Source organism: Seriola dumerili, unplaced genomic scaffold (genome assembly GCF_002260705.1).
Source record: "Seriola dumerili isolate Sdu_G_001 unplaced genomic scaffold, Sdu_1.0 BDQW01000189.1, whole genome shotgun sequence".
Taxonomy (NCBI): Eukaryota; Metazoa; Chordata; class Actinopteri; order Carangiformes; family Carangidae; genus Seriola; species Seriola dumerili.
In genome coordinates, this window is record NW_019174444.1 from 559,990 (window position 1) to 632,078 (window position 72,089).

A 72,089-nucleotide genomic window follows, 5' to 3' on the forward strand; every position below is an offset into this window, starting at 1 on the left:
CAGTTGTTTTTTTTTGTTTTTTTTAGCCTGTCCAGGGATTTGTACGAAACAACTATCTTTTGCTGAATATGAGTTCACTTCTCTAAAAGCAGACAAGAATTACAGTTTGCATTTCTAGTTATGACTCAAAACGTTACTAATGCTCTCTAACCCCGCAGTGCTTGTGGCATTGCATGAACGGATCAGTGTTTTTCAAAAAGAATAGCATATTATCTGTATGCGATTGCGACTGTGATCTGTGTTTACTGAAGGGTAGACAAAGCAGCTTACCTTCCTCCACGCCCCCCTCCACCGCAGTTGTTTTTATCAATGCTACAATCCCACTGAATTAGCAACCACAGTGTTAAGCATCGAAGCTGCTATACCGTGATGAATATCTTGAATGAAAACACTGATTACTATCACGGTATTACTGTTGTTGTTGTTTCCAGCTGAAAACAAAGTTATCTCATCTTTTCTTATAACGCTGCCTCTGGTATTAATTCCTATTCTCATCAGAGTCATCATTAACCGTCGGTTTGGCCATCACAAAAAGTGTTGATGATGGTATAATAAGTATAACGGTACTGTGCATTTGGGAACTAGTTATGATATTACTGGAAGTTCACACAGATTAAAACATTAACCCTCAGGAGTTTCAATAAGTCTTTTTCTGCACCTAGGAAGTGTTGAGAGTTTGTTTTGTTCATCCATCCATCGCTTATCCTTTGAGGGTCGCGAGGGGGCTAGAACCAATCCCAGCTGACATTGGGCAAGGGGCAACATATATAGATACAAACAATCATTCACAATCACACCTACCTGATATTTTGAGTTTCCAATTAGTATTAGTTGTGGTTTGTTCGATTATTTACTTAATCGGGACAATGTGACATAACATTATTCGAACGCCAAGCATGAAACTGGTGTGTTGCACAGATAGTAGCTAGCTATTCCTAATTTTCAACCTTTGTCCTTCGTTGGACTTTTACATGTACAGTGTCAAAACAACACAATCAAAACAGTCAATTTTCATTATCATAAGACAACATTATACTACAGATATAAAAGTACAGTAAAATACTATAAATAATTGAAATGCAGTGATTGTGATGTACAGTTTAAGAAGAGACAACAGCAAAAACACAAAACAGGAAACACAATTGATGATATCATACAATTAGCTGAAAAAATAAAGATGCACAGTCTAAAAAGTGTCAACAACAGCAAAACAAGCAGACAAATATTCAAACAAAAATAATTAGTAATAGATACAATTAGCTAGACATTGGTACAGCTTTGGTTTGCTTTTAGCCAGCACTTGACCTTTGTTGACAGCCCTTTGTCTTTGGATTGTGAAGCTGGCGTACCCAGAGAAAACCCACGCAGGCACTAAGAGAACATGCAAACTCACAGAGAAAGGCCCCAGCCACCCAGGTTCAAACTCAGAATCTTCTTGCTGTGAGTCAATACCGCTAACCACTGTGCCACCCTGCTTTTTCAAAAAGGGAAAATAAGACTTCTACTTGACTTCTTAAAAAGTCAAAAGGGAAAGCAACAGAATTTGCTTTTGTGATGAGACAAAGGGTTGAATATTCTCTCTGAACACTTTAAAAGTTCCTTTTTTTGTTCACAAACCTTTTGTCCTGGGTTTGCAGTGATAAGCATATACCATCATAAACAGGGTATGATACTGCTGGTGCCGGCTTCTATTCTAAAACAGAATCTGTAGTGCAGCAATAGATAGAAGGTAACACCAGATAGCTTGAGGTAATCTGTATGAAGTATGAGGTATATTCATCCCCTGCACCAAATAATCCGAGCTGTTTTAAATATAGAGTAGATAACTGCTGGCCTGATGGTATTCTGGGGGAAATGATAGACGGTGAAATGAAGCCAAAATGAATGGGCTCTTAGTTGAACAGACCTAAATTCATTTCACAGGCCCAGTGGAATGAAGTTATCTGAATCAACTGTCCTCCGTGGCTGCCTGAGGGATATTGGAGACGGCTAAGGTCACATTATATGGGTGGAGGTGGGGGGGTTCAGCTTGTGTGTGTGTGTGTGTGGGACTGTTGGGGAACTGCCTTAAGAGTTCACAGCCAGAGTGACAGTCAGCCAGTGCGCTACAGCAAGATCTTACTGAGATGGAGGGCAGAACAAGAGGGAGGAAACGGCGAATCCAGTTGTCTACTGAAGTCACTGTTGTCCAAAATGTAAAATCAAACAAGCATACGAGCGAACCCAAAACAGCTGTCCCCAAAAAAAGGTTACATCTCTGATTCAGGAATGAGTCACCGCTGATGTGGACGTGAACTCCCTTTTCAAACAGAACGCTGGCATTAGAAAATGAAGAATGACAGCGAAAAAGGCCAAATATTACACGTGACAGTCCCTCTTCATACTGGAGAGACATTTCCCTGCGCCTGTCCAGACAGTCACAGAGCTGAAATGAATGTGATGCTCTCCAGACACTCCCAGGTCCTCTAATGAGACTGTGCTTAAGGTGTAAATTAGTTACACAGCCTTGCTCATCACAGACGCTGGAGCAGCAAATCCACTGGGTTGCTCCAGTTCCACCAGACATGATGGAGATCCATTTCATGAACATCACTCATTAATATGCTAATGGAAGTCATTAATGGTTGATAGCAAAATTAATGGAATTACAGTACTTAGCGGGTCATGGCCAAGAAGAAAGGGACACTGTACCCGACAGAGTCATTTCCAGAAAAAAAAAAAGAAGTATTTCTGGTGAAATGTTAAGTATTACAAAACACAATCACATAAAGTGGTTAGTAATTATTGTGTTTTGTGTGCTGTTAAGTAAAAGGGAGCACTCTTGGCAATGTGTGCTAATATAAATACACTAATAGCTTATTAAGTCGTTTTTAATTTAAAGGTAAACCTTGATGGATCCAAATAGTGTGGTGGTTATTCAGCACCATGGACAGCACCCATCCATAAGCTTATCACCAACAACCACTGAGCTGGAAGGGTTTAATGTGCATGATAAATGCACTGGGATGGGAACAACACTGTTGTTTTTTTGTTCTGTTTTTTCTAATGTAGCCTAGAGATGGATGAATACACTTAAAGAAAACGGTTAAATTACTGACATTTCTCAAACAAGTTGTCACTTTTTTTGTGGCAACGTCCTGATCGGAATTGATACTTGATAGGAATATGAAACGGCGTCCGTGTCACACTGAATCTGGCACAAAATCTCTGCTGGGAACACGACATAAATCAACTTCAGAACCATGGACAGCTCCAGCATAGCACAGCACAGCATACTAAATGGACACTAAAATACATGGGGAACTGGGTTAATTAGCACCACACTGAGGCTGCTGTGCCTGTAGAATTCCAAGAGCTGATTGCTCTCACAGACTAATTTCTGCTGTTCGTGGTATTTAGTTTATTTTCTTTTTAATTTCCAGCAGAATCATGAGTTAACAGATGATCCACAGACACCACCCACTCTGTGTTGTATAAGATACAGCACCCTCAGTTTTTTTAATTTTTTTATCAGCATTAATAACATTCATGAAACAAGAACTGCAAGAAGTATTGCATTTTATTTCATATCTATCATTCATAACTATTCATAACTATGTTGAGTTCACTTTTAGCCATGGTGGTTTTAATACCTGCCTACCCAGGTGAATGGCCACATCACTGAGGAATTCAATTTGTATTTCAGGTGAATTTCCTCACTCACTGTTTATTAATTATTCCTTGCAGAGCACTGAGAGCCAATAAAAGAGAACAGAATCTGCCTTCCTGGCCGATTCACATCCTACATCCTACATCCTACACGCTCTGGCGCTGGTTTTGATCAATACAATCTGAAATGAAATCAGGTGTCTGGGCATACAGTTTAAACAGTGGCTGATCCCTGTTGCTATAATGTGTGCTGTCATAGTCATTATGAAAACGCCAGCATCCATTCACTCACTCTGTGGCTATGGTCTCTGCTGCATGGAGATTTTTTTTTTAGCAGAGCTGCCTTTTGCAGTGCCACTTAATGACTCATGGTTCATGCATAGGCATGCTCCACAAGACAAAACCAAAGAGGATTAGGCATTATGCTGATAGCAAACTAATGTGACACCTCAGACAGATAAGGACTTAAATGCTGACGTCCTCTCTGGAGGAGCTTTTTTTTTTTTTTTGGAGTGGACCAGCCAAGCAGTCATGAGGAATATTCAATTACTTCCACCGCCCGTGTCTTTATAAATAACTGATTAAAAGAACCATATTAGAGCATAAAGTTAATGACAAGAGTGTCATTTCGCTTAGTGCACATCAGGGATTTTTTTTTCATTTAAAATGAGAAGGAGAGAGAGAGAGAGAGAGACAGAGAGAGGGGCAGTTAACAAAAACGCTTGTTATCATTCTCTCCACGTCTCCTACCTTAGTCTACCCTCCTTTGGCAGCTATTACAGAGGGCTACTTGTGTCTTAAACATGTGACTAAGTGAGAGCGAGAGAGAGAGAGAGAGAGAGAGAGGTGGCACAGGGGATAGCTGAGGAGCCCATGCCTGTTATCTGCAAGCTGGGCGCCTGCCTACAGTTTCTACAGGATCTGCCGGGCTCCTCCGTTCCTGCGCTGCTCCACACGGCGATGCGGAGTAGGCGGGTCAAGTAAGGAGAGAAAAAAAACAAAAAACAAAAAAAAAAAAAAAAAAAAAAAAAAGGCGCTGTAGGGTGGAATCCATAACGGGATATTTAACCATCTTCCGTGGAGCGGGTGCCCGCGTCCCGGTAGCCGCATTCCGTCGCATCTTGTCCGACGCTGGACCCCCACGCGCACTGGCTCCTGGCTGAAACAAATGCGCAAACGCGTCTTTTTTTTTTTTTAATCTTCTAATCGACAGCCCCTTTGCGCTCCTTGAGTCTCTCTCCTCCTCCCTCCTCCTCTTCCTCCTCCTCTACTCGTCTCTCCTCTTGACTACATCTCCTGCTGGATGATTTCATTTTGTAAAGTCATTATCCCCAGAAAAGGTCAAAGCCTCTGCTTCTAGGAACGCTGAATTACACTGGGATAATAGAGATTTCACCCCCAGCGCGCCCCGGCTTGCTTTCTCAAAGTTTCTCACTGGTGTAGAACCGTGCGACGGATTTGTCCGGAGCAGCCTTCCTCACACAGCACTTTTACCTCTCTTTTCGGATTCCTGAGTATTTCTTTTTTTTTGGAGTGTTGTTTTTCCCTCCGCGGAGTTACTGTTGAACCCTGACAAACTGTGACATGAGTTCCTCTACAATTTCGGCAATTGAGAGCCACCGAGATTCAGCAGGAGAATGGGAAATACTGAGTTAAACTTTATCTGCAGTTCCAAACCGCGGTGAGTTCCTCTAATTGTGCATTGACACCCCCCACCCTACACACACACACACACACACACTAATTTGGATGTGTGAATGTAGAGTAGATTTACTAAAACATCCAAACAAACCTACCTGTGGATGTTTGATTCTTCTTGTACGCTTGACCTGGATAGGACTCTAAAATCTGCTGTGACATGTGTGAAATGTTACCTGGGGCTTGATCACAATCCCACACATACACATGCACACCGGCACATGCATATAAACACACACACACACACACACACACACACACACACACACACAAACACACACACACACACACAAAAACTATCTACAGCTGCTTTCAGGAAACCATACACAATATTGCTTTTCATGCCTTGTCAGTATATACACCAGCACAATCATACTCATCTCTTTTCCCCCTGCTTGCCTACTCCCCACCTTCCCTCCACCCCCTCCAACCCCCCTTACCCACACTGCCACCCTTTATCTGCCTTTCCAACAAACATCTCTAATCTATATTCCTTAGGGTGAATTGGAATTCTCGCCTGTAGAGGATCAGATCTCTGACATTGATGTGTGCACAGTATACACGGTCTGCCAAGCACCAGCGAGGCAGAAAACCCAGCTCGCTTTCTGCCTGGGTAAAATAAATAAATAAATAAATAAAAAAGTCCCACTGATTTCATAATTATACATTTCACCCTTAAGCATCACCCTCAAAGAAGGCACATGAGTCAGGGCAGCCTGATGGGATCCTCAGCGGAGGCTCTGATAATGAGCCAAATGCCCTCGAAGAAAACAAATAACATTTTAAATGCAATCATACTGGCCCAAGGGCAGCACTGGCAAAGGTGCTATTTGTAGTATTTTAATTTTAACTTCATATTAAACCAGTGTCTTGGAGTAAAAAACGCTCCAGTGGAAGGAAGGTAGTTTTGTAGCCAAGCTTTATGGTGGAGAAAACAGTGAATCACTGCTGTAATTCTCATTGCCACTTGCCAGTGTTATAAGAACAAGTGCCAAAGCCTCAGACTGTTTATAGGGCCACAACAGGGCCACTGTTCAGCAGCGTCCTCATCTATCCTGGGAGACTGGTGAACCCAACCGTGTCCAGGCCTGAAAGGCACACTGTCTCCTCCCATGAACAGAGAGATTTCTCTCCTCATAGTGGTCACCTGCCCTGCAAAAAAAAAAAAAAAAAGAAAAAAAGAAAAAAGATTAGAAGTTAACAGCTCAACACAGATTTCAGATTCTACATTTTTCTCAGCGTTCGGATGTCCGGCACAGGCTTACGAGTCTAATTTTCCACGCGTGAGTGTTGGTGGCGGGACCAGCTGCCTTGTAATGGACGTTTACTCGAGAGGAGACAAATTGAGCTTGAAAAACTCTTTTTACATGGCGACTGTGACTGAGCAGGGAGCCATCTATAGGCCTCTAAACTAATGCCAACAGGAGGAATTACAGGTCTGAGAGGGCTGCCTTGTGCTTAACAGTTCAGCGTTGAGTGGCTGATGGGACCGGATGAGGCATTGTTCGTAGGTGTGACGGCCGAGAAGAGAACGGGAGGCGACAAGGGAGGAAAAACGAAAGGATCCCTGCAAATCCTCCTCCTCCTCCTCCTCCCACAGCCACTGTAAACACACCACGAGGGAATGAAAAAGACTCTGTGGAGTAAATACAGTTTCAGTGCCATGCAAAATGGTTCTCCGTCACATAGTTTTGGGTAGATGGGTGGGGAGAATGCTAACAAGTGTTCGGCTTAATGAATGAGAATGAGGGCCCTCGCTGTGTGAAATGCCACTGCAGTATATTAGATCATGACTGCTATTTGCTTGGGAAGTGGGAGTTGGAGGAGGGAGGTAAAATAAAGTCTGAAGGAAGACGAGAAAGAAAGAAAGAGAAAGAAAGGAAGAAAGGGAGAGGAAGAAAAAGATTGACTGTGCAGTTTTTGGTGATTTTTCAGGGTCAAGTTTTGCCAGGTTCTGCTCAATATCCACAGACCATTATTTTATGATAATGAGCAAACCAGCGAATTTGACTTCAATGTAAAATGATGGAGAAGAGCAGCTGGAGGGACAGTTGGGGGGGGGGGTGAGAGGATGAGAATAAAAGCAAAAATGGAGACAATCATAAAAAACGAGGGAAAAAAAAAAAGTCTCATTGAGGGATTTGTGACTGACTATGGCGTTCAAACAGAATCTCTCAGATTAAGACCGACTGGGGCATGAAACCGAAATCTCTCTCCCTCTCTCTGAGGCGACTGGTAATTGAATGTTGAGTGTGAGCATATTTGGTAAAAGCGCACACAATGACGGACAGACATGAGGCTGTTCTTACAGCAGATTTGCATTCGGTCACAAATAGTAATGTGCTCATTTTCAGTTTTTTTTTTTTAATTTTTTTTATTTTACGAAACAAGTGCAGACTTCTCCCTCAAACAGCCAGGCGCCCGACCATGTCTGAGCATGTCAACAATGACTAGCCATGCAAACTTACCTCAGATAACTTATCCCTACTTTTAACTTAATTGTTGTTGTTACAATTCGTAGTTAAAGCTGACTTCAAAAGGAACTTGAAGGCAGCAGTGGAGGTTTTAGCCTGTGATGTTAGGGTGGGCAGCTTGAAGAGTAGGTAGCCCAGAGGTTAGAGAAGCAGAATAGTAGCCCGAAGGTATATGTACAGGATAACAGTCATATATAGAGTATATCAGTCATTTTTTTTTTCGTCATCTTCTCCTAAAACCTTCATTTTTTTTTTTTTTTAAATAACTCAGCTCCATAAGTGTTTTTAAGTGTTGACTCTTGAGACTAAAGACTGAGATTTAACATTGAAATGAACTGAGTTGTATTTTACTCTTAGTGTTTAAACTCCCACAGTCAAAACTTCAGTTTTAATTCCTGAACAGGGTTAAAAGAAAATGTGCAGTAAAATTTCTAATATCATTAATTAATGCAGAAAAAGATTCTTTCTTCAAGTGACTGATAATCAAATGTTTCTATATATCCTCCATTGTGGCAGAGGCCTCACCCATTACACCAAAGTGTTAAATATAGCTTGTCACGAACATGCACTTACATACAAATCCCAAAGGCATTTATTTAACACTAAACGGTGCTTATATGTTGCTTCACAGTGTTTATTTACTAAATCCAGGAAATTTCGGGCGTTTCACTTTCCCCTTCGGCGTGCTCCAGTGCACCGGTCTGCTTTAGAACTTTATGCCTGAACACGACAAGAAGAAGGGGGTGGATGGTGGGTAACTTTGGAGGCGGGCTGTAAGCTGCCCATCCAATCAGAAGTTAGAAACAGCACTGGTATTTTCTGTGCTATTTTTCAATGTTTTTGTCTTAACTTATGATCAGGTGGGCGAGCCCACCCCTGCCCATAGCTCCCACCAGCCTGGACTGTAAGGTTGAATTATTGACGCCAGGCAAGTGAAAAACACTATTGCTATGTGACTTATAATAAAAAACAGGTGACTCCTTGTTCTCTCTCAGAATATGTTTAATTAATTAGTGTTTTCTACATTTTTAGGGACTTGATAAGAAAAAGGGAGATATGGAAAACAAAAATAATTGATAAAAAAAAATTCCAAGGTTTCAGTATTTTAAAAAAAACATCAGCGTCCTTCACAACTCCTGAACTCTGCTCTTTTAGAAAATGTTCATTCATGAACTTGTGAATAGTATCTCAGATCAGGTTCACATGACTTCATCTCATGAATAAGGTTTTACACAACCCAACATAAGGCATTGTGCATTAACGTCAATTTTAAGTTAGCGGACAAAACCGATGTATATCCTCCAGAAAGTAAAAAAAGTTGACCTTTAGAAAGGATGACATAAAAAATATCAATTGAATATGCTGCATACTTTCCATATCCTCCAGCCTATCACTTCTAAAGTGAAAGAAGGTAAAGTTTAAATTGAAAGAAAATAACATCTATTCTGTTCCATTTGGGGATTATTCAAAGAAGTCAAAGACACAAAGAAAAGAAAAGAAAAGAAAAGAAAAAGCCAGCTATAGGAGTGAGTAAGGAAACAGTCCATTTAATTTAAGAGCAACCTTTGTCCCTGTTTGTACAAGGCCACCAGCGGAGGAGGTCTATTTGTGTTTTACTGTGATTTACAGAAGCGCAACTCTCTGTATGTTTCTCGGCCACTCGGTGATGTGCAGCCATATAAAACGTGCAAGTGAGAAGTTTACAGTCTGGGAAGCGATCATTAAGGTGACTTCTCCCCTGTTTGCTTTCAGCTCGGGGTTTTTATGTAGCTTAAAATGATTTACGTCAGCCTTGCAGATGGACCCTGGCACACTTGCACATGCAGTTTTAAGTTGCTAGAACCCAAATGTGAACACACACACAAACACACACACACACACACATATAGACAGACAGTGATTGAGACCACCAGCAGAGTAACTGATTGAATCAGCCTGAATAATTGATGTTCTATTTCTGCCCCAGCCACCAAGGACAATATCCACATATACTGTATACAGTGTGACAACTACACACACACGCTTTCTGCTTGTAATAACATAACTATATTGTTAGTCAACACTCAAAAATCAAGGTTTGTTCTGAACCAATGGAAAAGCAACTATTTTGGATCATTTTTTCATCCTCGCATAATGATGTGAATTTTTGATGGCAGCGTGTGTGAGGTGACCGGGCTTTATTGGTATCCATAATGAATTGTCACTGTAATAAAAGAGCAGGGGTTTGCTGTGTTTGTTATCAGTTTATTGCTGCCTTCAGCCAAATTTTCATCTCGCTTTTGTGAGAAGGGGGGAGGGGGTTTGTTGGCGTGATCCGTTTTCGTGCTGGCCTAGAAGATGTCTGCTTTGGAGTTCCTCCGCCTTAATAAGCGACTGTCTTGTTTTGTAACAGTGGTAGAAAGATTAAATTGGATTTGTACAAAGACGCAGATTCTGATGTGACGTGTGTTCATGCTCCTTTAAATAGAACAATGCACTGTACCGCTGTCAAGTCCCACAGTGCATTTGTTGCAATAACACTGGCTGGTTTATTGGTTTATCTGCTATCTGGCTCCCCTGTTGATCAGCTGCTTTCATCTCATATGGAGAACACAGTAAATTTGGACTTGTTTTGGATTTGTTTCTAACAGTACCAAACATACAGTAGCAAACAAATTTTTAAAGACATAACCCGCAACTATTGCCTATACCCTAATGTTCTGTTTTGGGGTCCTGGAGACCCTATAAATAACTCAAAAAACATATTCAACGTAGTTTTATCAGCTTGATATCTAATGACTTTTCCTAATTTTATTCATAATCTAGACTGACATGGTGACATGTTTCCAGAACCTGCTGCAGAAAATGATGCAGTACTCCTGTTTGGGGTCAGAGAATCCAGCTGTAAAAAAACAGTTAAATGTGATGGATTTTAATGTGTTTCTTTATCTGCGATTTGTGCATAAGACTTAGATCATGTTTGTTTCCTCCAACCCGAACAACCATATATGTCGGTTTTTGTTTTTTTTTTCAACCCTCTGATGCGACCCATAGGAGTGTCTCCTGAAATAGCGCCCCTGCAGTGAGAGGCGTACCGGACCTTGGTTGTCATGGTTACAATAATCAACACGCAGATTGTACCGTCAGTTGTGTACAGGACATTTGTCGCCATGGTTACAATAATAAACAGCTTGGTTAGGTTTAGGAGAAGATCGTGGTTTGGGTTAAAATAATCACTTCCTTAACATCTGACGATCTTTGTTGTCGCGGTTACAATAATAAGAATGTGGTTAACTTTGTGAAACGGTCATGGATAAGAGAAACAACATAAACTGCTACATTCACATGGGAATGGAACATTGCCTGTTGACCAATCCATCCACGCCAACATACTAATGTGGACTTTGTCGCTCTATATACCACGTCACTGGAGTCCTGTCTTAATTACTACAGCCGCTACATGTCACCTAACAACAACATGTAACTATTGCTCATGACAATCTGCTGCATACATGACCTATGGGCTCTTCTTTTTTTTTTACTGGAGGACAGTCTTAAAACTTTAGAAATGTCACTATTTGGATAATGCACATTTTGTTTCAATTTTTTGGACAACAAAGGGAATATATAGCTGTTCATCCATAGCCCATATAGCATTTAAAACATGGCATGTTTTGTTATTTGCTACCTCATGGTCATTTCTGTATTCAAACAGGGGTGTCACTTCAGTAGTCAGGTAAGGTCAGATGAAAACAAAACAAACTTTTTGTGTTTATTTTTGCTGCTGGTATCATTACACATACAACAGTGGAGTCTGTGGGACACTAAACCATGAGGAAGTAAAACCAACTTTAACAAAATACAAAGGTTAAGAAAGCTGAAGCCTGTGTTGTCTTCCTCTTCAGATAGGTCTAAATATACCTCCATATACTGGAGTCTGCAGGATTGTAGCAGGACACCATGTAAATAAAAAATGTAAATACGTTTTTTTTTTGTTGCTGTGTGACTTCACTAAAACTCATTTACATACAAAGAGGATTATAAGTGATAAAGAATATTACAGCTACAGCTAAAATGCAAAGCATCGCACTTGAAGCCCAACTTTACAGTGATAAAAGCAGGAGTTTTTTTTTTTTTAAAAAAAACTGAGTTAATGTGCATAAAATTATGATTCATTGTGTCCACTTCTTTAATCTGAATTTGGACTTGAAGACCACAGTGCTGGATGTTTTCTTGGTTTGGTGGGAGGGAGGGAAAGTTTTTGTTTGTGAACCTTCCATCGCTAAATCCACAACATCCACAACATCTCCAGGAGGCTCTAAAGTAAATTTAAGAATCCACAGAACAACACCTACACAGCAGTTTGTGCAGAAAAACACACCCTCGCACACCTACACTGCACACACACTTCCATTTGACCGGCCCCACAGTAACCTAGCGCTGCTGTTCATGTATTATCGCATCATTATCGTCTTTATGTCTGACGCTTATATATGCATGTTTGTTGATCTCTACATGCATGTGTAAGCGCTTACATACCAACATTTTTTGTCTTTGATGTGTTCTTCCCAGGACACCATGGGAGCTCATCCTTTGTATTTGTTTGTAAGACAGCCGGATGAGTGCAACTGGCAGTCATATTATAATTTCACAAAGGCTTGTGTTTTACCCCTGGCGCTGGTATGAGAGGTATTGTTGACAGTTGTAGGAGGGAAGATAACTGGGTTAATTAGGGCCAAAAACCTCATTAGTCAGCACGGAGGGGAAGATGTAAAGTTTATCAGTTCCTGTTTCCGTACTTTGAGGATGGTTTTGGGGTTGGCTCGCAGACAAGTTACAAAGTGGATCCTGTTGAAGAAATTCTAATGAAATGTTTTAATCAAATCCTCCCCCCCTGCAAAGCGTGCGCCTCCCCTCCATCTCTTTTTTTTTTTTTTTTTTTTTTTTTCCTTTTTTTTTTTTTCTTCCATCGTTTTCCTTCAAATGTGTTCAAAGTCTGAGATATCACAAAAAGAGACTCATTTCAATTTGCATACATGCAGTGCCAGCAAAGAGGATCTGCTGTGGTGACTGTTCCAATTGCTGGTGCGGACACATACTGAAAGAAACCACACAAACATAAATCTACACACACACACACACACACACACACACACTCACACATATACACACAAAGCTCAGGTAGGTGACAGTTACAGCTCTGGCATCCTACAGTAAGCCAGCAGATGTTTAGGGGCCGGATGCTCTGTTTTGTCCTCGTCTCCCAATGAAAACTGCTGCTGAAATCCTCAAGAAAGATTAGTCTTGGGAGTTCCCACATCTCATCAAGCCTACTGTATCCTCCAAATGACAAGGGTGAGAGTCGAGATCCAACATCGCCATCAGTGGGCTTCTACCTCGGGAGGAAACATGCTACTCTGGCTGTTCCACAAAGTTAGAGGAAGTGTGCAGTACATGCGCCAAAATTTTTTGTGAAGACAAAATGAGACCCATTCATCACAAATGTAGCAGATTGGTAGGAAGGGCCAATGAATGAACTTGTTTTTGATGCTCTCTTTAGGGAAAATCAATTGGGATATTAACTCAAAGTGGCAACACTAGCAATTTAGTTAGTTTAGCTCAAGAAGCCTGTGAATCAATCAAATAATTTCAAAACAAGTGCAGAGTAATGTCAAGAATATGAGAAATGGCTTCTGTAAAATTATCTCTTTTACTGAATGACGAATTTGAAAGCATCTTATTTTTTTTTCCCCCAGGCTGCTAATTTACGAGATTCCTCAACTGCAGTATCAGTTGAGGAGCAAACATTACATTTATAAATATATATATCTTTTTTTTCCATTCATTTAAATGCTCCCTTCTTGATCATTCAGCGCAAAAGCAGAAAAACAAAGAGAGCTGTCATTTCACACAGAGGTTCCAAATAGCCAGAGGACATGCCCAGGCCCACACTGTGCACATCATACCTTAATGTAACTACCAGTAGTGCTTGTAATGAAAAATGCCTCAGACTCACTGTCTCATCATTTCATTTACTTTTTTTTTTTAACATTATGCCTCAGGCAAGACCATTTGAGATGTGAGTAAATTATTGTTTGAATGGTGGACTCCCAACATGGATTCCATTTGTTTCTTTTCGGCCAGAAGTTATGTTTTAAGGAGCGCTTTGACTCCCTGAAAAAAAAAAATTGCGGGGAGAGCTGTGTGTCTTGTTTGTAATTAAGACAAGGTGCTTAATAGTTTCAAACACAACGCCAGCAAACATAAGTACGCTATAATTTAGTCAAACTTCATTCAAATGATTAAATGGATGTATTTATATTGGACTCTGAACAATTTAAAGTAACAAAAGCTCTAGTTTGTTCGGGAACGATTCTTCTAGACAGCTGTTAATGCTAACATTAGCTATGCAGTATGCAGTATGTAGCAGTAACAAAACTTACCGATATCTCCTTTAATGTAGCAGAGTGGAAAGTAAGAGTGTGGAGTCTGAGTCTGTGGAACCTATCAGACATCTTAACCAGAGTTTGTTTGTCACAGACACAATCTTTCCTTACTTTTCTTACCTGAACCACGCTATCGCTCCATGCACAGATGTGATAGAGAGATTTGTGAAACACTGGTCTTGAATATTGAAAGATATTGGTATTGAGTGTAATCCGTGGTTTTGCAGAATCATCCAACATCAAAATTCTAGTCCAGTGGTTGTCAACCTTTTCCAACTCATGGTCCCCTTGAAAATCTCGAAAAGGTGGCCGCCTACATCCAACCTCATAACAATACAGAGGACAAATGATGCCTTCTCAGACCACTTATTATTTTAATGATAACAATTTAATATTCAGGATTGACGGAAAGTAGGGGAAGCTCAATTTTTCTTTTTTGTTTGATGGGGAGAGATGACTCTTGACTGTGACTGTGACTTGTCTCTTGACTCTTTCCTTTCTTCCTCTTGTTTTGATACTCCAGTTTTTGCCCTGGTTGTAATCTTTGAATGCGGAATCAGACTGAGATAGAAAAAAAAAGTATATGATGTGGTCCGCCTGGCGACAACATAAAAGTTGCTATTATTGGCTTATCACAGTGATAGGTCTTATTAATATGAGAAAAAAAAAAAATGACAGGGGTATTTAATGTCTGATCATTCCATTTTAAAAGATTGAAAAACATTATTGAAATTTAGATTTTTTTTTATAATTACATCTTTTACACTTGCTCACTTGCAGTTGGCCCTGGCCCACAGCTTGGGAACCACTGTTCTAGTGAATCTAGTGAAATGGCTACCTGAATGTCTTCTACCTTGGTCTTTGCCAATAAAAAAAAAGGTAGAGGAAAAATAAAGATGTGAGAGTAGAGGCTGCTACACTTAGAACCTAACAAATCCAGGTGTTTTTACCAACTGAGAATCACATCCAAAATGAAATTAACAACCCCTTTGACTCTCCTGTAACAAAATCACTTCTATTTTATTTTTTTATTTTGGTGAATCTAGAGTAAGTTACGTTAAAAAGTGAACAGCATGAGAAAAACCAGCAGGTATATGCAGCGCTCTGCTCAGCCATCGATTTGCTGGGCCTTTTGGTCAAGTAATGACAAGATATTAAACCTTGCATACGATGGGAGTCATCACAGGCGACTATTTCATATTCAGCGGTGCTTATTGAATACAGCCTGTCATTATGACAGCCAGTGGGCGTAAAAATGTTGTAGATTTTGATCCACTGTTGGCTGTGCTTCACTAGAATGGCCATTTGTTTAACACCCCCCTTTCTCCATCAAACTGGCAGAACAAAAAAAAGAAAAAAAAAGACAGACTTCCAAATGGATATTTTCTTCCCTGCAGAAATAAACAGGACCTTGTCATAGGTGTCATTTCAGAGATAAATTGCAAACCCTGTGATTTCTCTCTACTCAGAGAAACGTTATATGTTTCCGAAACATGAAAGAAAAATTGCGCGTCATATGACGAGGCTGAAGTGATTGTGCATCGGGGGCACAATGCTGACTGTCAATTCCACCGGAGAGCTCTTTCAAAACTTTGAGGGCCCCATACCAGATTGTTTCACAAGCAAGGAAAAATACTTATGGAAGCTCATAATGTTTTTAATTTAACTTAAAATCATGATTACCTTGGTGCTCTGAGAATATGTCTGCCAATGTTTTCATAATCTGGAATGAGATTCCAGAGACCAACACTCACTTGGTAGCTAAACATCAAAATGAATAATTGGTAACGGGCTGTAGCTGCTGTGTGATGATGACACATCTGTCCTTTCACTGATATTATTCTTGGCATTTGCCTATTCAGGAAACGAAAGTCTGCATTATATTCATGTGTGGGAAAATCTAACCCCCCCACTCCCATCATTTGCACTCTCCTCACAATTCCACTGAGAGGACCTCACAGGAACAAACACAGCTTTCATTTTATACATAGGTTCCAAACAGCCGCAGGTTATCGCTGGCCCACGTTGTGCAAAATCATATTTGAGTGGATCCACTGGAGCCCTGGTGCTTGCCTACTGCTTCAATTGAAAATTCCTTCCTGTCGTATCACCCAACATTTGATTTGGTTGTTTCTAGATTATGCGAGGGCTCCCTGCCTCAAGTAGGAGCATTTTTTTTTTTAAATTTTTTTTATCATTGTTTTATTAAAAGCTGTGTTTGCATAAGGTTGGAAATGTGACATAACGCCCTTGTAAAGTGAATGGCACGTATCTGATATCACCCAGGCAGCTGATAACAAAGGCTTAGTGGATGGCTTTGTTTGTGCGATAATGTGATTATAAGGCTGGCGCAGACCTGTCTGAAAACAATGAATGTTTGCAGACAGGACTGTCACAGCAAGTGTGGTTAAAAAACATAGAGGATGAGAGTCAAAAGTGGGTTTTAGAGGTATTTGAGAATGCAGAGGAGGGAGAGAGTGGGTTGTTTGAGGAAGGAGAGACAAAAGAGAAAGAAAAGAAAAAGACAACGGAGTGTGAGAGAAGGCAAAGGGAGCAAGTGAGCAACGGGGAACAGAGAGAGAAGCCAGTGTTCTCCTGCATCAGCTTTTTGGATAGCTGCCTGTTGGATGATAGGATTAAAGAGTCTTTTAATTTGACCTCTGTGCTCTATTTTGATATTAACATGCCACACACTCCCCTCTGAGCAAGGTCACTCTATACACTACCTGCACCATGTAAAGCAAGGCTCCCAAGTTTCACCTATAATATTTAGTCAGTGTCGGCTCAGGGTTAGTCTTGGATCCAGCAACAAAACATACACTTGTAGCTGGTCTGGGGCCAGTTTTACTGCAGCATAGACACATTGTCATGCAGTGTTTTATCATATAGAAACCTATTCTCAAACTATATGATTGTAAGCCAAAACTCAGCCACAACTCAGGAGTCAGATTTTTGTCGAAACACACACACACAAAGTGGGACTCTTGTTTGGCCCCACCGCCGCCGAAGGAATAGAGAGCGAGGAAGAAAAGTGAAGCAGCTCGAGCTCGAACAGAGAGCATGGCAGAAGATAACAGCAACGCCGGGAAGACAGAGGTCTCTCTGTCTCAGTGCGAATAAACTATTCAACACTGCTGGAATGAGAGCAGAAATTGCTAAAGGACTCATTCACAGTTTAACTGCATCAACAACAAAAGAAGTTAAAAGAGAATTGGGGAGAGTTTGCACAGTTTCATTGTTGGGTAACTTTTTTTTATTTATTTATTTATTTTTTATTCCTGTCCCTGTTTCACTATTTGTTGCAGTGCTGTGCAGAACTGTACCACATTTAAGCCTGCATCCCACTTCATGCCTCACATGAGATTAAGTGTAATGTGTAAATATTAAAACTGCAGACTGAGTCAGACTTGAGGGAAAGACGCACATCACGATTACAGTGTTGATTATGATTTGGCGTCATGACTGATTGGACCAAGTTGGACTGAGTCCATCACAGTCTGGGCCAGTTGGTGCTCACAGTTGGGATGTAAAATAATATATTGTGTGATTATAATTACTGTCCTTCTTATCAAGTCTCTGCTCGTAGTTAAAAATATAATTTTAGACATGATTTTTATTTATTTTTTTACAACAAACAAATTAAAAGCAAGCCAAGAAAATGGTAAAACAGTGTGGTACTACGAGTGAAAATTAATTTTTAATCCATCATCAGGTTTCATTGCAGGTTTCATCACATTCTCATAAAGCTCTCTGTCCTTGAGCTGTCTCTGCAGAGTCCTATTTCCCACCCATCCACCATTGCATCCAAATCTCTCCTTTTCCGTGTGTCTCTGCCTTTTCATCACAAAAATGAGCAAGACAAACTGTTCTTGATGTGCATATCTGTCTCGGTAAAGGAACAAGGGTTTGTGGGGGTTTGCCAGTGCCCTAACTCTAAATATTGCATACCTGTGAGAAAAATCTCGATCGGGCAATGTGCTCCGCCCGCCCACGGCTGCTTGCTCCAGGTTGACAGCTGAAAGAGCAGCGCATATCAAAAATGGTTAGTGGGGGGAGAAACCTCAGAGAGACTCAGCCACATGGTTGAGCCTCAGTCAGACCCAGACTCAGATGAAGGATCTGTTGTGACTAAAATAAGAGACAAGCAGACATATCAGAACGGTTAGCATTATGTTGTTTGTTAGCTTGTAAACGACAGTGGGCTGACACAGTGTTAGTGGCTGTGTTAATGCAAACTCTTGCTCTCTGTACTGGCAAAGTTTCTGTGACCAGTGAAAGAGCAGTGTGTATTAAGATGGTTAGTGTTAGTGGAAACATCAGAGAGAGACTCAGCTAAATGTCTGAGCCTCAGTCAGACCCAGACTCAGACGAGGAGTCTGTTGAGAGCCCAAATCGGCGACTAGCATATGAACAAAAGGAAATATGAAAAACGGTTAGTGCAGTTAGCATCTTCTGTTTCTCTGTGTCGTTTGTTAGCTTGTAACTGGCAGTGGCTGACACCGTGTTAGTGGCTGTGCTCATGCAAACTCTCGCTGTCTGTACTTACAAGATTTCGGGTGTATTTTGCTGTATTTGTGTGTAGGAATAGTTAAGATCCTTGTAGGTTTTAATAATTCTAAGATCTCTTCCGAGTGTCAAAAATCAGGATTTGAGACTTGACTGCTCTAGACTCAGTTCAACATTTTTAATGATGTAAAATCATTAAATGGCTTCAAAAGAAAAATGTTCAAAAACTGCAAAAGGTCTCAAAACTTGGACCAAGACCTTGCATTTTGGATTTCGGACTTGACACGAAACCTGCTCTGATAGACTTGAGACTTAAACTGGATCTGTCTAAAGGGACTCATGTTGTCTCAAAAAAAAGGAGATGTCACACAGAAGGTGTGCCTTAAAAAAACAAACAAAAAAAACAAAACGATAAAAACTGCACATGTGATCATTATAATCCAGTCCTCTTTCAATTAAAATCACACAAACACATAAAAATAGGATAAATCAAAATGTGCACACACTCCCACACACACTGGGGTTAGACAGGTCGAAGCTGGGGGGCAATGACAGTAATGTCAAACTGAAATCAATCTCCAAATTGCCTGCTCATCCCATCTTATTAAAACCACTAAATTAAAGTCTGTCGGCGTGCTTAACGCTCATTAATTAACCCTTATGTCTGCGTCTTTCTGTGGCTGAGTGGATAACAGTATTTAACATTTTATCTATCTGTTTTGTCTCTCCATCCACCTCCAGCTGTTGTGTTCTCTTCCCCCATTCTGTCGAGCGTGTTGTCTGAGAGTAATGATTTTTGAAACCCACACACATGCGCACACACCCACACACACAGTCATATGGCTGAGTTAACTTGACAGATTGTCATCACAATACTGTAATGGGACTCAAACTCCCTACACCCCAACACACACAAACACACACACACATACACACACACACACACACACACACACACACACACATACACACATAGCAAAGGAGTATGTCACTGCGGGGGAAGATGATCGACAGGACTCAGGATGGTGATGGAGACTAATGTGAGCCCTGGACAGCAGTGTGAACAGCAGGTAGTCTGATAAAACACGGCAACTGCGACGTTTTTATATTAGCAGCTAAAGTCTCTGTGTGTATGTGTGTGTATGTTTGAGTGCATCCCTCCCTTGATTTCCGTGTGAATATAACTCTGAATAGATCTGTTGCAATGTTACAGTGAAGGAAGTGTTGGAGTATGATGATTACACTTTTGAAAACAGCAGCACAGCAATAATTCGCTGAGTTAAAGGGATGAATTCACAATTAGTCGTAACTTTTATACCAGTTTGGTTAAGCACTTGCAGCATGCAAGACTTTTTTTTTTTTTTAATATCAGAATATCTCTGTAAATCACAAAGTGAGACTGCAATAAAAATGTGTAACATTACTTACCAAGCCTGCAAAACTTTTTATCTTTTAATCCAAATTAAGTTTCTCCGTTAAATATGAAAATCCCACTCGCATGAAGTGATGAATAATAACAAAAGGGAAATTCTGTCTTCAAAAGAAAAAAAAAAGGAGCTAAATTGTTCTGTCTCTCCAAAGGAAGATCACAGTGCATTTAACTTAAAACTACAGCGAATTTCTTTTATTTAATGACTTTTTTTTTTTCCCCCACCAGCCCCAGTGTTACAGAGTGCAGGGCTTTAATTGATCAATCTTCCATTTAGTGTTACAAATCATTAATTAATCATCAAGTCTATCTATCTATCTAAAATGAGTGAAACCTGTCCATTCAGAGTTAATTCAGTGAACGTTTTGTAATCCGAATGGTCTCGATGAAGACATTGTCTGAGGTGCAGGTGCGTTGGAAAGTGTCACTTCAGTCTGGAAAAGAAGAATATCCCCCCTGCACACTGCTCTTGCTCAGCATCACGATTTATTGATCATCCTAACGTTTCGGTCTCTCTAGAGCTTCGCCAGATATATTTTAAACAGTTCTTACAAGAATTATCTTGAAAAGATAATGATCCACCCATCTTGTGTGCCCAGGTGTGTGACAGTTATTCTCTGGTGGGAGTGTCTTTCTTCAATCATTGACAGTGATTTGTGAATAATCTGTGATGTTATATTCTATATATATATATATACAGTATATATGTGAAGAGAAAATTTATAGATATAGATAAACAAAAAAACAAGTGAGACATCACAATATATAATCAAATCTTACAAAATTGTGAGAGATTACAATCTATTGAATGAAAACATCGGCTTTGCAGCTTTCATTCAAAGTATGTAATCATATGAACTATTAGTATCTTGAGAGTGCCATAGATAGATCTATAAAGTCCCTGAATTTGTTAGAGCATGACATGGCATGGGATCTCATCATTCAGTCCTTTGGGGGATAACGTTTGCAGGGTGATGAAATTCTTAATAGAAGAGAAGAATACTGGATATTCATTCTTATTACCTCTCTCAGGTAGAGTTCCAATGGTCTAAAATCACTTTCCTCCTGTGGTGTAAAATCTATTATTAAAATGTTCATCTTGTTTTGGCTTAAACAAGGTTGATGGTTGAGAACTGCTATTAACCAGTCTTACTGGAGTCAACATAATAGTAGTTTTTTTTTTGCTGCATCCCAGGTGTGTAGGGAATCCTCCCAGCATGCACCAGGGTATCAAACTAAAACACCTGATTGTTTTGTGTTCTCCTATTGGTTACTGGTGTTATTCATTGTTTCCTATAATGTTTCCACATTTCCACTTTTGTCAGACACATAATTATTGTCACAGACTGATGTTGTGTGTATGATCTGAGCTCCTCTAATCCACATAATGATGTATTTAAGCAGAGACCGGTTTTACAGTAACATTATAATACGATACTATACTATTGTGCAAGATCACAAACAAAACTATAGATGGCATATTTCAGAAAGTCAGTGATATAAAACAGAAAAGCAGCACATTTGAGAAGCTACTGTTTGGCATATTTCCTTGATAAATTGTATAAATGATCCATTCACTGTCAACATTGCTTTTATTTCCCGTCGCTAGACGGTTAATTAATTTCAAGACAAATAAGTGTGCAGTTTACTGATCATGTTACAACATTTCTGTACAATGAAATCTCTTCAGACTCATTTATATCTGTCTGCCACATGGAGCCATTAAAGCTTTTTTTCTTTATGTCTGTATTGGTGGTTGTCTGTCGTTAATGCCTGACGTGGGTGTTTTTTCTTCAGGTGTTCGGGGGGCGTTGAGGTGATGCAGGTCCCCCCGTTATCCCAGTGGAGGAGCCAGCTAATGACGAGTGGCTTTGGCCGCTGAACACCCCCTCCCTCCATCCCCACCACCACCACCCGCATCCCTCCCCTCGCTCCCTCCATCTCTGATGGCTCTATGGGGCGTCGTCAGCCTCAGCCTCCACTGCTGGGTGTGTTTATGGTCTGCAGTAACAGCAGCAGCAGCAGCAGCAGCAACAGCCAGCCTCCCCAATGACAAGCCTGGGGGCCCCCTGGACTGGCTCCTGTCTGATAAGGGGCCCTTCCACCACTCCCCAGAGTACACTGACTTTGTGGAGAAGAACCGGCAAGGCTTCTCCACCAGATACAAGATATACAGGTAAGTCATGACTGCAGGATGAAGAGGCACTTTACCCTGAATTTACTACTGCTATATCATTGCTTCTATTTATATGTATGACAAATTTCCCAGCAGCCACATAAAACACTCTCCATGGTTGTCCTGAAAAAGATTGGCTGTGTGTAAATAAAGACCACATATGATTATGTTCACATGTTTACATATTTAGATTTGTATAACTCACAAAGTCACAGTGTTTTGTCCTGAACCACGATCTACTCAACCGCTGAGAGCCGTACTGTGAGATTCAACTCATTTAACATGAACAAACAGTTTATTGTTGACTTTAAGCATTAGCAAAAACTTCAGTGGGCATGTGAAGCCACTGCTAACTCTGGTGTCTTCACTCTAGGTACATGAGCTAGCATGCAACTGCTCAGCTGTAGCGATAGTTAAATCATAAATCTACAGTAATGCACAGAAGTGACCCACACCATCTTCGGAAATATGCTAATATGTTTTCTTGCCAAGCATTAGATGAGTTGATTTGATAGCTTAGCTTGGCATAATGACTGGAAACCACAAAACAGATGGCCTAGTTTTGTCCAAAGCTAATAAAATCCACCTATCCACCTGGTCTAAAGCACCATAAATAAACTTATATCTTGTTCTTTCATCCATAATAGAAAAAGACTTGCACACAACCATCCATAGAACAACAACTTCTTATTTAACACTTCAATTTATGCAAAAATGAAATATTTACCATACATACTTCCCAAAAGGTTGAACTATTCCTTTAAATGTAGTAAGCACAGCCATGACTTGGGGAACTTTGAAGCTCCCCAAAGGCTGAGAACCTCCATTATAGCTTTCAGATGCAGTCACTACAATAACAAGCTGTTTTAAAGGTCCCATATTTTATTATGTTATTATTATTTTTAATTTGAGGTGTTGATCCACAAGAAGATAGATTTGTGGTTTTAAGAACCAAAAACCATCACAGTGTAGTTTTACATCTCCTCTCAGGCTTCTCTCTGGAGCTCTATTAACAACAGGTTGGTGAGTCAATCAGAAGAGAGGAGGCTCTGAGCCTCTCTTCTTGATTGACTGTCTGTTTTCTGAGTGATCCAATAAAAATAAAGCAGAAATTCAGGTAAACACTCAGAGAAACCAAATCCTGCGATGTGCAATGGTGGTCCCAGGTGGACTGCACTTAGGACATGGCTCAGAGTGGTGACTGCTTTGTTGTGACATCACAGAGTCACGGAAGTCCTGATGGCTCTTTTTAAGGCTCAGTTTCTGAATACAGGCTATGCGCATTTCTCTGTGGACTGAGAGCTTTGATACTTTCACAGTATTAATATAGAACCCAGACCTGCTTTATAATCAAAGTCTCACTTTATACAATATGGGACCTTTAATTTCATCAGTATTATGTTCATTGTGTGATCCATATGTTGGTTTTGGTGGAAATAATATATATAAAAGAGATGTTTTTCCATTAATTATGCACATACTGTGTATATAAAGCCTATCATTTGAGATGTGTAGTAAGAGAAAAACATAGATTTGGAGAATGTTCTTCATAATTAATGTCTACTTTGAATTTCAACCTCAGGCCACCCCAGAATTTGTACAAATCCTTAACTGACCCTTATTTAAGGGCTCTAGTGAAAATTATATTGCTTGCAATGAAATGTACTGCAGTTAAATCAGGTGAAGTTGAATTAAATGATAAAGATGAGGAAGGAAGGGTAGTGAACTTTCATCTGCCTTTGGTAAATTAACTCGCGAGCGTACATCCGATGTGATATGTTGGTTGAGGAATGGATTATAGTTGAGGACAAGGTCATTGTAAGGACACTTCTCCTAATGTGACAAGGTTATCTGTGCATTACCTGCTTAAGTTTTGATTGTAACATAAAAATTATGTAAGGGGAGAAAATGCAACACAATACGTATGTGATATTAGTGCACACAGTGGACAGTAGTGCCTCATGAAAAACCACATTCATGACTGTTTAGTAGGCAGACTGCATTATTTGGCCTGTGTTGTCATGCAGAAAGGTTTCTCACAGCCAGTGTTTGCAGGATATCTGGCACATGCCTCGACAGAATCATGATGTATTACATGCAGACATGTTGCTCTCACCTGGCTGTACATCACATTCTGCTGCCGTCAAAGCCCTCAGGAAGTCACCTGATCGGGTGGTCAAGTGAAATATGTTGATTAGCACTGGAAAAAAATGATGATTTGTCATGACAGCAACACAGTCTGAGGTATTGGCATGCGACCGAATTAGTGAAGGCTGTGTCATGAATCATATCCATCGTCATTTAGGAGGATGTTGTCCAGGCTCCTGGAAACAGACGGACAGGGTTCCTGACATCTATGGATCGTACAAGGATGCTTTATGGCTTTAGTGATCGGTTGCCGCGTTAGAGCTTTTTAATATTTCCTTCTCTGGCAAAAGGCAGTGGTCCGTTGGAGCTGAGCTGCACGGGCGGCAAGATTAATAGTCTTATCATGTGGCCAAGTGATTAGTGAGCTCTTAGTACTTATTACTCTGCATTATCACAGAATCCCCTGAGAGGCTTCTGTCAGCCGCAAGGTTGTGTTTGAGGCCCTCTAGATTACCACAATGCGGCATTGATTAATAGTGATGATATTAAAAGGAAAAACTAACCTAAAAAGTAAATAGCCTGTAAATCTTCCTAAATTGAATTCACTTGGATTCAGTCCCATTTGATTTCAGAAAAGGAATCTGACGAGGACAGGAAGGGATGCAGCTTCTGTTTTTCTGTTTTGGCAAATAATAGCTCTCATTCAGTGCTGATGCTGGTGAGAGGGAAGGAGGGTGTGTGTGTGTTTGTGTGTGGTGATAATTTTGGGAACAAACACCTGGAGCTGGCTCATAAAAAATTCAGTAGGGTTGTTTTATTAAAGAAAGTGGGCCCACTGAAATATTCTCTCTAGGGGGCCAAACTTCGCAGCCATGCTCCTGCTGTGTGTTTTATTTTCCCGTGACAGACGTCCTTAAACTTCCTAATCAAGCTCTAACCCTCGTGTAGCAAAAGAGGAATTGATGCTCTGTGGCAGTGATTCCCAACTGCCCTGGCTTATAAAAGGCAAAGTGTGTCTCTCTGCCGCTCCACACTGCAGGTTTAAAATACATCTGAGCAGTTGTTTGCTTTTCAGCCTGATTCATTTGAATAATGGCAGCCCAAACAGATTCAGAGTTCAGTGCTGATGACAAAAGTGTGTTTATAACTGTACTTTAGTTTGATGTGTAATATAATTCATAATAAAAATAATATAATTTTCATTTTAACAAAATATGCCAAACCTCTCAATGCAGTGTTTGATGTTGTATTTGCAAAAAAAAAAAAAAAAGTGTGCAAAGCCTAAATAAAAAACAGGGATTTTCTGATTTTTATGAAAAACATAATGTCAAGTAATAAATAAACAAGACTAAAAATCTGATCAAGCAATCAATACCAACTGAATGGTCAACAGTTTCTCATTCTTAATGCTGCAGAAACATCTAGTATTGATCCGTCTGCTTATACAGAGAAAATATTGAGGTTCGATACCCGGCTCTGAAGTGAGAAAGCAGTCAGTGAAACAGTATTTCACCAGAAATTAAATAAGTCTGTATTTGTGTTGCAGAAACCTGTTGTTTCTTCATCATCTTTCCTGTCCTTTCCTGTCCTAAATATCATTTCATAACCTCTGCGATTTGAAGGTGTTTTTTCTGGAAATACTGCTCTGTTGAGCTGCAGCTCCAGTCAACCTGCACGACCTTACCACCTTGTGAATTTCAGTGTTTTCCTTTTTGTTTTTCCAAACCTAAAATTAACATACTGTTGGTTAGAAATGGATTTTCCAGACTTATGCAACATGAACCCGACTGGACCTCTCCAGATTTAACAAATGGTGTCCAGTTGAGTCCAGTCTCCTTGTGTATTTACTGTATAGACCTGATTGATTATCAATTTATGTCTGAGTTTCTTGATAAAAACTGACAACTGAATCATTAGCAAACATATCTAATAGCATACTATGCTTAAGCTACACTGACTTTTAAGATAGCTCCATTGTCACAAAAAACATCCAAATACATAAAGAGCTGTTTGCACTTCATCACTATATTGGAATGGATTGATAAACAATGAATTTTTACAGCTGATGGTCCTGAAACTAATTTGCATATAATGAGCTGATTATGAGATATTAAAAGTGCTGCCAAACTTTTTACATCTGAAGCAAATATTCATAAAAATAGAACCGTTACTTAGATATAATTATAATTTATTCAGCATCTTCTTAAACAGAAATGCACAAAGTTTTGTATGGAAAGTGGATGTGATACAATTTAAAGCCTTGCCATGGAATATCTAAAGGCTGTAAAGTAATAGGGTGCAATCAAGTAAAATTAATAGAATATGACAATAAAATAGCTTTAAAAGTAATTGAAGTTGACCAAAGCTGTGTTTCTGTGGTGAGCTATGAATAGTCACATTTCAAGTCAACATGGTATTTTATATCAAAATGGTTTGGGTAGAAAATCATTGTGAGGTCAGATATGAAATAATTCTCAAAGTCGCTTAAGGTTGAAATGAGATTTAAAGGTCTATATGTCAGTTTTAGCTATTGCTACATTGGAAAAGTTGCAGTGGTGGAAAGCAAAGCCAATTTTAACAATTTTTTTCTTCTATTTCTGTCACTTCTGTTCTTCTACTGAAGTTAGCATGCTAACCAGCTCTCGGCCTGCCCCGACTCATAACATGTCTTCCCTCAGTTCAGCATGACCAACCTCTTCTGTTGAAAACATTATAATGGCTGAAGCTCTTGGTAAGCGACCATTATCACCACCACCACCACCACCACCCCCTCCTGACGGTATAGAAAACGTATACTAAACTTATAAACCTATAAACTTATAATACTTACCGTATAGCACCTTTAAAGCACAAAAACAAGGTCAGGAATATACAATCATTCCTGGTTCATACCTCCACAGCAAGGTTGCTGAAGCTGCTGTCTACATAGTAATTGCTTTACATTTAAAATGGAGGACACTCTTTTAAAACTACTGCAGCAAAGAACCTTGGGTTTTTATAAAGTTGTAAATGACAGTACAGATAGTCTAAGCATGTCAGTTACTGCCACTGTGCATAAACAAATAGTGAATTAAAACAATGGGAGTCTAACCATTATCTGCAATTAGTTTATTCTACAAACTGGAGCATGAAGGAGATGCCCACCCTTTGAGTTTAACTTGATCAAAAGAAAAACAAGCTTAATGTTTGATATAAGAGCTACTTCAAATACGATGAACAGCAGCAGATTTCTCTAAAACCACAGGGGAGTCTGCAGGTGCTCCGAAGACAGTTGAGGTGAGTGTTTTAGAGCAGACTCCCTCACTACTGCTTCTCAACATCCCCCTGCTAGATTCGTACTGATGCTCTTTGTCTTGTCTCCTCACCTGAAATTCCCTCAGAGGTTTCAGCAGCTCCAAGTTGCTCCTTGTGGTAAATAGGCTGTTTGAAAGAACGGTAATAAGTAGTAGTTTTTTCAATTCTAAGACGATTTTCCTCAGTTGTGATTTCAAATAACAGGAAAAAAAAGTGTTGGTCTCTTTGCACTCCCTTACTTTGGAAGTCATAAGAGACACCATTAGACATTCTACCCTAAGCCGGCCTCATTAATTGCTCAATTTTTACTTAAGTTCTCACTTTTATTCAATTTGTTAGCGCTGCAGGCAACTCTCGAGTTGAGCTGTCTCGCTAAAGTTTGATTCAATAAAGATCATAAAAGTGTAAAAAGAGGTGATGATTCCACTGTAAATGGAGATAAGCCTCATTATGGTTTCCCTTCCTATCCTCACGTCAGTTCTGCAGCCACACTAGCAGCAGGGATGGATGGCAATGTTAGGCTGTCAGTGGCCACTTTGGTCTAAACAACCACTGGATGTATTTTCATGCATGGTCCCCCAGAGAATAAATCCTACTGACTTTGCAAACAGTAACACCTGCTAACATTGTCTCAGCAGTTTCTGTGCTGAACACAACAAGTTGTGTTTCTGATAATGCGAGGGGCTTTACATCAATAAGTGTCTTTGACCATTGAGCAGCATCCAACAGCAGTATAGACAAATAAATCTTGAGCTTGTGTTTGTTGTAAATGATAATTTTTGACAGTCCCATTTTGGGGTTGAGAGGCACATCACTTGTGCAGAATAGAGGGCAGAGGTGATTGAAAGTGACAATATTATTTTCTGGTCTGGTCTTCCTCATGTGCAGTCCAGATCTCTGCTAAATCCTAATAAATGCCCAATGACAGGAGAAGATGAATTACCAGAATTGCCTCTTGGAGTTTTGCAGTGTTTGAGCTACCTCAGCAATGATGGAGTAATGAATTCACACCACGTTACCCCCACTACTCAATTTCCCGCCTTTCTTACTGATTGAATTTGAAAGAATTTTTAACAAGTCCTCTGAAGGAAATGGAGGAGGGTTTGTGTGTTTTTGTGTATGTGTGTGTATGAGTGTGTGTCATTTGGGAATTTGGAGAGCATATCCATTGCTTCCAATGCAAACACAATGTGGGCCTTCCGCCCTAACCACCTGTCCACAGCGAGCATTGCCAAGGGGAACGCTGCCATATTCACCAGGGTGAAGGCAGTGGTGTTGACATGTATTTGGCTGTGTTCTGAACATATTGCCTTTGGATAATACATGTGATTATTTTTTTATGGGATAGGATTTCATTAAAAATATAATTTAACAATGGAACATTTTCTATGCTCATTAAATCTTATTAAAATGTTTAAATATTAGGCCGCAAGCCAGCAAATAAATGTATAAGAAATATTAAAAGCACATTGGCAGAGAAAGTATTATACACTTATCTAAAAATACTCCAACCAAACAATTTAATGTTCTGCATTCAAAATTATCAGGTAAATATCAAACTTTTTGCAGTTAGTAAGCTGTTACTGTTGTAGCTGTTTGAGCTATAGCTCATTTTAACTGCTTTATATTCAGTCAGGTATGATGGAGTTGTTCCGAACCTAGGGGTTGTATATTCTCCAAAGGGTCACAAGATGAATCTGGGAGGTTGTGAGATGATTAATGCAGTATGAAAAAATGCAAAAGATAACCAAAGATTTTGGACTTTTCTCCTGCCTTTGTTTTTTTTTGTGTGTGTGTGTGTGTGTGTGTGTGAAATATTGGATAATTTTACCTCCTTGGACCTTGAGAGTTAAATGTACCCATCTTAGAAGGGGAAGTTAATTCTTTGAAACTCCTTCTTGACAAGTGATCCCAACCAGACAATGTGTTTTTTTGTAAGGGATCCCAAGCCAAAAAGCTGGAGAAACACAGCAGTTTAAATTATTACAACACACTGCTTTTTACAAGCTCATAATGTTGTTTTCAACTACTAACAATTGCTGTCAAATAAATGTAGTGGAGTAAAAAGTACAATAAATTACCTTTAAAGTCTAGTAGAGTAGAAGTAAAAAGTGACAGAGGTGTCTTTTAAATTGTTATTTAAGTACTGCACTTTAGTTAATGTACATAGTTATTTTTCCACCAATGCAGATGCAACTATGACGAACCTGCTAAGAAAAGAAAGAGGCCTCTTTGAATTTAGGGAAAAATCAACAACTCTAACAACACGGCCGTGATAGCATCCACAGAGTTAAACTGATGAAACTGATGTACCTCGGCGAAAAGGTGCAATGAAACTGATAATAATAATGACTTAGCTGGTTGTAGGGAGGATTGCAGCCCCTAAAATCAACTCTGTGGTGAAACCCATTTCATTTCCTCCTCTCCCAGCAGGATGAACCATTTGGCCTATCGGGGGTTTAAGATAAGACAGGGCTAGCTTATCACAGTCAACGATAACTGAAAAAACGAACGACAGCGGGGGATTTGCGAATGCTCTTTCTATACCTGTTCTCTGCACCACCGCCCTCTCCTTCCCTCCCTCCCTCCCCCTCCTGTGTATTCCTCTTTTTTCCATGGAACGTGCGAAACGCTTTCACACTGCAAAGTGGAACTCAAGAGACACAGTGTCCCATTTGAAGAGGTCATTTATTTGTATGGCATGAAATGAGGTGAAGATTAATAGCTACACTAGATGTATCTGAGCAAGAGATTAGTCAAAGGCTTTGTCTGAATAGTACAGTGTCAGCAAAAAGGTCAGTGGGTACCACATATCCATTTAACATCATTATGTTTACTTCCCACACTCTGCCTACAGTTTCTGCTTTGTATTGTGTGAATCCTTGTCTCGTTGCATGATTATGTAACTGCAAATGAAACCTATGTGCGTTGCAAATCTTTGCCATCAGCTTGTTTTAACTTTCGTGTGCAGCAGTTGGAATTCAAGGCAATTTACTCTTTGTATCATTCAAACATCTGGGTGTTCAAGCTTTCCTCATTACTCCTGGTTTAATGTGATATATACCCTTTCAAAAGGCCAAACTCCCCCCATCCATCATCAGCGGCCAAGGTTGTTCAACCCGTTCTGATTACAGCAGTCAGGCTTTTAGTTTAGAGAGAGTGCAACAATGCAACATTTGACTGGCTGGACGAGGCAGTTCTCATAAATTCACTGGATGTTTTTTCCTGTCACATGAGGGAATCTGACAAAAATAATCCGCCAGTCAAGACAATCATATTCATTGCTACAAGGCTCCTTAGCCGTTTTGATGTTTTATTGCTTTCTGAAAAGCATCAGGATGTAGCCCTTCAAAAAAATTTTGAAACAAACAGAGTGCTGTCTTAAGAGGCAGACGGCTCTTTGAGGAGCATTTTTCCCGATCCTTTCTTCCCATATAAGCATGATTATGTGAGTAAATTGGGGGCAATGCCAGGCAGAAAGCAAAAATTGGCACCACACTCCTGTAGCTTCCCTGAGAAATTTCAAAGTAATCACAACCGATCTGTTATAATTACAGCTGTGATACTTGTCTGTGACTTCATAACTCTCTCTTTTATGAATTCATTGCCATGCAGATTTTTGATGGTTGGGAAAAGCTTGTAGAAATAAACACAATCTTGCCTCTGGCCTTATATAACAGTTGTACCTTTTTAAAACATCTAAATATTTGTGGTCCTCAAACAGTATCTTATTCTTACAGGTCCCATATTTTACACTTTTCATGTGTTTTATTTGAAGTGTTGATATCCATAAGAAGATATATTTGTGGTTTTACCAAAAACAATCTCAATGTAGTAACAACAGGTCAGTGAGTCAGAAAACAGTCAGCCAATTAGAAGAGAGGCCCTGACCCTCTCCTTTGATTTGTTGACTGTTTTCTGAGTGATGAAATAAAAATATAGCAGATTTCAAGTACACTCAGAGAAAGGTGGGTCTGGGTGGGAGGGGCTTGGGGCATGGCAGAGGGCGTATATATATAATATATATGTATATACATACGTATATATATTTCTCACTTTATACAATATGGGACCTTTAAGTAACTAGTTCTAGTTAAAATAGATTATTACACTGTAAGTGATGCTTCATGTCCAGCTGGTTTTCTTCTTAACAAAAGCCTAGTTATAAACAAAATATCTTTATCTGCATTTCCGTTTTCTTACTTTATCTCATTGAAAAAGCAAATGCTTCATTGAATACTTTAAGTTACATCAAAGATTGCCCGTTTAATGGCTTAAAAACGTTGAATTCTATATCCTCACATTTGTAAGCAAAAGCAAAGCAAATCACTTTCACTAAGGTAATTAAATTGTGAATTTTTAACATGAGAATCAATGTGGAGTCTCTTTTAATGCATCTCCTTTCAATTCCTTTGAGGTTATGGCCTTGCCATTATGTGTCTGTTGGCCACAGTGAATTCTGAAAAGAATACATGAATTAAGTCAGTAAAGCCTAAAAATGTTAATACTATACAACTGACTGTAGAACTACTTTCCTTCTTACAGCCTCAGAGCTTGGTTCCAAATCTTAAGTATTCCTATTGCACTTTAAATATCTCTGCTAAATAAGCAGCAGTCAAAGACATCCATCCATTCGTTTTCTGCCACTTTTTCAGCTGGGTAGTAGAGACAGCAAAGTAGACCAGATGTCTCTCTCTCCAACAATGTTTTCCAGCTCCTCCTGGGGGATCTCAATGTGTCCCCAGGTCAGATGAGATATACAATATAATCTGTCCAGCATGTTCTGGGTCGTCCCTGGGGTCTACCAGTTGGCATCCCTATCAGATGCCTGAACCACCTCAACTGGGCTCTACAAAGGTTTCAACCAACTCTACTCAGAGCTCTCTCTGGATGTCTGAGCACCTTACCCTATCCCTGAGGCTGAAACTCATGTTATTCATTTGCATCCACAATCTCATTCTTTCAGTCACTACCCAAAGCTCATGACCGTAGGTGAGGGATGGAACATAGACCGACTGGTAAATCAAAAGCTTTGCCCTCTGGCTCAGATCCCTATTCATCACAATGGTCTGGTTCAATGCTAACATTATTGCTGACACTGCACCAATCTGCATGTCAATCTCAGGCTCTAACTACCCTCACTTGTGAACATGACCTTGAAATACTTAAAATCCATTATCTGGGGCAACTAACCCCCAACCTGTGGGGCGCAATCCACCATTTTCTAGCAGGCCATGGACTCACACTTGACAGTTCTGGTTCACATTGGTGGAAAATCATCCCAGCACATGCTCACGGCCTAATGGAACCGACAGAACCACATCATCTGCAAAAAACAGAGATGCAATTCTGAGGTCCCCAAACCTGACACTCTTCTTCTCCCCAACTGCTTTAGATCCTGTCCATGAAAATCAGAAACAGTCGGTGACAACCCTGGCAGAGGCCCACACAAACCGGAAATATGTTTGACTTCCTTCTGAGAGTACAGTTATACAAGGACCAGATGGCTTGTACCAATAGCCCTGATATCCCATACTCCCACTATACAGCCTTCAGTCCCACTGTTTAAAAATGGGAACCACTATCCGAGTCTTCCAGTCTACAGGCACTGTCCCATCAATGCATGAGAAATTCTTCTGGAGGTGGGAGTTAAAGACCTTGCAGACAGGGGTCTCAACCATGCCTTCACAGTTCACCCTCACAACACATTTGGGTTTACCAGGTCTGTCTGGCAGTTTCTACCGCCATCTGATCCAACTCAGTACCAGATGGTGGTCAGTTGAAAGCACTGTTCATCCCTTCACCCACGTGTCCAGGACATATGGCTGCAGATCTGATGCTACAACCACAAAGTTGATCATTGATCTTTGTCCTAAGGTGCTCTGGTACACTTACGAACCACCCTAAGCTCAAATGGTGTTTGTTGTGGCTAATTCATGACTATCTCATGAGTCCACTACTAGAGCACCTCTTGGGTTCCCAATTACCTCCCTCTAGGCTTTTCCATTGTTGCCCACATAAGGTGTGAAGTCCCCTGATAAAAATATAGAGTCCCCAGGTTGTGCCCTTTCTGGGACCCCATCCAAGACTCCAAGAAAGCTAGATACTCTGAACTTCTGTTCAGTGCATATGCACAAACAACAGTCAGAGCCTTCCTCTCAGTGACCCTTTCGCCCTGCAGTTGCCAACACAACAGTGCTCAGCTGGGGCTTGTGGGTAAACACATTATACATATTATTATCATGTAACTTCATGACTTTAGGTAATTTCCAGATTCAAGGTGTTATCCTGGAACTATAAGTAAACAACCTAATACATGAGATTGAAAGTAACCCTGGAAACAAATTTCCATTTTTCTTAAGACTTTAAGGACATCTCCTCCATGCTGGTTTAAAATTAAAGATTGGAAGTTCATTTTTGACTTTTTAAAATACCAGCTGACAAAATAATCGGTTGTCGGATTCTCACCTTTATAATGTGTGTCATAACCTTATTCCAAGAAGTGGATCCAAAGAGAAAAGCACAGAAGAAACACAAATATATGTGAAATAACCTAAACCGGTCTAACTTCGGCAGGTAGTGTGTCTGTGTAAGATCAGATTGCTTTTAATAAAAAAAAGCTGACTCAGAAAATAAATGTTGTATGGCCTTTAAACCCAAAGTTGAGGTAAAAATTTGGAATTCCTGAGTGCAGTGTTCAGTTCAGAGAGCATATTTTCTGTAAAGCAAGCTGTTTTGACCTTGCATTTTTGATCTTTTGCTACCTTAGTCATATGGAGTTTGGCCGTTGGTTCTTTTATCCAATTTGTTATGACAGCAGGTTAGCAGTGGTCAGAGTACAACTTTTAGCCCCTCCTGCTCGGGGCAAGTGGCAGCACTTTCATCAGAATTAGTTCAATTTTTCTTTGGGAGGTACTGGGCTACACAACCTGGAGTTGCAGCTTTTAACAAGGTGTATGTGCTGGCAACTACTGTATGTGTGTTCCAGAAGTTGCTGATTTAGTCTTATCTTTGTTTCTTTGGTGATTAACTTCACACTCATGAGGTTTCTTCAAAGCTTTTCACTGATAAGTATCTTGGATCAGAACTGAAATGATAAAATGAGTTGTTTTCTGCCATCAACGCTCTCATATTGGCTGCAGACATACTTTGTATTCCAGTTCCAGCTGTCATAAATGCAACATTATGTTAAATAGATAGTGGTTGACCATTTAAATTTCTTTTTCTATATCAAAACCACACATAGGCGACACAACCACACAGGAGGAAGATAGCTTCATTTCAGCATCACATTTCAGCTTACCTCTCTCTTCAATTTGAGTATTCAAATGAAGGATGCCATGCACTCCTCTCCCTTTGAAAACACAGTATTCAGAGTAAAATTTGCACTGTTTTGCCAAATGTCACACAAACAAGACACGAGGAAGGCCAGTTTTAATTCATAGTGTGCTTCTCTGTTAAGCTGAATGTGGAATTGCAGGAGAAAGAATGCACAAAAGTATTTATAGGATACTTCACATGGAAATCTTCCTCTAAACACCTTGGATTTTCTGGTGGTAGAATAACTTTGCATATGAGTCAAAGCACTGCCAAGTGCAATATCAGCTCAAAGAGCTGTGCCTTGGGCAAATGTTCTCCAAACACATGGGGAAAGAATGCATATAGGATGCCAGCTTGGTCTTTATTGATTGAACATCTGTATTCTTTGGTGCCTTGAGTTTCACTGCAGTTCGGCTTCCCATGCTGCCTTTGACATATCTATTTGTTCCTCTTGTAATGTACAGTATGTGTTAGGTTTTTACATGAAAGTAGAAATGCATAGTAGCTTAAAAGCTGTAAGAGGGAGATAGGGAAGAAGAAAAGTCTCCCTCTTTTACAGCATTTAAAGCTTTATTAGTATTCTTCATTTCTGCTCCACATACCTGCTGCCAGGACTAACATTGTCTTATCATCTTAAAGCTGTCAGATGCAATCACTTACGAACACATTCAGGCATATTATATTGAATGAAGCACTGGGGATTCATATAAATACAGCATGTAAGCTGCACTCGTGGTCGAGGTCAGCCATATCAGCTGTCAGAGGGAAAGAGAAGAACATGAAGAGGCAACAAAGGCTGAAAGTCTTTTGTTCATGCAGCTTCACCGTTTTTATGACACTTTTTTGCTGCCACTTTGCTTTGTCTCTCATTTTGAAACACATTCTCCATGTGAGCAATGAGGTTATTTCTCGCACCACCTTGTACTTTATTCATTTCAATGTATATGTCTGTCATGATGGGGCTATTAAGGAAAACATCTGTCAGCTGTGTAAGTAGGAGCACATTTCCGTCCCAGGTGACAATCATAGTTTCAAATGATACCAGGGTTTTGTCAGGATGTTTTTTTTTTTCTGTCTTCTCACTGGCTTTCTCTCTTTTTCTCATCCTTTTTTCTTTCTTTCTTCATCAATTCACTTGCACCTCGGTTCAGGCTGTGTCGGCATGGTCGAGGGATTTCTTACATTGCCAAAGCACAGAGTGACATAAAGAATTAAATTTGCTGTCTCTCTCTCTCTTTGTCTTTTTCTATCGCTCTTTCTCTGTGTCTCTCTCTTCTGCTCTTTCTTTATTCCACTTAGTTGGCTTTAGGCGAATTATGCAAAAGTACGGTGTTGCTATGTAATGTGTAGAAAAGAAATTTGCCTCTGCATTTGTATATCCTCTACCTAAGGGCTGCTATAATGATTACTTTCATTATAAATTAATCTGTTTATTTATTTATTTTTTTGACTGATCAATTAATCTTTTAGTTTATACAATGTACAAATTATGGAGAAAAATGACTATTAAAATTCCCAAAAGCCTAAGGTGTTGTTTTTAAATGACTAGTTTAGTTTAACCAAGAGTTCAAATCCAAAGATGTTCAATTTATAATGCAAATCTTTAAATTACATAATCGTAACCAGCATTCCTGCCACATTACTGACTTGAAAGGGAAATTTAAAATTTTCTTTACATCTCCCTTGATTCACTTGTTACCTTATTATTCAGATCTCCTTAAAGTTCCTCTCCAGACGTGTTAAACTATGTAGAAATACTTCTGCTATGATTAATATTTTGTATATTTTTCCCAGCTAAAAAATGAAAAAAATCAAAAACTTGGTCTGGAAGCACATCTACACTTACTTCCTCACTGAGAAATGATGAGTCTATTGTGACTAAAATCGACAACCAGCGGACATATCGGGGCAGTTAGCGTAGTTAACATCTTTTATTTGTTTATGTTGTTTATGTTAGCTTGGAACTGGCAGTGGCCAACACAGTGTTAGTGGTTGTGCAAATGCAAACTCTCTCTCTCTGTACAGACAAGGTTTCGGGTTTATTTTTGCCCCTCATTCCCGTGAGTTGGCAGGATTGGTTCTTTAGGTTATGTAGCTTATGAAACCCTGGTTGTCTGTATCAGTTTCTGTGAGACTGTCATTGGTTCACTGCAGTTCCAAGGAAGAAATACGCAATCATAGCACTGACTGCTTATTTAAAAACTTGATTTTTCAGAGAATCTTATTAACAAACTGCACTATGAGTATAATGCATATACTAATCGCCCCTTTTGAATTCATTGTTGTTGTTTGTTTATGTGCAGGGAGTTTGGGAGATGGAAGGTGAACAACTTGGCTGTGGAAAGGAGAGATTTCTTGGAGTCTCCGTTACCTCTGACACCTGAGTTCATCAGGAACATCCGACTCCTGGGCCGCAGGCCCACCACCCAGATGATCACTGACAACCTGATCAGGAAGTATGGGACTCACTTCCTGTTGTCAGCTACACTGGGAGGTAAACAAGGAATTAAAAGTTATTTTATGTACGTCGGTTGATTGCATTGTTTAGATATCTTTATGGTATAAATAAACTAATGCATCTTTGTTTTTGCTTGTTCACTAAGCCCCACACACCTTTACTTTTTCATTTCAACCTTTGCATTCAAGCTCAGTTTGTATCCAATTTAGAAATTCATTGGTTTTTGGAACAACAGATCCTTGACTTCACACAGATGTAGACAAAAGCAGGCTTTGTATTTTTTTTAGCAAGCAACCATCATTTTTTTGCCGGGTGAAATGACATCTGTCACTGGCAGACTTTATCATCTGTAACCAGTCAGATAATTAGAATGAATTCTGTGAGTTTGACGGAAACTGTGTCTTCGGTTGATTTTATAAAACGTTTCAACTCACTTGACAGAAAATGAAAACCTGAAAAAGGTCTACATAGGTGATATAGCAATTATGCTGAAAGAGAATAAAGCTAAAGCTTATATGGAAAGTAGATGATCCATGTAGAATACATTGAAATGTGGGAGCAGTATTCTTCTTTTATTCCACGATAGAGTTAGTTATCCCAAGTATTATAGTAAAGTATGAAGAAGATATGCTATTAGGAATTGCATCTGTCCCCAATGATATAGGCTTTACGTTGATAAAAGCTTTTAGACTCTACTCTCCCAGGTGTCATGTGGAAAACAGATGGACATGGCACAATAACTTGGTCATAGTAAATAAATGAATAACAAATCACAGCAGAATAATACACCACTGGCAGCACAGAAATCACTCCTCCGAGATGTATAAATACACGTAAAAGCCTGTGTACTGTAAACCCGCCTCTCCCGCTCCCAGTCACACTCACCCAATTTTTGGTTCTGTGCAGTGTGATGAATGGACAAGCATTAATGGTCCTCTGAGTGGAGAAAAAAAAAGAAGAAGACGAAAAAAAAAAAACTAATTTAGGATGCCAGAGAGGCCCGGGCAGGTCTTGCAAAGCAGATTTGCTTTTACAGAGCAACACTTGTCAATTACTTTAGACCTGACTCCTAGGCTAGAAAAGGTTGCTGTTGTAAGTGGCTGCATATAATGCAACCCTGCTACCAGCTGCCTGAGCTGATGCAGCCCTGCACTCTGGCTCCCGGCCAGTACTTAGTGGTATGAGGAGAGGAGAATGAGGAGTTTGCCTTGGATTGTTGCCAGAGATATGCCTCTGTGCTTTTGAATGGATTGCCTCTGTGTTCAGAAACATATGGACTTAATGAAATTAATAAATAGATTGCGATATTAAGAGGGTGCCCTTCAGTGACTGAGGAAGAAAGGCAGTGGGCAGAAAAATGGCCCTGAAGCATTAACACTGCATTATGATGAGAAATATGATGTGCAGTGTCTTGGAGACTCGCACGGCAAAGAAAGTGTCCTGCTGCACCATGTATGCCCCACCCCCCACCCCACCCCCCCCAGACTCATGAGGTGCTGATTGCTATGATCAGTGGCTGCTGATACAGGGTGATGTGGCTTATCCTAATTGAGGTCAACTATCTCCGGTATCGCTGCGCTCTTTCTGCCTGGAGTTCAGCGGATGTGTCTCTTGGAGCAGAGCAGGTGGCAGGTTTTAAAATTATGGCAACATGTAGATTAATTGGAAAGTAAATTCAAAACACAAAATGTGCTACCGTGAAAAAGAGTGCCAAATACAGACACTCAGAATTATTAATTAACACTCATTAACAGCAAATCCAAGTGAAAAGATCTGACACGAGTTGGCACGCCTTTTGACTGACAAGTGATTTGTGGGAAGTGCGGTGCATAAACACCTCAGCAATGAGTGCTTAGCACTGACAACGGAGACAAACACCAAAAAAAAAAAAAATCACTTAAAACACTTAAGATATTAACGCTTTGATTTTATGTCAGAGAAGTGCGGCTCAGCTCAGCCTTCGAGAGGCTGAAAGTGAGATTATACTTGGAAGCCCCTCAATGGTGGCAGATAGTGTGACCACACTTAAAAAAAATTTTAATTTTCAAAAATTAATTAAATGTTATGTCCCCCTGCAGGAGAAGAGGCCTTAACGATATTTGTGGACAAGAGGAAACTGAGCAAGAAAGCAGAGGTGAGCGATTACTCGGGCAACTCCTCCACCGTGACTCTGGAAGCTCTGCACCAGCTGGCCGCCTCCTACTTCATCGACAGGGAGAGCACCCTGCACAAGCTGCACCACATCCAGATCGCCTCCACTGCCATCAAGGTACCACCTTTGCATCTCTGCTGTTGAGTTCCTGGGGGGCACATTCACACACTGATGCACTGATTTTTAAAGTTTCTATCCACTTTGATCTTCCACAACTCATCGATCAAGTCAACCGGATTTCATCATGAGAATAAAGTCAAAGGCTGGTCGTCCTGGCTGATTAGTGTGTCTCCCAATTCTTTTACCTTTGTTTCCATCTTTAGTGCAAAACAACTGCTTCCCTGTGTTGCTATACTTCCTTTGAAAATGATTTTGTTTCGCTAATACCGAGCCAATCGTATCATTTATTTATAAGAGAGGCAGGTAAATCTACAGTAACCACCAGAGACAAATTGGCAATTCACTTTGAAAATAGTTGCCAGTTTACAATTTTGACAGGCTTTAAATTAGCAAAGCAGCTAAGCCGGGCAAAGTTGGGACGCAATGGAGCAAATTATACCGTATTTGTCCGAATAAAACTGGCATTTCATGACTAACATTAACATATCTTCTCCACCACGTCTCAAGAACGGCACAGAGGCTGAGCGCTCTGTTCTAACCAGGCCTGGAATTAACAAACATAAGACCTTGTGCTCCTGTTTCTTTGCATCTCACTGGCTCTGATTGTAAACATGAGCATGCAAACAGTAACGGTACATGGTTTCTGGGTTTTAAGATTTAAGATTTACCTCTTGCTGCCATCTGGAGACGCTCACATGGGAATCTGCCCAGAGAAGCTTCTTATGAAAGCCTCCTTTGAATGAAAGAAAACCACAATTACCGTAGAGCTGGAAGCAATATGATGCGATATTCTGTCCAACACTATCTGTATCCTATATTAAAGGAGAAACATTTAAATGCATGATGCCTTTGGCACTGTCAATGCGTGTTAATAGAAGAGGATTCATCTGTATCCATAACAAATGCAATCATTTTCATGATTTATTTAACATTTGTAGATGGACTGCACTTATATAGTGCTTTTTTAGTCTTACCAACCACTCAAAGCACTTCACACATACTTGCCCAAGGTCGCTTTGAGACGCAGTCTGTAGGAGGCGGGGGTCGAGCCACTGACCTTCCGATTAGCAGAAGGTCTACCTCCTGAGCCACAGCTGCCCCCTGTACAATATATCATAATAAAGTGCTGCAGGAATGAGTCCTAAAACCTGCAAATTAGTTGCAACACCTCCTGTTCCCCCGTCCTGAAATCAATGGGTTTTTTGAATGGGTTTTTGGTTAGATGGCTGAAATAAGGTCTGTGGTTAACACAAGGACTAGACCTTTTCATGTTTGTTGTACGTCGCTTGAAAAAGGCCGGTCGCTAACAAGAGGCTAAATGAGACTACAGAGGTTGTCGGGGACGTTAAACGTCATCACACTGAACATGGAAACCGATCTACTCACCATGCAGTGCCTCTTTACAGCCTCACCGTGTTTGTACTCGCGCTCTTACAAACTGTTACTAACTGTGTAAGAGGAAAGGCTTTTGTGGAAGACGTAAGAGTTAAATCAAACTACAAGTTGGCGGTTTAGTGGTGGTGACAGTGAAGTCATACGACCATGGTGAAGTTTGTTTATAGTTTAATATTAACCTTTTTACCTCTGGTGATTGTAGTCAGGCTTCAAAAATCGTAGAAGCGGTGTTGATTTGTGAAGATTATCCTGCTGACCAAAACATGTCAGTGTCAGAAACTTTTGTTTGTCACAGAGCTTATTTTCTGCAGTAATCGAGAAGTCCATGTAAAATCCCATTGAGCTTTTTGGCGAGGTAACCGGGGCGACGCTAACATCCTGTTTGGTCATCTCCGCAGCGCTCTATGATACTTGGAGATCAAGATTCAAGACAACTTAATTACCATTTTCTGACAACAAAAAATATAGTTACAAATCCAAGCAGGTGCCGAGTCATCAAGAAATAATGAAAATGTCAAATATAGCAGAATGTATAATTATAACATTTAACAAGGAAGAAGCTGAGGAATCAAGATGTGATATGAATATCATTAAAAACGTTGTACTTGGTCTCCCTAACCTGGATGTACATTCCACTCTCTTCGCAGTTTTCAATTTTAATTTCAACTCCCAAGTTTAAATCTGTCTGTTGCTTCCAGGTGTCATTTGCAGTGAAAGAAAGTGCCTTTCCAAAAAGCCGTAGATGATGTGTGTGTTATTGCCGTTGTTAACGATTTCCTTGTTATAACACAATGATAACAGCGATGAAAATAAAGCGGGAGATGATGCTTTTTTATCAGCCTGCTTGTGATGAGATATGATCTTCAGCCGCCGTGAGCACACTGAGTCTGGAGGAAGCGCCGTGATGAGCACATATGGCGAGGGGAAGATAAATGAATCTGGTGAAAACACAGCTCATGACAGGTTTCTGCCTCCGGTTGTCACCTTCAGGTAGCAACGGGGTTAATAGGGTGACAGAAGGGAGGATGACCCTCCTTTCGGCCTTTTTCATTCCTCGGGAACACGGCGGTAGTCGGCTTGTGAAGTGTGGCTTTCTCTGCTCTAGCAGAACATGAATCAGACTCCCTCTACTTATATCAAAGCGCCGCACTCTCACTACATTGTGTTCAGGGAGGGTATTTCTTTTTGCAGCTAAGGTGGGCACATCTGCGGTGCAGAGGCAGATGCTTTTGTCTGTTTCATTTCTTTGGGAATTAGAATTTTTTTTTTACTTTTTTTTTGTAGCTATAGAGAGGAAAAGAAGAAGAGAGAGTGTGCTTTCATGCTCCAAAGGCAGTCATCTGGCGTAACTGACAGGTGGGAAGAGGAAAGAGGAGAGATTCACCTCCATCACTGGTAGAAAGTGAGTCAAAGAGAGCGACAGATTCCTCCACACTCGTTTCCACAGGGCGTTGCCCCCACCACCACCTCCACCCCTCCCACACACACACACACACACACACACACACACACACACAGTTAGCGGAAGACATACAACCGTCCTCTGCATGAATTTGAAATCAAACAAGTTGATGAATGAATGAGAGAGGGCTGGCGAGGCAAAGCCACTACCACCACCTACATCCCACATCCATGCTGTTCTCCATGCGAAGGGGAAATTTAAGCTCATTTTGGAGGGAAAAAAGCCTGTTACTGTTGTGGTGTGCCGGGGATTGTGCTGTGCGAAATCTGGTCCTTTTTAAAAGAAGTCACGGCACAGACCGGCTTGTTTGTTCAATGCAGTCCAGTTGTTCGAGAGCGGCAGGGATCATTTTTGTTTCCATTTGAGAATTTCCTTGACTGAATCGATGGCAATATCCCCACCTGACTTGGGCCGTATTTGCCGGGCTGTCTGCACACGCTGATGAACAAGGCGACAAGAGGCAGCAGGAATCTTTGCTTTCATATTTTCTTCTCAGGGACAGCCTCTCGATTTGTGTTGTCTTCTCATTATGGCAGAGAAATAGGACTTTTTTTTTCTTCTGTGTTCACCAACCGTCTCATGACCGGACTGATCAATTGTTGTCTGGACTACTGCGGAGTACATCGACGGCAAACTTGATCATCCATTATCACACTCTCACCTTTTCTGTTACAGCATATTTATGGCAGAAGAAGATTGCAGCCATTAGATTACTCATCTGCTGTATGTGGCAGGGATCACATTTGCCCGCTTTGTTGCTTCTCTTGCTCCCACCGCTGATCAAATGAGTCGGTGAAAGACTTTTAGCGCTGTGGCACCTGGAGAAAAAGTCATTATGAGGAAAGAAAACAAAAAAATCGCAGCAGGACTACTCTTATAAAGGCTTTATGAATGGTTTATAACTAGTTTATTAATTAGCTTGTTAACACTTTATGAAGCATTTATAAACTGTTATAACACATTAGATAAAACTAGGGGTAACAGTGACGTGTTGCTTGCCAAATAGTGAGCCCACATGTGTCTGTACTGTTAAGCCTCATGTCTCATTAGTTACTGAGATGTCTTTGTTTTCTCCATCATACCAGCATTTTAACCTCTTGCCTCATTAGTTTTTTTAAGATACTAGCATTTAACCACCATCAGAATCTTAATGGTCAAAAAAATGGTTAATTTGGTAGATCAAACTATGGAAAATCAAATTATCATATCAAATGACCAGATTCATCCTTTTAAGGCCTTGGCAGTATTGTTTACCTTGACACGCTCTCAGCAGCCGTCCTCATTATAATCAAGATCAAGAGATTAACACGGAGATGCTTTTGCTGGTTGGTCTCTTCTTTAGGACTTTAGCCTTCCAGGTAGAACACAGGTGGTAACCGTCCTTTACTTGGTGAACTGCTTCCCCATCCTTTGTCCCACTTTTCACATATCTGTGGCCTGTTGTTCACGGAGTTGATTCTCCCCCAATCCATCTTGATTTTTCATGGCATCTCAATTTTACAACCATTTATTTATCAGTTATTGTAGTAAGTAAGTGTAAAACTCACCATCATTTATTAGTGAATCGTAATAAAGCTCCCTTTTACCAATTATAAATACTTGTTACTCATTAATAAATGATGATGGGTTTTACACTTTACAATAAGGCTCCTTTTTACCAGGTATAAATGGTAGTAACTCTTTAGTAAGATTAATGAGTAGTAAGCATTAACTTGATCTTGCCAAATAGTGAGCCTATATCAATGTATGAAAACTGTGTTCTAACTTGTTTATAATTTATTTTATAATTGTTTATTTATGATTTATAAAGTGTTAACAACTGAATTAATAACGTAATTATAAATCCTTTATAAGGGTAGTCTTATTGTAAAGTGGTACCAAAAAATAAACAAAAGAAAGGCACAAATCTTCGATGGAGTTCCCTCATTCTTTCACCCAGCCAAGACCCAGGTGGCCAATAATGTCCTATTAAGTAGTTTTTGATATACCAGAATGTATCTATAGTGAATAGCAGCTGCTATGCAAAGCGGAAATTGAATGCTCTGCTCATCAGTCAATATTTTGCCATATGGCATATCATATGGCATATCAAATAATTCCTTATATGGATGCAGTATTCATGTGGTCTGAAGCCCAGAGTTGTATCTCATTTCCTCACTTTCATATCAGCATTAAAATCCCTCATGAGGGAAACAAGGGATAAAATGTGATATAAATATTATAGCTGTAGAATTACACTCAAATTATCTCCATTTTTCCTTTTCCTCCCATTCACAGAGGATATTTATTCCTCCTCTCACAAACCCGTTTCCACTGGATTAGGCTTTTGATTAAAGAGCCCCACACTGAGTTTTCACTTTCCCCCTGCAGCACCGGCCTCATATGAGTTTCCCCCCCATCAGCCCTTCAGCCCTCTATGACTGTGTTACTGATCGACTGACCCTCATTGTCTCGCCTCATCCATCTGTCACTTTGCAACCAACTGTCCTCTGACAAGCCTGACCAGGACAAATCGCAGAACAAAATATGGTGTCCTGCGACCACAAAGAGAGAAAAATGAGAATCAGTTAGGCGCTCCCCGCCGTTGTCACGGCAAAGAGAAAGGAAAGCACTGAAGTAAGATCTTCTCTTGCAAATGAAGTGAAAAAAAGGATGCTTTGCCGGAGCTGCTTTGTGGCAAAAGGTCAATCGAAACGTCTTCAATCAGTGACTAGACAAAAAAAAAAAAAAAAAGAAACACAGTGTAGCACTCTAGCAGAAAAATGAGTGCAAGAAAGCACTGTTACAGCAATTCAGAAGAATCTAAATAAGCTTACTCTAGTTTTCTCTTTCTTTCACATTCACAAGTAAAATTGATTGTGTAGAAACTACTTCATTTACAGAGAGAAGACAAAGCCCTTCATGTCACACAGGGCTCCTCTCTAACCAATTTTGAATCAAGTTAAGAAGTAAAAGTTAAAATATGTGTGTGTGTGTAAAGACATATAATTTAACCATGAGCCAACCAATGAGCTTTTTATTTGTTGTTGCCCAGGTGACGGAGACCCGCACAGGTCCTCTCGGATGCAGTAACTATGACAACCTTGACTCCGTTAGCTCTGTGCTGGTCCAGAGCCCTGAAAATAAAGTCCAGCTACAAGGTTAGTCTGTTTTTTTTTTTTTTTTCACTGCTTTTATTGTGATTGTCATTACGTGTTCAAGTGTATTATGCACGTGGGATAAACATCAGTAAGAGTTTGGCATACAAATATATAGATATATAGATTTTTTTTATAAGCTCAGGCAGTAGTATATGTTGCCACTACACTTTCACTGTCACTCCCCAACTTCACAATTTGATGAAGGTACTAAACCCAGCTCGGTTTTACAGGCTTGCAGGTGATCCTCCCAGACTACTTGAGAGAAAGTTTTGTGCAGGCTGCTCTCAGCTACATAGCCTGCAATGGAGAGGGCGAATTTGTCTGCAAGGACAACGACTGCTGGTGCAACTGTGACCCCAAGTTCCCAGAATGCAACTGCCCCTATATGGACATCCAAGCCATGGAGGAGAGCCTGGAGAGGATCACGGAGACGTGGGGGATGCTCTATAAAGAATTTGAGGAATCAGGTGAGAAATGAATGGAGTCTGCATCTTGCGTGCCTCATCCTAAATGCAGGAAAATCAAACTTTTAGGGTATAAATCATTAATGTGACAGGGAGCGAGGATGAATTCAAGTGTTTTATCTCCACCGTTAAATCTGAGTGAGGATGCTATATGTATGTTCCTCCCTACTCTATGATTTATAGGTGAACTATAATAGCAGGTTGTCAATCCTGGGTCCCGGTTCACGATCTGCATATAGAAAATTAACAACGCGACAGAACCGGATTAAAAAAAATAAACAGCTTTCGGCTCAGGTAGTTTACAATATGTATGGAGCAGATTAATCAGCTATAAAAACCCATTTATTGCCAGTCTGGGTTTTCATATCACCGGGGAGACAGAGTTTGAATGGAAGCTCTTAGCATAATGTTTGGTTATTATTGCTGTGCTCGGTCACCCTGCCTTGGTGGTTATTACTCAGGTGAAATCAAAATGGATGTCTTTTTTTTTTTTTTTTTTTTCCACTCCTCAGATTTGGCTGAAATATCCCTAAGTGCAATTACTTTCAAAGTTTATGTTTTAATAGCAGGGTGTGAAATGAGGGCAGGAGTGTGCCTAGAATGCAGATAACCTGCAAGTGTCATAAATGTGTCCTTCAGCGCGGGATATCACAGATTTCTAGCTCCCCGCCTTATCAGCAGAAGAACTGCTGACAGTAAAGAGATCAAGAGGTAGCGATTCCTGCCTCATGCCTGTGCTATTGTCATCCTTAAAGCAAATGGAAGCACACGAAAGGAAATGATAGAATCAGAAATGTGTCTCCCATTAAAATACTTATATATTGTTTTGGGCCTGACCCCTTGTTTAGCTGATTCCCACATTTCAGAAATTTACATACTCTTGCCCATATAAAATATAGTTTCCTAAGTGGTTGTTGCATTGAACATAATGTTCTTACTTCTTAATAATGTGCAGTGTAGGCGATGATGATAAAGGTAGTTCAGATAATGATGGTGAAAATGACGAATGTAACAAAAGTCATCACCGTCTATAAAACTGACTAGACTTATTATATGTAAATTTTGTTAAGTTGCGTTCTGACATTCTCCCAAATGTTTCCATCACTTTTCAAACCTAGAGAAATACATGATTTTAATCATGGTAACAGTTTAATTTGGTCGGATGTCAATGACCTCATAGCCCCTATGTGCGTGTGTCGGTGTTGTGGTTGCCTGCCAGTGTCACGGGTTTGGGGGGTAAGTAGGATCCAAATGCAGTCAACTTTTGGGAGATCGGTGCGCAGAGGTTTATTTAGTAAACGTGAACGTGACATGAACAAACCCCGAACGAAACTAAACAACCAACACAGACAAAGGGGAGCACAAAGACTAGATAGACACAGGAGGCGAGGTGATTGCACACAGGTGAAACACATTAGGGCGGGGCAGACAATCACCACACAGAAACAAGACCAAGACAAGAAGCAAAACACAGACACACAAGGAAACCAATACAAAATAAAACAGGAAGTGCAAAAAGTCCAAAATAAAACTAACAAAAAGTGTCTGCCATGGCAAAACATGACAGCCAGAAGCTCAAATTTGACCTTTATCCAGTTTTGAGCCACATTTTTAAAGAAGGATTGTAGTCATTTGATGTCTGATGAAAAAACCAAGCAAATGTTCAGCTCCCAGCCGCTTCAGGACATCCTGTCCTGTGTCCGCCGAAGAGCATCTGTGAAACACTGATTTTTAAAGTGAAACTGCTTTATTCAGTGTTTCTACCAGTTTTAAATTCCCCTCCATTTGTTATGGAGAGGAGAACACATTTGTGGATAATTATAATAATAAAAACTTACGGAACGTCTGCATCAGAATTTATCAGTGAAACAATCTAAATAAAGGTTATCAGCAGTCTCCCAGCTCCAAGTAAAAAACCCCTGAATGACTGACACTGAAGGAGTCCAAACTGGGAGAAGCATAGGACATACTGTAGGTGGTGAAGACAAAGACTCCCATGATCCCACGCTATTTCACAACCTCACCGTCTTTTTTATTGTTGATTATATTATATTATTATTGATTGAGAGACCTATAGAGGCAGACATTACATACTGTGCGTTTAAAATTCAACATTTGCACACTCAAATAGAAACATCTGCAAACACAATGGTGTGATGCAGCAAGCAGAGAGGTAAAAATAACTCTATGTTAATTAGAGCATAAAGGCTGTTCACCTTTAAGGAGATAATAATGGTCATGACAATATTAGTAGGAGCAGTAGTCATTCTGTATCAGTGATGCTATATTAAGCACTTAAGAAAATATTAAACATTATAATATCTTGGTCAAAATGATTATAATAACTTGGCATAGCTTACTCTGTCTTATACTGTTAGTGTTTGTCTAAATTAAGACCATGGTTCCCATAAAATATTGTGCTTCCTGCAGCAAAGTGGACCCTCTTTCATCTTTTACCCTCTTAAGTGACATCCTGGGTGCTTTTGCTTTCCTTTTTTGCTTTACTGAATATGATCAAAATGTCAGAAGTGACTTTTCAAAGCACCACCTGTCAGATACTGTGTCCCAATTCAGGTACTACAAAGTCTGCATCTCTAGCCCAAATAGATCAGTCTGCCAAGGTCTGTCCGAATTCAAAGGCTCCTTCAAATGTGACTGAGAGATGCAGCCCCCTGTTTCCTCTATATAGAGGATGCAACTGCTGCATCATCTTGACTTCTGTAGCACCGCACAATCCAATGTTCACTTGTCAATTGGTTAATGGAGCATTGAGATGATCCTTGTCAAGGTATTCGTTTTCAGGCGGTCATTATTGACATGAAATAGGCATTCAGGATGTAAACATAGGACAGAAAAATCAAAGTTAGACCACACAGACATGGTGCACTACTTGCAAGTTCTCCATAATGTGTTGAAGTAAAATATCACAACTCATAATGAACATTTTTATGTGGTCACTTCTGTTGTAACAGATGAATTCAAGGCGTTCTATGCGAGGCTGCCCCAGAACTACTTCCTCAACGTGTCAACCATCCAACACTTGTGGACCCTGGATAGCTTGTTCCAGTGGCGATATGAGCAGCTGGAGAACAGCATGCGGGTCCTCTCCAAACGAGCCCAGAGGGTCATCTTCAAGCTCTTCAGTCTGAGTAAAAGATGTCACCGACAGCCCCAAGTCCGCCTACCAAGAGAACGGTGAGTTTTGATTTGAATCTACGTACATCTGATACTTTTCTACAGTTTTATCATGTTTTCGTCAAAGATATGTTTGTTTCTTTTTATATTAAACCATTGGAGATGCACAGTTCTGGCCTTTTTTTCACCAAAGCTACTGTACATCGAGTCAGGGCCTGGAGTTTGCTCTATTAGCCTCGCAATAAACCTTTAGTTTATGCAAAGGATTTCCCTTTTTAAATGTTTCATATTTTACATTTTCCCAGTGTTGTATTTGAAGTGTTGATATCCATAAGAAGATATATATGTGGTTTTAAGAAACAAAGAACCATTTCAATGCAGTTTAATCTCCTCTCTCTCTGAGCCTCTCTTCTGATTGGCTGACTGAGTGATCAAATAGAAATATAACAAATTTCAGGCAAACACTCAGAGGAACCAAATCTGGCGAGGTTGGATGGTGGGTCCAGGTGGGCTGGGCTTGGTGCATGGCTGAGGGCGGTGACTGCTTTGTGGTGACATCACAAAGTCACAGATGTCCTGACGGCTGGTTTTAAGGCTCAGTTTCTGAATACAGGCTGTGTGCTTTTCTCTGTGTACTGACTCTTTGATACTTTCACAGTATTAATATAGAACTTTGACCTGCTTTATAATCAAACAACACATGGAAATCTCACTTTATACAATATGGTACCTTTAATGCCTTTTGTATAACGTTCGCCATCAAATATACTGATAAATGCTGGAATGCACTCATCGAAATGCCAGTAAAACAAGCTAGACAATTGTTAACAGACACTTCTTTTCACTCATGGATCAGATCAACATAACCTTGCTTTCTTTGCTGATGTTACAACAGTAAACTTCATCCAACACTTGTGGTCCCTGATTCCACAAGTCTCTTCTCCATTAAATCTTTATGAAGCTTCATGAAATTTTCACAAAATCATGAAATCTTAATTCCATTTCATTGGACTTCATCTCCATGAAATCCTCTGAAATCCCTCTGAAAATAGATTCTCTGCACTGGTTTCTGGCTACAAAGGAGGACATTCTATTTTTTATTTTTTTTGTTACAATTTTATATCATTCAGAGTCTTTTCAAATTATATATCAGATGAAATTTGTTCATTTGTAACCTAATTATAAATTTATACTACAAAGCACATTCACCCCCATCGTTTCATGTCTTAAACAAGGTTTTTTTTCTTTAAATCTTTTTCATAACCAATTTCAGACTAGTGTTGAAAGACTGAATAGCATAATTCCTTCTCATACCCACATACTTCTGTGGGTATTTCCCAAATGGCCAATGTGCCTGTTCCAAATATTTCTCATCGCATTTTCTGTTCTGCCACATCTTTTGTTAAAGTTTAGTTTAGGCAAACTGAACTATTTGCCCTTAAAAATTACTTTTTAGGAGCAGGGGTGGAAATAATGAGTTACATTTACTCTTGTTACTGTAATAAAGTATGTTTTTAAGTAATTTTAAAAATCAGTAATTTCACTTTTAGTGAAGTTTTTTTTTTTTAACTCGAGTTTACTTCACTACATTAATGTCAGAATAGTTAATCATTGAGGGTAAAGGGCTGTGAGGGTGCGTTTGCACCTGTGCTGGGTCTAAATATGCAATAAAGTGAAGTATAGTGTCATCATGCGCCCATGGTTGAGATTAATATTACATTGGCATAGATAGAAAAAGGTCCAATCCACCTTAATCAATTACTGATTGCACCACCCAGTGACCACGGTAAGTGTCCTAAAGTGTCCCAAATCAAACACACCTGCCATGGTATATGACCAACAGGTACATGCTGTTAGCAATGTCAGCAATGCTAAAATACTGGATCCTTCAGCTGTGATTTCTATGGTCACTTCTAGCATCGGTGAGCTGTGCACCACCTTTCTACTGTTTCTGACGATCCCTGCTGTGACTGCAGAGGTCATTCAGCTCAGTGTTTAATAACTTGGAGGAGCACAGTGAGACCAGGGGGGCTGAGTGGACTGGTGATGTTTGACAGTGGCAGTGAATGAGCAGTGAAGTTGGATTCAGAACAGATTGTGGAGGACTTTGTGATGCACAAAAAAAAAAAAAAAATCACAGAGTAAAGTTCAGACAGGTGTGTGCAACAAATGACTGATTTGTCTAACTCACTGTTCAGAGAACAGCATCAGCAACTACTGCGTTGCCTAGTAACATAGCATTTTGTCTGTGTTTGTTGGCTGCAGACATTATGGAGTTTATGTTCTTTTTACATCTCTGCCTTTTCTGCTGCTTTATTTGGCTGTTAAATACTGTATATAAGAAGTGGAAGGCATTTTGATTCATACAGCTTGATATTGCCAATTAAAGTCTATGAAAACATGCTGTGGTATTCAGATGTATTGTATGGATTATTTTGTCCCATTAATAGCAATGAAGGTAGTCTAAATAACATAAACACATCTCTGTACAATGCCATACAGCTCAACAACACCACACACTACATCCTTTAGGAGGAATCGTTGCAGGACTGTTACATTAGACGGCCTTTAGTTTCAGCTAGATGTACCTAATAAACTGCCAAATTAATGTAATAACTATTTATATAGCACTTTTCAAAACAAAGTTACAAACGTAAAAAACTAAACAAAGCAATAAAAGACACAGAGAAGAGAGGCAATGTGTACTGCATCAGTACGTGTGTTAAAACAATGACATCAATAGATCAACAAAAATAAAGTAAAAGCAAAAGTAAGGACCGAAGTTGAAATTTAAATCAAGAATTAAAAGCTGCTTTATAAGTGTGGTCTATATTTATAATCATCAGTCGTATGCACCAGCTGCAAAGTGCCTGACTGGAATTTATTGGTTGCTTTTGAACATGTTCCACTAATGTTACAATTGATATCATCTTCACACACTGTGGAAAATGCAGTCTTAGGATGTAGTTTACAGCTGCTGATAACACACCTAGATACAAATTCTCACCAACCTCTCATGTGTGTAGGTTAGCTCTGATGATGACAGGCTAAGTTATGAGCACAGTCTGAGGACTGGTCTGGAATTTAGCTCTGTTGATTATGAGCTATAGGTTTTTTTTTGACAAGATAAGGGAGCTAATGAGCCAACGTACCATTTAATTACCAGGCTGATAAATGAAAGAAAGCAATTTGGATACAGTGGGCAATTAAAAATAAACCCAGTCATACTAGACGAGGAGGTAGTTTAAGTAACTTAGTGTTACAGTAGCCAAAGCATACTAGAAGCCTGTGTTAGAAGTTACGTTACCGGTCGAGTAAAGTAGATGACAACCCAGCTGTTGCTTCACTTCTTTCAATTGTGTTGTTATTGGTCCAAGGGTTGTTCTCTGTTTGTCACTTTCTTTTTTTGGCCTTTTGACCCTCTACTGATCTTACAGTTTTCTTCTTATTTCTAACTCCGAGTTATTGGTTGGTGGTGGCACTTCCATTTCCCCTTGACAAATTTGTTGTGATCACCTTCCCTTTTGTTCTTTTCATTAGAAAACTATGAAGCTACCCACTACCGCCACACACTGAACCTGTGTTCAAACCTTGATGCTTTGGGACACACAACGGTAAATCTCCGGAGTGTTTTTAAGAGAAAAAATTTACATTTTGTACCTTAAAAACGGAAACGGATTAAAATCCACATTCGTATCGGATTCCTTCAGTGGTATCCTATCCTATGTCAGAGGGGCTGATCACTGAAGGTGATGAATCCAATCACCGTCAGTCACACTGTGTTAAGTTCGACTGAGCCACCACAGTAACGGCGGTTATGGTACACAGCACAACACATAAATCAGATGCCAGATTATTCTATTCAGTGCACTCTGTTCAATGTCCAGTCCATCTCTCTGTTTCTCTCTTTCTTTTCTCCGACTCGGTGTAACCCCCACCCACCACACACACACACACACACACACACACACACACCGTTCCTCCTTAATCCGTCTTGTTCTCTCCACCACATTGGCAAAACACACATTAATCACTGATCTTTGCAGCTGATATTACCACCCACTTGCCTGGAAAAAGGAGCGTCATCGCCCTCATCCAGGCAAGTGTTTATCTATGTTATTACCGTTGCGTCAACTGTGAAGCTTTGCCTTTGTTTTCGCTCTTCATCGAAATCTTCATACTCAGTGGAAGGAGACTGACAACAGGATGCCTGTCAGTTTGTCGGGGGGAGAGAAGCGGAACCTCTCAGGAAAAAAAAACAACAAAAAAAACCACTCACTCTCCCTTTACCATCCTGTTCATGGCACTTGAGGTAGATGAGAGATATATGATTCATTCTGCTTCCAGGGGGCTACTTTTCCTTCCGTGCTGACAATTATGAGCGAATAAGACAGTGGAAGCAGCAGCCAGCTTGGCTTTTAGTATTAGTAATGATAAAACTGCACAGTACACTTTGTGTTGGAACTTTTGCCATTAGGCATAATGATGCACATTGTCATTCAAGAGATGTATTCAGTGCTTCTGCTTTAATCAGCTTAGAAAACGCCTTTCTTATTCATAGGCTCCCCCCCCCCCCAAAAAAAAAGAAAGAAAAAAAAAGAGGTGTCAGATTTTTTTCACATACATCTAGGTCTTGAATGCTTCTCAGAAGGAGTCCTCTCAACTTTGTTTGAGAACTAAGAGTGTGCAATTAAGATTTGACTCTAAAATGTTGAATAGCTTTTTAATGAACTTGTCAAGGCATTCAGCCTAACACTGTGTCAGTCACATTATTTCCTACGGAGGAAAAGACGGCCAGGAGGTATGATTATTGCACATCATGATACTGAACTTCTTTTACATTATTCATGTTGATTCCTTTTGCTTGCTTGCTTTAGTATTGATTGACTGATTTGTATCAATAGCAGATATTAAAGATCCCAATTTGTATAAAGTGAGATTTCTATGTCTTCTTTGATTATAAAGCAGGTCTGGGTTCTTTATTAATACTGTGAAAGTATCAAAGCACTCAGTCCTCAGAGAAATGCACGCAGCCTGTATTCAGAAAAGGAGCCTTAAAACGAACCATCAGGACTGTAACTTTGTGATGTCACAAAAAAACAGGCACTGCTCTCAGCCATGCCCCAAGCCCAGCCCACCTGGACCCACCATCCAACCTTACAGTATTTGGTTTCTCTGAGTGTTTACCTGGAATCTGCTATAGTTTTATTTAATCACTCATAAAACAGTCAACCAATCAGAAGAGAGGCTCAGAGCCTCCTCTCTTCTGATTGGCTCACCAACCTGTTGTTAATAGAGCTCCAGAGAGACACCTGAGGCTACGTCCACCCTACTACGTTTTCATTTTAAAATGCCATTTTAAAACGAAAACAATCTCTGTTCACACTCACACACCTTAGAGAGCTTACATGCATAACCATTCACATACACTCACCATGCACAAGCTGGTGCAAACAGGAAGCAGATTGTCTCCTCTGCAGTTGATTAGTTGCACAAAATACTACAAATGAGGAACAGCAAAGGCAGTTGTAGCGTTAACATACAGAATTTAACTGCACAACAGCTGCTAGCAAAGACAACAAGGTCAGTAACGCTTGTAATTCGTTATTTATGGTGCTTTCACTACTGGTAGTCAAGGCTGATAAGACCCAATAAGGGAGCAACTGTGGGTGTCTATGTCATTGTTTCAAAATGTGTCTGTTTCCTTCCATTGAGACTACAATGCAACCCCCGAAGTTTTCAAACTAAGATGGGTCCGGGTCCAGGGCTTCCAAAAGTCTCTATTCTAGGTGCTTGAAAACTCCCCAGTAGTGTGGAGTCCAGGTGTAAACATAGCAAAAGAAATGAGTTTTAAAACTATAAGCTAGTAGTGTGGACGTAGCCTGAGAGAGGAGACGTAAAGCTACATTGAGATGGTTTGTGGCACTTGTCAACATCTCAAATATAACACCGGAAAAGTGTAGAATATGGCACCTTTAATGTACTGTATAGAGCAGAGGTCACTAATAGGCGGACCGTAGTCTGGATCCGGACCCAGACATAACCCAGACATGACCAGTGCCTTTACGGTACTCATGTGCCACTGCTCAGCCAATCATTTCGACTCGAGTCAGACCAATGTTCTGGACCTTTTGCTTGTGGAAATCTTTGAATTTTAATTAATTACCCCTGGTGTAGAGTGTGCTTCCAACTTTGAAGCAACTGTTTCGGGAAGGGCCTCCAACGTGACAATGCACAAAGCCATGTTATCCCAGTTTTGAAGTTGACAGATCTGCACAGATCTCTGACTTCAGCCCCAGCTAACAAGCTGGGGATGAACCGGAACTCTAATTGTGAACCAGGCCTGATCGCCAAATCGGCCCCTCACCTAATTAATGCTCTCGTGGCTGTATGTGAGCAAATCTATTTGGTTAGGTTTCAAAATCTTGTGGAAGGCTTCACAGGAGCGTATAGTGTGCAGTGCTGTCATAGTAGCAGATTAATACCAGTGGATTGAGACATGTTCAAAAATCATACGTAGTGTTATGTTTCTGTGTCCACATTATTTTGGCCATGTAGTGCACATCACTTCAGTATAAGTGTAATTATTTAAAGTAGACACTGGTCTTGTGTCAGGGAATCCACTGTGGGTTTAATTTGAAAGTCCACCAATCTTCAGCAAGTCAAAATCCCTGGCTTTAACTTTGTATTTGGCTGATTTAAATTTCAGTGTTTCTTGCTCCTTTAACACAGAAGTTAGAAGACACTGTGATTTACAGCAGAGGTTTGGAAGAAGACTTGCAGGGAGCAGAAAGGCTGTACATACTCACACCAGGGAACTAACAGCACAACTGCAGCCTTGTCTCGGCGACCGCTTTCCCTGCTGAAGCTGTCGGAGGTGAAATGCTTTGCCCACAGGTAGCGAGTGATGGAAAGAAAGAGCCCTTTCGGTTCATTTAACCATGACCGCTTTTTCCATTAGGGGGGTTTTTGATATTTAAATCTGTGATTTTCTGAACTCAGACTTGATACCCACTGCCAAACACACAATAAAATGGGGATACAGAGGAAGGATGCCCCAAATGTAATCCACCAAACATTTTCAGATTAGCATAAAGTTTACCACAATACACCCTCATCAAAGAAAAAGCTTTTTTTTTTTTTCTGAAAGGAAAGCCAGCGGTACTGTGCATTTCCTCTCATCAGCAAGCAAAGAGGATAAGAGGCATAAAGGGATCACAGTCAAGAAAGTGCTACAGACGGGAATCAAACTCCAGCCCACATGGGAGAATTATACGTATGTCTGAGAGTAAGTTACCCTACGGCTGCAGCGCACTTCTAATATTTATGTCACAAACTGATCAAAGACAACTTCCTCTCTCTCTCTGCTGTCTCCCGCTGTCGCTTCCTTTTGAAACACCAGTGTTTGTGCCCATATTCCTTTGCATGTGTAACCTACACTCATCAAACACTTAAGGACAACAAGAAACACGTATACTAGAAATACTCTGCAAGAATCTCAGGCAAGGTTGACTCAATAATGTGAAGGCATTCCTGCAAACACTTCCAAATAATCCTAAAGATGAATTATTGTTCTGGAACAATCTTGGGACCAATATCCTGGTGGAAATATCCAACTGAAAAGAAAAAAAAAGGTACACTGTGAATTTACATGGGAGAGCAAGAGTTTTTGCCTAGTTAAAATAAAACCGCACACTCTGTAATGTATGTAAATCCTAGATTCTAGAAGGATGGAAATTTTGAGATGCTGAAACCACTGTGTGATCGTACCATTAAAACACACAATTTCGAGTCAGGCAGGTCAGACTCAAACCTGATTTGAATATAAGACATATAAGAGGTTTAGATTAAAGCCAAATTTGAGTATATGACATCAGAATCGATCACATCATACGACCTTCATTAGCGGATCAGTTATCATGTGACCTAAATAATTTGGTGGAAAGTCTTACGTTGTATGCACTATACAGAGACGCTGTTGAAGTAATGGTTATGTAACAGAGGTTTCACAGAGACCCACAAATTGCCAAAACCATGCTCACTGGAATCCTCTCAGGCTTGTCTGCATGCTTTACCTTATGCTGATTATGTTTTTTATGTTTAACGAGCAAGCTGTCTGCAGACCCGACAGGTGCCCTGGACCTCATGAAGCTTCTACCTATCAAACTAGTTCAGTTCCTGTTCAATAACCACTCTCTCTCTCTCTCTCTTCTTCTCTCTCTCTTGTTTTCCCTCTCCCCCTGGTCCAGGCCTCAGTCGTACTGGCTGAGTCATTTCCAGTCTCTCCTGTATTGCTCAGAGAACAACCAGCTTGGCGCGTTCTCTGAGGAGCTTCACAGCTGCAGCTGCCGATACGAACACAGCCCCTGTCAGCTGCCTCCACCCTGCGCTGTTGGGGAAGGCTCGGCCTGCGCGGCGTGTGCACCCGACAACCACACCCGCTGTGGGAGCTGCAACCTGGGCTTCGCTCTGACGCAGGGGGCCTGCAGGCCCATGGTGGCTGACTCTACGGAGAACTACCTGGGATTCGAGACGGACCTCCAGGATTTGGAGCTGGGCTACCTGCTACAGAGAGCTGACCGTAGGCTAGAGGTATTTTTCTTTTAGCTTTTGTTCAGTCATGTGAGGCTGACTGAGAACAGAGCTGTCTTTCATGGCTGTAGCCTGGGGGGGATACATTTACACACAGGAGCCACAAACAAAGCCCTGCCCTTCTGGCAACTGAGGAACTTTATAGTTTCTCTATGTATTGGCCACGTTTTAGATGTTTAGACGTGCGCTGTTTACCAATGCCATCTGTGTGCTGTCTGTTTTTGTGTTAGGTCCACGCCATCTTCATCAGCAATGACATGCGACTCAACAGCTGGTTTGACCCATCGTGGAGAAAGAGGATGCTGCTGACGCTGAAGAGTAACAAGTACAAGTCCAACATGGTGCACATGCTGCTGGGAATATCCCTCCAGATCTGCCTTACAAAGAACAGCACTCTGGAACCTGTCCTTACTCTCTACATCAACCCCTTTGGAGGGAGCCATTCAGAGAGCTGGTACATCCCTGTCAATGAGAACAGTTTTCCAGACTGGCAGGCCACCAAGCTGGACCTACCCTTCGAATGCTATAACTGGACTCTGACATTGGGCAACAAATGGAAGACGTTCTTTGAAACCATTCATATCTACCTTCGGAGCAGGATAAAGACTCAAGATGGATTGAATGACAGTGTTTATTACGAGCCTTTAGAAGTGACAGATCCCGCCCGGAACCTGGGCTACATGAAGATCAACAGCATCCAGGTCTTTGGCTACAGTATGCACTTCGACCCGGAGGCGATCCGCGACTTGATTCTGCAGCTGGACTACCCATACACCCAAGGCTCCCAGGACACAGCCATGCTTCAACTCCTGGAGATACGAGACAGAGTGAACCGGCTGTCCCCTCCGGGTCAACAGAGGTTGGACCTGTTTGCCTGCCTCCTCCGACACCGACTCAAACTGACTGCCAGCGAGGTGGTTCGCATTCATGCCTCCTTACAGGCCTTCAGCTCCCGTCTGCCCAATTCGATGGATTACGAGACCACCAAGCTGTGCAGTTAACAGCCGCTTGATGGGAGATCTGGCCTCTAGATGGGCGCAAGGAGAACTCTTGGACAAGAGAATTGTGTCCATGGTGGCTTAAAGTTGTCCTCTGTCTCTATGGATTACCAAGGAGAGGACCAGCTCTGGACAGCTGAAGAATGTACTCATCTGGTTGTTTTGGTTTCTGTTATGTGGCCGACAAACTTCAGTGCTAAATTATAAAAAAAAATTTAAAAAAATTTAAAAATGAGGTGGATCAGCAAGAACATGCACAACAGTTTTCTCAAGAACAAACTCTTTAACAAAAGAATTCTGCAGTAGAAATTCAGATACCACTACATAAAGTTGAACCATCCTGTTTCAATATGATTCTGCTCATTTATACTGTAAGTACCAATGCCAGTATCAATGGACATTTTACAGTAAAACTGGTACAGTCTGTTTGTTTGTAATTTTTATATGTTCCTTTGCTTCAGTGACAGTGCACTTTCCATGAAGACCAGAATACAGTGGTGTCAGTAAAGATTTTGTAGATAAATTGATATTAAAACATCATGTTATAACAGATTCCAGCTGTTGGAACATTTTTCCTGATACTAGTTTTCTTATTTGTTTTGAAAAATACTCTTAAAGCATTTTGACAAATTAGTCAGGCTAAATGAACTGGATCCAAGTGATTGTAATAGTCATGTAGTTCTCTTCAGAATTTTTTTTTTTTTTTTCCTGCAATTACCTCGATGCGTCTTAACATTTTCTGATCACTTCAGTTAACAGAAGTTCACCCAGGAAATTTTCTTAGGAGCACAAATAACCCAAAACTCAAAGGGAAGAAAAACATACTGCACACTCTCACACTAGCAGCCTCAAACAAACAGTTTAAAAGTTTTTTCAAGCATTATGGTTTTCTCTTTCTGTAGTGTGTTGTAAAAAACATCACACCTCTACTAGATGTGTTTTTTAGCCCAGTGGTTCTCAACCTTTTCAAGTAACGACCCCCAAGAGTAATCAAGCTGGTGTTTGTGACCCCGTTGATGGTTGCTGCTGTCGGACTTTCAGGTATTTCACTTTCAGTCTTGAGCTGATATGTTTTTTCTGAGAAGCCATTGCTCTGTAATCATTCCAAAACTAACAACTGGCTACAGCTAAGCACAAGACTGTGGCACGAAAGCTATAAATGTATTGTTATTTTGTGTGTGTGTGTGTGTGTGTGTGTGTGTGTGTGTGTGTGTGTGTGTGCAAAATCTGTTCAAAGGGAAATTACATCATGGATAGAAGTGATGTTTTGTAAAAACTGTTCCCCATTCTAGGGTTAGGGTGTTGGGACCCCGAGGTTGAGAGCCACTATTTTAGCCCACTCTTTCCAGGTTTCTGTTTGGTGTAACACATAGGTTGCATTTCTACCACTTCAGCTGGCTACAGCAGCTGTGTTGTAGCTTGTGCCTCACTCACCCTTTAGCCTACATACATTAACTGCGACCTGAAGCCTTTCGTCAACACTCTAGCTTATCGCTAACACCAACAGATATGCCTGTGTATCGGGCTGTGAGGTCTTGAGTGCACAGCAGCGTTGCTTAGACACTGACAGAGGACAGCGTCTGCTGCTGTTGTGGTGCTGACGTGCTGCTTCTGCTGCGTGGCAAGTTTGGACAAGGTGATGGCAGAAATGCCAATTAAGCACAGGCAAAACCCAGCACTTTCTGTCCATCTCAAGTGTAGCAGCAGCTCGACAAACTATTGTTAAACTGTGCTTTTAAGGCAGTTTGTGTGTGTGTGTATCAGTGATGCCAAGGTACTCTGCAGAAGACAAAGCAAACAAGCTTTATTTTAAACATCAGACGCCATCTTGTATGAACAGTATGTTGTTTTGGTTTCTCTAATATCTAAACCTGAACACAATCTTTTCCTAAATCGTTTTTAGTTGTGCAACCTTAACGATACTCTGACTATAGGATACCATGACTGCCAGATCTACAAGTTTGCTTGCCAAGTCCCAAATCTTACTGTAACTTTAAGTAGAGGTTTAACCTTCGCCATACTGTAGCTGCTATGCACCCATATTTCAGGGATAATCAATAGCAGAGGTGCATTAAAACACTTTGAAATATTTAGCTTGAAATCCCCAGAACAATCCCATAATGCAGTGCACAGACACACCATCATTCAATCTTGTCAATTCAATAAGGTTTTCCCATTTATTTTATCCTTAATGTTCCTCTCCAGATATGTTTTAAACAGCATGCCAGAAGCACATCTACGCTTACTTCCTTATTGTGAAATTCTGGATCAGGACCTTGTGCCCGGCCCACCACCGCTGCTTGTGCTAGGTTGACATGAAAGAGCAGAGAGCATCAAGATGGTTAGAGGAGGAAACATCAGAGAGACTCAGCCACATGTTTGAGCCTCAGTCAGACCCAGACTCAGATGAGGAGTCTGTTGAGACCAGAATCAGAGACTAGCGGACGTATCAGAGCGGTTCGCGTAGTTAGCATCTTTTGTCCATGTTGTTTGTTTAGCTTGTAACTGGAAGTGGCTGACACAGTGTAAGCAGCTGTGCTAATGCAAACTCTTGCTCTCTGGTTTATCTAGCTCTGCCCCCCAAGCCCCACAATTTGACAGGATTGGTTCCTTAGATTTGTGCTGTAACAATCTCTGGCTGTCTGAATCTGTTTTTTTATGAGACTGCCTATGGTTCACTGCAGTTCCAAGGAGGAAATACACAGTCATGGCATTGACTGCTTGCTCATGATATGTCAAAAACACCATGTTAACAAGGTTAAAAGGTTGATTTTCATCAGAGGGGGTCTGTAAATTAATTATACTAATGATTATTGATATTAAACCGACAGACATATCGACTTTTAATTCAGTGAATAATCGAACACTGTTGTGTACAGCTCCTGTCTGTATTGTTAATGCCAGGTATAAGATGCCACTTCTAATCTGTTAACATACACGTGCCTTAGTGACACTGCAGGACAAAGGTCAATTCTAGCACCTGTGAAGGTTAACAGTCATCCCCTCAATTTGTCTGCTCCTCTTGTCGACTCTAACTCGTGTCAAAAGCTGTGCTGTACGCCGGCCGGTACATGGATGAGTACTGTCTGATGAGATGTGTGAGTGGTGGAATGTGTTATCAAATGTCAGCATGTCTTTTCCTGGACACAGTCATGTCAATTACGTGGAGGAAATGAGTGCTTCACCGCAGCATGAAAAGAGCAGCTCTGACAGAATGAGAGACAGCGCCTCCAGTTGTGTTTGTGAGTCTATGGTGACTTTGCTTCAACTTTGAGGTCACTAAATTCCTGAAAATGGTCTCTCACAGTGAGACGGCAAACCCTTAAGTAGTCAAACCCTTTTTATAACCCAGTGCACAGGAGGGAAAGGGATCACAAAACAGGAAACTGCAGGGGCAAAGCACTAATACATTTCACCAAAAAATGAATTAAATATCCTCAGTCTGAGTAATTAGGGATATGGATGGTGTTTTTCAAAGAAAAAAGGAGGTGGAGGACTGAAAAATAATTCTCCCCTTCCACAGTACGTGTTTCTACTCGAGCAAAATAAAAAGATCCCAAGGTAATATACCCGTAATTATGATGTTTAACAGCACTCTGCTCATTGTGCAATTACCAGACCAGTTCTAAAAACCTGTCCTGCAGAGGCAGCTAGTCATAATTCATTACCGTGAGCTTGTAAATAGCTCAGGTTTTTATTCCGCCAGAAACGCCGGAGCAGCCTCTCTTACAACAGTGGGAGGGGTGGCAAGAGGCGAGTTTTGATTAGAGAGGCTCTGACCTTTTAGTAGTCTGTCAGTCAAAGGTATGAGAGGCAGGAAAAGCCCATCTGATTCACTGTAAATCTGCTTGATTAAATTCTCTGTTTGTGATTTAGTGACCATGATTTCTCTTACTGTGGTTTTTCCATTCTGCTTGACAGAACCTGAAGGAGAATAATACCAAAAGGCAGAATATTCGTACTGACAATAAACTTGGATGGCTTAAATCAACGTACAGGAAAATGAACAGTTCTCATTCTAAGCTGGGAAGCAGATAGTCAGACAAGTTCATTTGTGCAGTTCATACAGTGGGCTACAATAAAACATAGAGAAAAAGCAAATAAAGTAGCATCTGTTTGAATTAAAAGTAACTGCAAACAGATGTGTTCAAAGCATCTTTAGCTTGTACATACTTGATTAGGACAATGACAGAGAGACCATCTCCCCTCAGAGGTCTGCTGTGTTGGTATTTCTTCTTTTCTTATTTTAAAATCAATTTTTTGACAGACTGAAACCAAGACAGAGTTCTGAGAACTGAGTGATGTGACCTTGGTCAGAGACACAGACACATTCAGAATGTGCCATTGCTGTCTTAGTCTTTTTTATGTTGTTGTTTTTTTGTACAAAGACCTGAGGAAAAAGTCATTACTAGAGAAAAGGGTGTGGATTAGTTTTTAAGAAACATGTTCAGACATGAACTGTCTGATTCTTGGTATGTATTGAAGTGGTAATAAGCAGACTTTGTTATTGTATTGATTTAATTTCAGGTTCAAGTTTAGGTCTGTATCCATAACAACACTGGGTATCTCTTTTCATCTAAACAGAGAGCTAAGATGAGTAACTTAGAGGTTTGTATCTTTGCCACCAAATAAAAATAATTTAGTTATTATCCTTAAATGGAACCATGAAATAAGAAACATATTTCCTGAGTTAGGTGACCACAGGAAGGTCTATGTATTTCCAGTGCAATTCAGTGAAACCCTTGGACTCCAGGATGTAGTACTGATTGAGAGTGATATGAAGACAGCATGAATAGAAAAGACATCATTTGGTAATATATAGTCAATATGTAAATGTGAAGGCGTATATAAAAAAACATCTTAAAACAGGAAACAAATGCTGTTCAAAATATGTATATACTGTAGACTCCCTTACACAAATGTAATATATGTACATGTAATGAATTTCCATATATGAAATATATAAGTATACGTACATAGGACGTGAAATCATATGTACGTATATGTATATATATGTATCTAAAAATTACTTACGGAACCTGTCAGAAATCGGAACAATGTTAGCTAATACAAACATGTACAGTATGTTTATGTACTGTATGTATGCTTATATTGTAGACATATGTTACGCAAATATTTTTCTCACAAAGCTTGTCACTATATGTTGATATAATATATGTAAATATAAAACATAGACATATATATATTTTTTAGAATTAATAAGAATCATATATAATCGTATAGAAAGTTGGTTATTTTGATAAACTTGCATTTTACTTTGAGTATTTCATATATTTTATAAACATATACCTTCATATATCCAGAGGATGTATATATGTGATAAAAATCTCCTTATAGGTGACATATATAGCAACAACACCACTGATACAGGGGCATAAATGTCACATATAACATTTCTGTATGGGCTACTACCCTGTGCTATTTGTGTTGGCTCAAGTGACGTCTAGCTGAGTCAGGTTGCGTCTGCTCTCTCATCTGCCACTTTGTTTCCTGCATTAATTCCTGCTCACATTCACACAATTATGGCTGTTCACACTTATTATGACAACTGGAGGAGGCTGTTTATCCCTGAGTGGAGATTAGCAGCGGAGATCAGAAAATCAACAAACATATTTGTACACAATGACAAAGCCCCACATCCCCCCACCCCCGGTCCTGACCAATACCCATTCCAGAAAAATTCCACTTGTCCAGATCAATACCTCTTGCAATGTATTTTCGCACGCACCTTAAATCTCAATGTCACCGTAGATGCGGGTTGTATTGCAGCAAAGTGTAGGGCTTCAGCTTTTCCGTATAGACCAAACTTTTCCTCCCCAGGGACCCGACAGTGGAACGAAACAGAGAACAGGAGGAGGAGGCAAAAGGTAACTGTCGCCCGCCAATAAATCAATATGCTGCTTTATTACTTCAGAGAACAAAAGGCGCTGCACCGAGATCGATTGCAGCGCTGAGGAGCCTCCAATAAGAAAAAGAATATAAATAAATAAAGTTCTCCTGGCATTTGGCTGCTCCGTCCTCTCGACAGGGGTGCGGGGGTGGGGGACGGAGGGATCAGCATCAATTTATTACAGATGTGATGGTTTCCGCCTGATGTATTTTTGTATAAGCACAAATCAATCCTGAGTTTATTAGCCGCTATGATGCATTATAAAATGACATTATTGAGGGTGCCAGATGAATGCCATTCATTAGGAAGGAAGGCCGCATCGACTGTGGATGTGCCGAGACTAAAAGTGAGACTCTGGAAGACATATGGAAGAAAAGTGTGTTGGTATTTGGGGTGAACTTCTGTTTAATTGATTGATTGATTGATTGATTGATTGATTGATTGATTGATTGATCATTGAGGTATGACGCACAATATATATTCCTAGATATAGCAATTATGGTATAGATGGAAAGTTGCACATCATAATACATCTTTAAGGTCCTATATTTTATACTTTTCTGGTATTTTATTTGAAGTGTTGATCCATGAGAAGATATATTGTTGGTTTTAAGAACCAAAAACCATCTGAATGTAGTTTTACATCTCCTCTCTCAGGCATCTCTCTGAAGCTCTAGTAACAACAGGTCGGTGAGAAACATGCTGAATATAGGAGATTTCACTGAGAGAAATCTAATCCTGCCAGGTTGGATGGTGGTACCAGGTTGGCTGGGCTTGGGGCATGGTTGAGGGCAGGGAGGTGACTGCTTTGTTGTGACATCACAAAGTTACAGACGTTCGGCCTGTTCCAAGGCTCAGTTTCTGAATACAGGCTGTGTGCATGCATTTGTCTGTGGACTGAGCACTTTGGTACTAAACACAGTATTAATATTGAACCTGCTCTATACTCAAAGAAGACTTGGAAATATCACTTTATGCAATATGGGACCTTTAACTATTATATTATGTTATATTCTGTTATACTATTTCAGCAGATCATATTCTAATTAGCCTGCTTATTCAAAACATGGTAGATATATCAGAGGAAATGAACTTATTACTGACTAAGTGGTGACAAGTAGTAGATTGTAGTTATATTTATATATATGTTATATTTATTTTATTAGATTATCTCTGCTTTTAATTAATTTAAATGCTTTATGAACTATTAGATAAACCTCCTTAGCATATTGCAAACATGATGAAACAGAGCGGAGAGTACCACAGCAGAACTGATTTGCAGATAACGCACTGATGACTGTTGAAGTAGGCCACTGATTAAAAATCAGAAGTTAAAAAAAACAGGGCTCCCACACCTTCTTAAATATCAACTTCAAGAACTTTTCAAGGACCTTCTAGGCCCAACTCTCCTCAAATTCAAGGACCAATCTAGTTTAAGACATGGATCAAGGTTAATTACTATTATAATTTTTATAATGAGAGCTAGCAGGTTTTACACGAGCTCAAGGAAAAGAGAGAGAGAGCCTTGAATATTCTAAACACTTCTCTACTGTGCTGTGTCACAGTGATGGCAGGCTATGTGGTCTCTTGTCTTCTCTAACACAGCACAGCAAAACTATATAAGCAGTGCAATAGAGACGGACCTATTTACAAGATGGAGAGCTGAGAGACAACGGGAGATCCGATGGCACCATGGGACAAAATCTTTAGAAATGGGGGTCCGTGGTCTAATTTGTGTCAGTTTAGGGGTCCTTAATGAAAAAGAATTTTGAGAACCACTGCTTTAAAGGATTTCACTGACCTGTGTAAACCCTGTAAAAATCTAGTGCTCCTTTCAAAACATGTTCTTATTCTGATCAGTTCTGATTTTTTCATTTATTTTTCTGACGTGAGCAGAGGATGTGTCTTAGAGAAAACAGCAGAATGAGGTGTCCTTGTAAGTCAAACCACACAGAGTGGAAGAAACCGCATGAAATCATCAGCACGGAGGATGAGAGACCAACTTGGACCCTGCCTCTGCTTTCATTGTGGAATTTCATTAGGGTACTCTCACACACAACACTGAAGGAATAATACCCCAACAGAACACAAATGTGCCATGCATCGGTAGAAATGTTGCTCTCAAGTCGTCAAAAGTACATTGCGAGTTCATTTTAGAGCATTAATGTAATTGTCAGGTTACTACAGCATATGTTACGTACGGAGCTGCGTGCAGGGCCCACCGGGTTTAGCACCGCTGGGCAGATGCATGCTAATGCTACATTCATAATGTATTGCACAGGGTTTGCTCGTGGTATATTATGTGTAATGTGTCATGATTTGTAATATTGTACGGCGCGCTAACATTAGCCTTGTAGTGCTCATACAGTACTGCTCATGCGGTGCTTCAGAATACATTGAAATGCTTTGAGAAATTAAATGGTTGCATACAAGACAGATAGTCTGCATCTGTTACAAGGAGGGGGAGTCAAGAGATCTGATTAGACTCGATGAACCCTGTTGGATCGAGGAGTAAGTGGAACACCAGGATATTTGCATTGAGTCCCCAGAGTCCACGTGGCAGTGAATACAGAAAATAAAACAAGGAGGATGAGAGGAGGGGAGCGGGAGAGAAATAGAGGAGACTTTTTCTTTTTTTTTCTTTTTTCACCATGTTCATCCCCATAAATTATATATCGCATTCAATACTCCAGAATAAACTCCAGCAGCTTGTCTGTGTTCATTTTCACCGCTGTTCATCACCGCAAGTGATGGTCAACGATCAGGCTTCAATATTAATGCGCAGACCAAACACAGCATTTAGAGATGAAGATGAGAGACACGTGACAAGGACACGCAAGAACGCGATCCAGTTTAATGGGATAAGTGGATGTGATGTCATTTCTACCTGGTGGTCGACTGTTTGCGAGAGGGGAGCGGCTAGACAGCAAATAAAAAAAAAAAAAAACAACCTAATCAGCCTGGGCCTACTGAGAGCCATTTTATGCCGCAACATCAATTACAAAAGAATTGCTTTAGGGATCCTCTGGCCAGGCTTTCCAATGCATCACTTATTAGACAATCCTTTGCTGTGACATGTACTCATCAGAGGACTGAGGCACCGGTGCTAGTCAAGGTCATTTATGAATTATTTGGATTTGTGTCACATTTTTTACAAATACACCACTCCAAAGTCAATGTCTGAATCTGTCTGTGTGTTAGGGGAATGGAGTGTGAAATCAACACTATTTTTTTTCTCTGGATAACTGAGGCCAATGCGGCGCTACCATGCCTGAATACAGCATTACTTACCTACTTAGTGCTCATCAAACATCAGACTTACCCATAGGTGATGGCAATTCCGCCCAAATGTGGCTCATTATGTAATATATCATGATGGCGGGTAGGAATACTGATATAGACTGCATATAAAAAGGGGAAATCAGCTGTGAATAGAATTTGATGAAAATTAAACACTATTATTTATTTTTTTCTTTTTAGTTTTTGTATATATGTATCTTAGCACAGTTCATTCCTGATGTCACAGCTGGTAATGTATGATGGTGGTAATTTTCTTACTATGGTAATGGTAGGAGAAGTGTTCACATCATGCAATAGTAGAAATACCAGGGCTTGATTAGCGAGCTACTGGGCCTGTCTTGATCTTTCATTTTTCTTGGCACCTTTAAAGAATCTCACTCATGTTGGCTTGAAAGTTTGGATGTTAATTTTATTCTTGACCTTGAAAACAGCAACAGTCAAAACATCTCACCGCAAAATACAATCTGTGTACTATAAGTTGGGCAATTGTTTTCTATGTATAATGTTAATTTGCGCAGTAACTTGTGAATATAAATGTCAGATAAATGTAGTGAATTAAAAAGCAGAATATCATCCTCTGAAATACTCGATTCAAGTACCGTTCCAATAAATTTGAATTAAGTGCACAAGCTAAAAGGTGTGAGTGAAGTTCTCCTGAAACAAACAAATAAAAAACTCTGCAGTGTAACTGGAACAAGCACCAGAACAAACAAAAGATGTGCATATTCAAAAAAAAATGTTTCGCTTCATAGCGCCAATAGGGGTCATAAAACTCCACTGGGTACCTTTAATGTAGATGCTGTACAAACCAAGTGGCAACTTCCGGATTGAAAAATGAAGCCAACATGGAAGTGCCAAAAACTGCAGTTCCTCTAATGGCCACTTGCGGCTGGCTCCAAAAGCGAGTCAATCCCCATTGACTCCCATGTTAAAATGCCCAACATGTTTACAGCCTGGTACAAAAAACTGTTTTAGTCTATATAGCTAATTTCCTCCTTGTACAATTGTACGGAGGGTGAATTTTTTATAGAACTCACCTGTTAAAATTTATTAAGGCTTAGAGCTAGGCCTTATTGAGGGCGTGGCCACTTTGAGTGACAGGTGGGTGAGCGTATGCTCGCCACAAACCGGCATGTACCAAAATCTCCACACACGCCCCAAGCTTACCTGTGTTCAAAGCTTCAGTATTAAAAGCTGCTGTATTAGTATATTACAGTTCATAGGAAGATGTTATTTTTCATATGTCTACGTATCATACAGATCTGAGGACGCTTAATTTGATAATTGTTTTCTTTTGAAAAAATAATTTAAATACCATGTTAAATAAATCTATATGGATCAAACTGAAATATAACAGCTTTCATGTGAAGCATTTGTGTATGCCTGTGAATAATCAGAGATAGTAATTATTTAAATAAAAGATAGAAAAGAGCCAATCCAATCACTTCAGAGCTAAACACATCGTAACATCCTTAAGAATGATTTTTTAGGAAGAAAAGCAAAGTTCAAGAAAAAGACATACTTGTGTAAAAAGCAATACTTGTGTGTGTTTGTTGAAAAGCCCTCATTCCAGTGGCATACACACTCCAAATCAAATCCAGAGCAGCCTCGAGTGTCGAGAAATGATCATTAGGAGCCTCAGTGGCACTTGAGATGCTGCTGTTGACGTGCGCAGGATGTCGCTCCTTGCAACCTTGTGGTGACGTGCGTCAGCAGTCAGAGGGAGAAGATGCGTACCCAAACAGCCGAGATAATTAAGGTTGAACCAACAAACATAATCAACACCCAATCAGTGCTGTATTGTGGCAAATCACTCTGCTTGAAGAAGCCCATCTTAATTTTCTGTGTCCGTGTAAAGTGGATGGGGGGGTGAGAACATAAGCTGCCGTCACTGGAATAAACATCTTGTACTAAAGAAAGCTCACAAGCTACTTGACTGTTTGTAAGTTCTGTGTCCCTGTTCCATATTACATACAGTGCATGTTAATTATAAGCAGGTTTTGTGTACATATCATGATCACACTGGAAATGTTATAAAATGAAATACACACAAAAAAGTCAGTATACACCACCTGCTGTCCCATCTGTAGCCCCATACGTGTTATCATATGACAGCAACCAAATGTTATGGTGCAACCTAAGTTCCACACTTGGGTCATGTGATGACAGCTGAGTGACAACTAAGCAACCTTAGGGAAGGCGAAAGCTCTGGTAAAATCTAGTAAATGGATTTTTTTTCTTCTATTTTTTTTTTTTGCCAATCTGCCGTTTTAGGTCAAGAGAAAACTTTCTCCATGAACATTGTGTGTAGTTACTGCACATATTATATCAATTCCTGTTGTGCAAAATGGTCAAATGGCTTGTATACATACTGAAAAAAACTATTTGCTTGATTTCTGAGTGTGTTATTATGTTGTGGGAGAATAGTGTCCATTAACATTACAAAGGGCATGGAGGAGGTATTCATAAACATTAAAAAGTAAATTCTGGTAAATTCTGGATTGTGGTTAAATAGATTCATAAAGATCTTTTAAAACAACAACTAAAAGAGTAATGAGGAGTGCAGTTGAATTGAGAAGTTGAATTTATAAAAAAAAATGGAGATAAAATATTGCAAAAGCAAAGCCTTCACTGTGGTATAGATTTTTTTATGGTAAACTTGCTATTTGCTTCAAAAATGACTGTATTCGTTTCATCTATCATTCTGTAAAACGCAGTATAATGTAGTATTTAAAATATATGGTCTGGATATGAGTATGCACAGAGCTGACTAATTGATTTAATGTAAAAAAAAATCTCTCAAGTTCAAATTAAAAATAGCTTTATTGACATGAACAAAAACATGTTGCCAAAGCAATTTACAGATTAGAGACATATTGATGCAGTCCAATGTTTGATTTCCGTACAATGAAATACAATGTGATTCAATACAATATAAAACGGTTTTATACATTTAAATAAACATCATACAAATGTGTAGTTTTTAGGATGTTGTTGTTCACAAGGCCAAAACCGTGTTTCGTAAACTCACCTTGACCTTTGACCTTTGACCACCAAACTCTGTTATATTTCATCTTTGAGTCCAAGTGGATATTTTTGCCAAATTTGAAGAAACTCCCTCAATGAGACGAGAATGGGATGGACGGATTCGACGGACAAGCCGAAAACAAAATGGCTCCGGCCCTGGCTGTTCCTGGCGCAGAGGCATAATAAAAATTGACTTTACTGATTTCTTGTAGCTGATGCTATTTGCAAAAAACAATATACATTTTAAGTAATATAGCATCATGACACATTTACGTTGATTAGCACACAGTACTTACTGTGCCATATAGGTATGTAGAATGGAACTGGCACTGGAACGTCCAAAGAGGAAAATGATGTGTATAAATTTGAAACATATCAAAAGGGACTAAAAGTGAAGCAGTTGTGAGTCTGTGGGTCAGTTCAACAATATTCTAAGCAAAAAGTGGATAATCTGATGAAGCTGAATCCTTGCTGCCCAAGACTCCACATGGCTGCCAAAGGGTGTGTTAAATTACCTGACAGCCTTCTATATATCATCTCCTAGACTGTGCTGTCCCCTCCCAGCCCTGCACTGATGAAAAAAAAAAAGGCCAGTCCAGCTAAGAGAAAAATACAGAGCCATAGGTTAGACAACACATTTGTCTCTGACATCAAAATGAATCCAACTTGGCACAGAAAGAATTTAAGCGCAAACATTTTGATGCAAAGAGAAGTGAGTTCAAACAACGAGTTTCTTCCCACTTCTAATCTTTCTTTTCTTTTGTCTCTCTCTCTCTCTCTCACTCTCTCTCTCTCTCTCTCTCTCTCTCGTAAAGGCATGAAATTCAGTAAAATAACGATGAGGCAGGGAAGCCTCGTCTTTAATTAAGGAATGCTA

At 40.1% G+C, this 72,089-nt stretch overlaps 1 protein-coding gene across 1 annotated transcript; it reads left to right on the forward strand.

The window, feature by feature from the left end:
• The first annotated feature begins 22,126 nt into the window (after positions 1–22,126).
• LOC111227523 (BMP/retinoic acid-inducible neural-specific protein 3-like) lies at positions 22,127–59,466 on the forward strand. Its single transcript, XM_022753052.1, has 8 exons — positions 22,127–22,356; positions 37,362–37,552; positions 39,595–39,785; positions 45,680–45,785; positions 46,016–46,252; positions 49,222–49,444; positions 57,634–57,976; positions 58,207–59,466. Exons 1-8 carry the CDS (start codon positions 22,127–22,129, stop codon positions 58,975–58,977), a joined length of 2,292 nt encoding a protein of 763 aa, XP_022608773.1. The 3' UTR covers positions 58,978–59,466.
• Positions 59,467–72,089: the final 12,623 nt, after the last annotated feature.

Coding starts and splice junctions, on each gene's coding strand:
- LOC111227523 (XM_022753052.1), top strand. CDS start 22,127: ATGGCTCTATGGGGCGTCGTCAGCCTCAGCCTCCACTGCTGGGTGTGT. Junction 45,786..46,015: donor AAATAAAGTCCAGCTACAAG/GTTAGTCTGTTT, acceptor TCGGTTTTACAG/GCTTGCAGGTGATCCTCCCA. Junction 57,977..58,206: donor GAGCTGACCGTAGGCTAGAG/GTATTTTTCTTT, acceptor TTTTTGTGTTAG/GTCCACGCCATCTTCATCAG.